Here is a 69,434-nt window from a genome sequence, read left to right on the forward strand (position 1 = left end):
CGCCGCCCTCCTCGACGACGAATCCCCTCCCCTCAATGGCTACATCGCCCGCATCGACTACATCAACGACGGTGCCCGCATCGACTACATCGACGACAATGGTGGCTACATCAACTACATCAATGATGACAACGGCTACATTGACTACATCGACGACGGTGGCCACTGCTGCATCATCAACAACGACGACCACCGCTGCATCATCAACATCATCCACCCCTAGGTACTTCTCCCCTCGATCTATCTCCCCTCGATATTCATGGGTAGATATTCTAGGGTTCGGTAGATCCCCCCCCCCATGAGTTCTTCTAGGGTTCATGGGGATGGATCGATGGAGATGGGGATGGTTAGGGTTAGGATTCATGGGGTAGACGTTTCTCTGGTTCATGGAGATGGTTAGGGTTAGGATTGATGGATCTCCTGGTTTTCTTGTTCATGGAGAAGGATCAATGTGGATTCATGGGGATGATCTCCCTCTGGTTAGGGTTTCATGGGTTTCATGGGGTTAGAGTTTCATGGGGTTAGGGTTTCATGGGGTTCATGGGGTCCTGCCTATGCATGATTTCAATTGTTGTTAAGAGTGTGTGCTTCTTTATGTATTGACTACTATTGTTAAGAGTTCATGTTGGTCATGTAAATCTTGTACTAATTCACTTGACAAACTTCATATGTAAGTCTTGTACTAATTGGTAAAGTAGTCTAAATCCTAATGAGAGTGAATTACAACAGGGAATCATGTTGCTACTACATGTTACTCTTGTTTATGATGGTCTGCCTATGCATGGGTTAGCCTGCATTTGTGATGGGGGTACATAAAGCCCCACTTGCTTGCAATTGTTGTGGGTCTTAGTAGAATTCTATTTTTCTGTTTCATTATTATGAGAATGTGCTACTGCACATTGATTATGTTGAGTGTATCATGCATGCTTTACTTATCAACATGATATGTGTCTATATGGGTTGATATACCAAATCAAACTAGGTTTGGTTGCCCTCTTGAAGTTCTGAAAAATTGTTGTATATGTTGTAGAGGAACATGCATGGGGAATTTTTTTTCCTTGTTTTGAGTTAGATTCCCATTTACGCTTATCATCATCAAAGCTTGTTCAAGTGAAACTGTGGACGTTGAAAGCACCTTATGCATATCATGTTCATAGAGGATGCCCCATAAGGTGCCCGTTGGTGGATGTGCGATTTACACTTTCACTTCCTGAAATAGGAACGATACTACATAATCTGTTTTTTCTATGAATAGTGATTCATGCTGATTTTTTATTTATTAAAGTCATCTTTGTTCATCACATGCTAATTTCTATTTATCTTAGTTTAGTTTAGTTTTGCTTGGCATACACAGAGTAATACAATCAGTAGAATGTTAGTCCAAGCACTGTTAGTCTCTTTAGTACATCATGGGGATGCTTGCTTGCTTGCTGCTACTCTTCAATTCAGTTGCTTGCTAGCGTACATAGGGTTAGGGTTTGCATCAGCAGTACTACTGGCACTTTGCTTGCTTGTTATGTACTTTATATGAGGCACTAGGCAGATTTCTCGATGTACATTACTACCTCCTGCTTGATGTAGTGAAGATATTAAGAGATGCTTCATATCTTTCCAGTGTACATGCATGCTTGTTTAGTGCACTTACATGTTTTCTTATAATTAATAACACTAGATCACTTTACTATTGATCCATCAAGTTTGCTTCACATGTATTACATGTATGTGCATGATGGTCCAAATGCTTTTCTTTATTGATACAAGTGCATCATTTTACTTTATCCATGTTGTATCTGATTGTTGTTTATTCTATTTTGCAAGCACCACCTCAAGATCATCCATGGCAAGGAGGACAAGGTCAAATATGAGGCCAACAATTGGTATGCCACATGCTCCTTGTGGTTATACTGTCAGTTTTATAAAATTTGTGTCTTAATATGCTTAGTGAAATGTATTGCTGCAATCTGAATAAGGTGGCTTAATTGTGCATGTGTTCTTTTAGTCTTCCTTACCTGAATAACTAGGATTAAATGATAATAAAATATCATAAGATATGCTTGGTTGTCTATCCATGCATTCCAAACATTCACCTAATGGTTACGTTTCCTTTATCATGCAAAGAAGCGCCTATGACCGAGTACGAGAAGGTTAGGTCTAGAAATATGATGAGGAACAATCGGATGTTCCAGTCCCTTGGCATCGGTGCAATAGCATCAATGATTAGGAAAACAAATGATGTACAAGAAGGTAGAAGTGATGAGGTTCAAGAAGGTAGTGGAGTTATCAATGATGACCCAGAGTACAATCCTAAGGAGGATGAAGTTATTGATGGAGAGGAAGTGGATGATGTTGTAGTGCAGAAGACTGTTAAGGTGCAAACTCTGTCTTGCTTGGAGGGTTGGGGTTCTTGTATGCTATGTGTTTCCTTGTGCTCACATATTTCTCTTGTGATCTAATGCCTTTTTCCGTGCTGTTTATACGAGGCACTGAAGTAATCTAGGCCGAAGAGGCTTGGTGTTAAGAAGACAGTCAACAAGAAGACAATCAACAAGAAGAAGAGCTCAGAAACATCTGCTGCAATGCCTCCGGGAAGGGTGATGGCCCCACCTCCAGGACAAACAAAGAGGATCCTGGAACCTGATGAACCTGCCCTTGATAGAGTCACAAGGCAAAAAGCAAAGATGGCTACTGTGACGGACCATCTGGAAAGTCTGCTGCGCATGGACTCTAAGACCTCGGTGCAAATGGGTGATGAATTCCTGCCCATGGATGAAGAAACCACTGTCGGCATGGATGAAAGTGGCACTGTCTGCCTAGATGAAGGAGGAACTATCTGCATAGATGAAGCCGGCACTGTCCACACAGACCTCAGCCCTGTTGCACCTTCTATTGATAGGAATGTTGTCATTAATGAAGAAGAATAGCAGCTTGTGCTTCAATCAGGCAAGTTGACCTTTGCAATGCTCTCTTTTACTAGTGCATTTTCTGAATGGAATGATCATGTATGCTTACCTGTTTAGCAGAACCATTCCTGCATTTGTCGATTTCTATTCTAATTTATGAGTTCAATTTCATTTTTAGATGAAATGACTACCAAGACTAGACTTAGAAAGGGCAAAGGGCTAGAGAGAATCACCAAGTCGCTTGGTAGCAAGGTGCCTATCCAAATTGCCGAAGGGATGAAGCATCTAGAGAAGCCTCTGCAGGAAACAAAGCTTGCTTCTGAGTGTGGACTCGTTGCAAGAAGCCATCTGCCGGTTCTTTCTCACTTCAAGCTATAGAAAAATGCTAGTCTATTGGAGAACTACATTGGGAAAGTTGTTGTAAGCTACTTGTTTCGTAGTTAATGTGCTATCTATTTTCTGTTACACCTGTGCATGAACTAATATTGTTCCTACCTTGTTTGGTGTCTTGGTAGGCAAATTTTGAGATGAACATGGACTTGGAGACCATCAAGACCACGTGCAAAGATATTCTGCAAAAAAATTCAAAGAACAGATGCCATCAGATCAAGAAGAAGTATTTTGAAACCGTAGCCGCAAACAAAGTCAGCATCAAGTCTCCGGTGCCAGATCCGACGGATGGTGAATGGCAAGCTCTGGTGGAGATGTGGTCTACCCCAAGACACAAGGTTTGTCTCTGCTTTGGTTGCTGCTTTATGTTCTGCACATGATATTCTAGTGCTAGATCATGCTGACAATATGCTTTTTTTGTAGGAAACCTGTGTGTCGAACAAGATGAATCGAGAAAAAGTCATGTACAATCAGAGAACTGGTTCCAGGCACTACACAGCACACAATTTTGCCACTGTGAGAACTTTTCTCTAGATACCTTACCGTTTGATCCTTGTTGAATAACATTTCTAATTCTTGCTGAATAACATTTTAATTTTTGTTGAAAAACATTTCAGAAAGAAGAGCATAAGGGTGAAGAGCTATCTGCGATTGACTTGTTTAAGGCCACCCACAACAGCAAGAAGCATGGGTTTTCGGAGCCAGTCAAGACTGCTATAGTAAGTCACTCCAAGCTTTGTCCAGCCAGTTCAAACTTTTGTTGTTGTTTGATTCACAGCTAGCTTTGATGTTGTTTGATGCTTTGATGTTGTTTGATTCGGAGCCAGTCAAGAACACACACTATGCTCCATGCTTTGATGCTATTTGGTAGTTCAGCAAAGATATCAGAACTTGTTGTAGCTATCTGTTGCATTTTTTATGATATGATGAAATTTGATCTAAATAATGTTGTTTGATGGTCGGCTCACTCGAGAGGCCATCTTATATAGAACCACCATTCTAGGCTTAATGAAGCGATCATATTGTTCCAATTGCATGTCTCCAGGTCACATAAGTTACTAGTCAAATAATGCTGTCAAGTTACTAGATTTTGTGTGCTGGTTTGGTTACTTCAAATAATCCATTTGTGTGCTGGCTTGGTTTCTCTTGCTTGGTTTGGTTTGCAAAATGTGAAATATATCTTCCACTAATGCCTATCATTTTCCTCCATATGCTAGCTTGAGCTGGAAAAAATGAAGGACGCGCCGGTACCAGAAGGTGAAGAGCCAAAGTCTGCTGCTGAAATTGTTGAAGAAGTGGTCAAGACCAAAGTCAAGCAAAGCACATTCCTCAGTAATGTTGGGCTCCAGTCATCTAGGACCAACTCTGGCAAAGCAACTGCTAATGTGGCTGCTCATGTTCGTGATCTTGAGCAGAAGCTAGAGAGGTCGGAGCTTCAAGCTGAAGTGATGCAAGAAGAATTAGCGGCAATCAAGATGAAGGCGGAAGAAGCTGAAGTTGCATGCGACAAGGAACTTGAGATGTTGTGCAAGAAGTCACTAGATCAGGATGAGAAGTTAGCTCACTTGATGGCTCTCCTTGGAGCTGCAGTTTGATGGCTTTGCAGTTTGTCTTTGAACATGTCATAGTAGGTCGTGAACTTATGTCGTAGTAGGTCGTGAACTTATGCAGTTTGTTGCATTTTGCACTTGGCAAGTGAACCTGGGAGCATTTGTGAACCTGGGATCTTGTGAACCTGGGAGCACTTGTGAACCTGGGAGCACTTGTTGTTGAACCAGTGATGGCTGTGAAGTTATGCCATTTTGGAAGCTGTGAAGTTATGAACCTATGAAGTTATGCATTTTCTGAATTATTTGAGTTTTGTTTGGATCACAGAATATTATTTGGGTTAATTGGGCTCTAAACTTAGTTGGACTGCAAAAAGTCCGAGGCCCAAACAAGAATTAGACTAAAAAGGCTTCGGCCTAAAAAATAGTTGACTATAAAAAAATAGTTTGTAAAAGGCTGCATCCCAGAAAATAAAAGGCCAAGGCCCAAACTAGAACTAGACTAAAAAGGTTGTGGCCCAAAACAAGAGTGGACAATAAAAAAAGTGACCAGAAAAAGGCTCCATCCCAAAAAATAAAAGGCCAAAGTATTGGGCTAGGCCCACGCGGATAAGCAAAATAAAGAGAAAAAACATTAAATGGGCTGAATTACTGGGCTTGACCCATGTAGACGGCCGAAATGGACCGGGCTGATTCTATTTTACGACCTTTTCATTTGGTCATAATTCTGCCATGTCAGCTTGCCACGGTGGATCTGACATGGTGTGGGCAGATTGCTAGTGACCAAAATAATTGGTCATTGAATTTACGACCTTTTTTTGGTCATAAACATCTATGAACATTCCAGAAGAAAGGTCGTTAATTTTAGTTTACGACGGCCAGCTTTTGACCATCCGTTGATCACAAAAAGGTCACAAATGGAAAACAATGACCATTCAGTGACCAATAGTGATGGTCACAAGTTGACGTATTTCTTGTAGTGTATTCGCTTTGTCATCGGTATGTTACTTGCCCGAGATTCGATCATCGATATCTCAATACCTAGTCCAATCTCGTTACCGGCAAGTCTCTTTACTCATTCTGTAATACTTCATCTCGCAACTAACTCATTAGTCACAATGCTTGCAAGGCTTATAGTGATGAGTATTACTAAGAGCGCCTAGAGATACCTCTCCGAAACACGGAGTGACAAATCCTAATCTCGATCTATGCCAACCTAACAAACACCTTCAGAGACACCTGTAGAGCACCTTTATAATCACCCATTTACGTTGTGACGTTTGGTAGCACACAAAGTGTTCCCCCGGTATTCGGGAGTTGCATAATCTCATACTCTGAGGAACTTGTATAAGTCATGAAGAAAGCAGTAGGAATGAAACTAACACGACCATAATTCTAAGCTAACGGATGGGTCATGTCCATCACATCATTCTCCTAATGATGTGATCACATTCATCAAATGACAACACATGTCTATGGTTAGGAAACATAACCATCTTTGATTAACGAGCTAGTCAAGTAGAGGCATACTAGGGACTATATGTTCTGTCTATGTATTCACACATGTACTAAGTTTCCGGTTAATACAATTCTAGCATATATTCGTCGAGTACCACGGCACAATCAGATGCTAGCACATGGTGACGCAAGCTATACATCCATGCTATGACCATCGCTCTTGAAATGGACAATCGTCCTGCATAAACAATATTGCAGACCAAGACAAAGATAAAATGTTCTTTGGCAAAAACAATATGTGCTAATAAAACAAACTTGGATATCACCTGATTGACCTGGACGATTGATGAGTCATATATAGCATCCGGGATCACCTCCAGCAATTTCGATGGTGATTGAGCCACAAATATAGGTATCCAGGATGCCCTTTCTTAGTTGATTGATGTAGTCAAACATTTTTTTTATCGGTTGCAGCTACATGCACCGAGGAAGCTGCTATCCTTTCTAACATTGGTACATGGCATGCACGCATCAGGGAGGAGATGGCTTGACCGAACGAATCCAGTGGCTCGGCGACTCGGGGCCGCACCGATGAAGGGAAACTGTGGCGACAAATGGCTCAGGGTTGTGCGCCCGGCAAGGGTGGCTTAGATGTGACAATGACTGCAATGGTGTGGCGGCTCAAACGCGGGCACGGGTGGGTTACCTGCAGCCTGCGAGATGGCTTAACACAGCGCAGATGGGCCGACTTGAGGCTGTCCAACGGAAGTAACTGCCCGCGGCCGGGGCAGGGGTCGACTTACAACAAGCATGAGACCACACCGGAGCATGACGAGTTCTGAAGCAGAGATGGCACGAGGTAATCCGCCATGGTGGTCACTGGTGCAGAGGCGTCAACGGCGGCCGACAGCTGGTGTCTTAGAACGAAACCGAGCGATGGACAGGTTAAGGCATATTTGACTAATCACCGCCCGATTCATCCTCCGGGTCGTAGCAGGTTGCAGGTAGAGATGCAGTCACATTGGCGACTTGTGACAGAGTAATACCGGCAACAACTTAGAAGCGGGCGGCTTACAACCGCTCTGGCAAAGTGACGGTGGCTGTAGAAAGGTCGACGACGGCCAGCGGCGAAGACGGCAACTTGAGGCCGAACAAGATGGAGGCGAGGTTGCTCTTGCATGCATGTTCCAATCCATCTTTATCCGATCCGATGGATCTTTTCTTTACCTTGCTAATGACGTAATGTTTCTTTATATGCATATGCTCTATACATGTCCATCTCCTAAATTTTGTGAAGCAGCAGCTTGTATCTTTCTTTCTGAACAATAGCGATCAGTCGTAAACGGGCGGTTCAGCGTGCGGTTCTAACCGCAGTAGTAGAAACGAGGCGGAGCATAGGTGGAGAGTGGCGACATGAGGCTGGGGTGCGTCAATATTAGCTTAAGGCCACTCCGGCAAGGGCGACTCACGGTAGAAGGCGACAGGACTCGGGCCAGCGGAAGAAACGGAGGGCCGGTCCGGCGACTCAGTGCGGCATGACAGCGGAGGAGGAGTTGGCAGTGGTTCAAGGCGAAGGCGATTCAAAGCAGTCTGAATTAAAGCATGGCGAGAGGCGGCCAAGGCGACTTGCGGCAGAGGCAAGGAGATTTGGCGGCTGTCGATGATTGATTCGGCCCCGATGGCGGGAGCAGCGACTCGCAGGTGAGGCCGAGCCCTTGGTGATTCACGGTAGTAGTTGGGCAAGTCGGGTCACGCCGGCTACGAGCCGGCCGGGCTCTCTCGATGTCAAGGGCGGAGATGAAACAGTGCTTGAGACGGAGGGAAGGCCGCCCAGCAGCGGGCCACTCAAAGTATCAGCCTTGGCCACCGGGCCCTAGGGCGATTGCGGTGAGGTGGAGCTACAACGGCTTTGGCGATGGAGTCCGGCTCGTGGCCATACTTGGTAGTTGCTAACTTGGGTCGCAGGAAACGCGATGGCCCGAGGCATCGTAAGATGGAGGCGGAGTAATCTGGACGGCTCTTTAGCTGGCGGGTCGTCAAGGCGAGGGGAGACCCCCGGCGGCTCACGATAGCAACGTCGGTGGCTCTTAGGTCCATGGAAGTGAGGCGGGATGCGACTTTGTTGATTTTAGCTGGGGGAAGGTAAACTGGTGGGCTGCCGGGCCTCACGTGGATCGAGACAGAAGAGGCCAGAATTGGTCGGGCGCTCGAGGACACAGGAGAGGTTAACGAGGGCTTGAGGCGGCTCAAAGATTTAAAGGTGGTTGAGGCACCCGAAGCAGTGACTCAAAGGCGAGACGGTCTGGCCGCAGCAGACAGAAACGGCGCAAGACGAACGTCTTGGCGCGACAGCAAGCGAGACCACGAGCGTGGAGGTGACTTGCGGACGGCATCGACTTGGTGGAGGTAGCGACTCATAGCATTGATCCTGAATGAAGTAGTAGAAACATGCTACTCCAAGCAACCAAGTACTGCTAATCTCATCCAAGATGTGCGTATATGCACCGCCCTCCTCTTGATTGATGCTTCATGGTTGAATTCTTTATTAGCAGTGGATTCCTAATTTGCCTCGTGCTGGCACATTACATTGGGCTGCAACTTTTCCTTTGTTCCCCACGAGGTGAGTCTGCAGTGGAGGCGCGGCTGGTGACTTGCTACATAGGCAAGAAAAAAGAGAGCCACAATCGTGGCTTAGGCAGAGCATAGTAGCGGCTGAGAAACCTCAGCTGTAGCAGACGAGAACATCCCAACAGGGCAAAGCTGACTGGTGCAGGGTACCCGGCCGCGATCAGAATCAGAGCCGGCAGGTGCAGCAGGACGGATTGAGGCCGCAATGGCGACTTAGGCAGATGGCGACTCACTCGGATTCGGCGAGGCGGGCCAACCCTGCTGGTTTTGACTCCTCGTCCGGGTCATAGTCTTCTTTTCTTTTCTTCTTTCTCTTAGCAGACTCCTTTACGGATTTATCTAGGGACTTGTTCCATCATAAGCAATAAGCAACTGGTGTGGGAATCGCTTTTCTTGTTGCTCGGTGACTCACATTGGAGACTTGCAGCAACGAATCCAATCGTAACCCTAATTTTCTCTTAAACCTCAGATGAATATTAGATCTGACTGCTTTCTTTCGAGATAATGTAAACCCTTCCGCCATGATTCTTCTTAATCCGAAAAACCGTGAACTTCTCGATCCCTGGGAGATATCCCTCCAAGAACTCAACACCACCGTGCGCAGCCCCACGGTGGGCGCCAACTGTCGTGGAATAGTCACGGCAGATGTCCTAGTGTCAGGACTTCGTCCTGAGGCCAACGCATCTATGTGGTAGCTTGAGAGGGGTTGGTTGAGACAAGAGACGCAGGGCGGATCAACACACAAGACAAAGATTTAGAGAGCTTCGAGCCCCAGGAAACATCATCCGGTAATAGCCCTACATGTTGTTTATGGCTAGGTCTCATTATGCTCATGAGGGAGACGTCGTATATCTGGCTCTCCTCTAGTTGTGTCTAGCCTAACGATTCTTTTCTTGCCCCCCTCTTGGGGTGCCCCGCCCCTCCTTATATAAGTTGAAGGGGCGGGTTACATGTAGAGTCAAACTCGGATTAGTACTTAACCTATTTTGACGTCTTACCATGGGCTTCTCACCATGGGCTTCTTAACGTCTTGGGATTCTTAACGTAAGCCAGCTTACAATCTGACTTAACTGTCTGCCGGCTTAACTGTCTGGTTTAACTGTCTGACTTAACTATCTGCCGGCTTAACTATCTGGTTTAACTGTCTGACTTAACTGTCTGTCGGCTTAACTGTCTGGTTTAACTGACTGACTTAACTGTCTGCCAGCTTAACTGTCCACTGGCTTACCATGCTTAACTGTCCACCGGCTTAACCTGCTTAACTATCCGTCGGCTTAACATGCTTAACTGTCTGCCGGCTTATAATGCTTAATTGTCTGCCGGGTCACCAATGAAACACCAAGTCCCAACCGAGTCATATCTTCGGTCGGGTCACATCGCGGGGTATATCCCCGACAGTAATACTTCATCCCGCAACTAACTCATTAGTCACAATGCTTGCAAGGCTTATAGTGATGAGTATTACCGAGAGGGCCCAGAGATACCTCTCTGAAACACGGAGTAACAAATCCTAATCTCGATCTATGCCAACCCAACAAACACCTTCGAAGACACCTGTAGAGCACCTTTATAATTACCCATTTACATTGTGACGTTTGGTAGCACACAAAGTGTTTCTCCGGTATTCGGGAGTTGCATAATATCATACTCTGAGGAACTTGTAAAAGTCATGAAGAAAGCAGTAGCAGTGAAACTGACACGATCATAATGCTAAGCTAACGGATGGGTCATGTCCATCACAGCATTCTCCTAATGATGTGATCCCGTTCATCAAATGACAACACATGTCTATGGTTAGGAAACATAACCATCTTTGATTAACGAGTTAGTCAAGTAGAGGCATACTAGGGACTATATGTTTTTTTCTATGTATTCACACATGTACTAAGTTTCCGGTTATTACAATTCTAGCATGAAATAAACATTTATCATGAATTAAGGAAATAAATAATAACTTTATTATTGCCTCTAGGGCATATTTCCTTCAGAGATCCCCGAACCTAGGTATGTCTCGTGAGTGATCGAGCTCATGCTCACTCCCGCTTCCAGGACCCAACGACGTTCTTCTGGTCCCATCCATGATAATCCACCCCCTGGCATCTAACGTGAGATTACCATGTCAACGTGCCAGTTGCGTGACGCGGCGAGCTGCAGAACACGGTGAATGCTTGCCGTCTTGACGACCCACACGAAGGTGTCGGTGAAGTAGACGTCGATGCGCTGTCGGAAATCATGCACCACCCAGTTAGCTTTGTAGCGCTCGAGCATCCCGTTATGCCGGAGTTTGTGACGGAAGACCCATTTTCCATTGATCACATTAGCACGCGGCGGTCGAGAGGAACCAGCTGCCAAGTGTGGTTGCGTTGGAGCGCCTCAAACTCCTCACACATAGCTTCTAACCAATGGGGATCGTGCAGCACAATGTGCACGCTCACCGGAAGAGGAGCTGGCGCGGATGATGAAGTGGTGGTGGTGCAGACATACTGGTCGTTGGGATAATGTCGGCTCGGGTGATGTACTCTAGCGCGAGTATGGTTGAGGACCTGAGCCCCCCCCCCCAGAAGCGGAGCCGCATCGGCGGTACTAGAGCTGGCACCTCCAGCATTTGCTGCCATGGCAGTGGAATCAGTTGCAGCCTCGATCAAATTGGCTACAGTCGTAGAAGTAGCCGCCACAGCAGTGGATCCGGCTGTCACAGGCGATGATTCAGGCGGTGTAGCAAGGGTGCCGGGCGACCCACACGAGTGTGGTGGTGAGCCAGGTGACGCCGGAGCGCGGCGAGCAGAGCGAGGCCGCCGGGAGACCATGGCATCCAAGGGCAGCACGGTGCACGATGAGCTCGAGGGCGACGACGAGGGTGGCGGAGCGGCGACAACCTGCTTAAATGGAAAAACTAGCTCATCAAAGTACACGTGCCGAGAGATGATCACGCGATGGGAGGCTGGATCGTAGCAATGGTAGCCTTTAGTATTCACGTGATATCCAAGAAAGATGCAAGGGAGGGATCATGGTGTAAGTTTGTTGGGGGGGTTAAGTTGGGGTAGCAAAGGCAACCGAATTTGCATAGGTCATCGTAGGAAGGTGGATGGCCATATAGGAGATGGTAGGGAGTGAAGTTACCACGGGGACGGCATGGACACATGTTGAGAAGACGCATGGAGGTGGCGAGAGCTTCAGGCCAGAAGCGAGGAGGCACGACGGCATGGAGGAGCAAAGTGCACACATCGTCATTGAGGGTGCGGAGCACGCGCTCGGCGCGGCTATTCTATTGAGACATGTAGGGGCACGTGAGCCAAAAAATGGAGCCATGTGCGGCGAGCAGAGAGTGTACGCCATGGTTATCAAATTCACACCCCTTATCCGACTGGATCTCAAGGATCATATGCGAAGTTGCGTATAAACCAATGCGAAGAAAGAGGTGAGCACGGCGAGCACGTCTGACTTACAGCGAAGAGGAACAGTCCAGACATAACTGAAAACCTGGATTGCTTATTACAGGAGATTCCCATACATCACAGCGGAGTAATTCAAAAAGAAAAGTGGAAACACTAATTGAAATTGAAAACGGGAGACGTGTGTGTTTGCCGAGCCTACATGACGAACAAGAACGTGTCTTCCTCTTATTACAACCGAAGGAAAATCTGATAGAACTTGATGCAGTGAAGACGCCCCGGGGTGTCCAAGACTACGTGCCAGATGTCGACGCTGACGGAGAGCACGACTGGAGCAGAAGTAGTGGACGACGTCCGACGCGGGTAAAGGTCGTCGGGGCTCTCACATCGGAGCAGTACCATCTTGGTCCGGAGGTCCTTAATAGAGAAACCAATAGCATCAAATTCAACTGTGACGGGATTATGTCTAGTGAGTGCACGAACGGAAATGAGATCAGTAATAAGATTGGGAGAAACAATAATATTACAAAGGTGAATTGGATCACTAGAGGAAGGAAGGGAGAGAGCACCGCAATGAGTGATTGGAAGAGAGGAGTCGTCCCCTATAATGGCACGGGTGGGAGTAGGGAAGGGATAGGAGTGAGAAAGAATACCCAGGTGCGACGCCATGTGCGAGGACACGCCGATATTCATGTACCAGTCGCCATTGTCGGTGTGGTTGTGCGGTGACGAGGCCTGCTAGAGAGCATCAAGGAGCATGGGTCGGTGGTGGACAAGGACGCGCTGTGCCATGCGTTGCTCGATGCGGGTAGCCACGACAAAGGAGCAAGGCCGTCGTACTGTGGTGCAGCGAACATGGTTTGGTGACCAACGGGGCGCGACCAGAGGATGTCGAGCTGGGGTATGCGTGTGGGCGGCATGGCCCATGTGTGGACAATGTCGGTCCATGGGTTCACGCCACACCAGGGCACGGGGGCAGCTTGGGGAGCCGGCAGATGGCCACCACCAGAGGAACCGGCGGCGCGAGGGCGCCTATCATTGCCCCGCTTCTTCTTCCAGGCTTGCCCAAAGCAGCAGGAGGGGTTGGCATGGGGGCAGATGGGGCCGCTGCTGGAGGGGCCGGCGTGGTTGCGGTCGGCGTGGTGCACACGGCGAGGGCGCCCTGGGAGCGCTGGAGCACCGACTGCCGCATGCGGCGCTCTTCAAGGCGCAAATAGTTGACGGCGCATGCAAACGCTGAGTCTGTGAGGAGGTTCAAGTTGGAGGCAGCATTGGCATAGTCTTACCCGATCCCAAGATGAGGTTGGTGAGCATGGTGGCGTCGGAGGCGGGGGCGCCCACGTCCTTCAGCTCATCCGCGAGAACTTTGATACGGAGGGAGTAGTCGAACAAGCTCATCCCATTCTGTGTGAGAGTGTAAAACGCCGTGGTGAGCAGTACCTGGTGTTGAAGCTCGTTGTCCAAGAAGAGTTGGTAGATTGAGGTCCATGCCCCCAATGCGGTGTCGTTGTCACGGATGATGTGCAACAGGATCTCGCGGCTCACCATGCAGTAGAGCCACTTGACGATGGTGGTGTCCACCGCGAGCCAGTGATCATCGCCGAGCAAGGCGAGCGCGTCGATCGAGCCATCGACGTGATCGCGGATCAAAACTCCCAATAGGTGAGAGAGAAGTAGGTATGCCGGGTAGAGAATGACAGAGTGTGGAGATCGAGGGTGATGGGGACGTGGTCTTGGATGTTGTAAGGGCATATTTATCCCTTAGGTGTTTTGGTGATTGATGACAATGCTTTTGCGGACTAATCCTGTGCCTTGAGTTTCTCAGACGCTTCATCACTAGGCACGAGACGATTCGGTGCCCCTCGAAGACTATTGAAGACGGCGTTGTTCTACGTTTCTCTTTGGTGGATTTGAGTCGTAGGAGAGCCGTACTATTAAGAGGGGGTCCGCGTCGGAAAGGTTCGGGTGGAATCATCACGTACACGTTTCCTTCCTTGCCTCCATCTTTCCCTTGCAGTTTGGAGCTTTTCTTTGTTATCCTCTTTGTGCTTGCTCTGACGGCTACTGTTGTACTTGCGGTAGTACTGCTCTATGGAGCGGTAGTACCGCAAGCACCTACGGTCGTACCGCTGGGGTTGACGGTAGTACCGCTCCTCTGGAGCCTTAAAACCGTGGCTCCCAGGCCTAGTGCTGCTCCGGTACAGTAGTAGGGGCGGATGTAATTTTTTACATCCGCGCCCACACGGTAGTACCGCACGTCCTGCGCGGTAGTACCGCGGGAGTCCATGCTAGTACTGCTCCCCTGGAGTCGTAGTACCGTGGTCCTCATACCTAGTACCGCTGCATCACGGTAGTAGGAGCGGATGTAATTTTTTACATCCGCACCTCAACGGTAGTACCGCACCAGGTGCGCGGTAGTACCACGTGCGGCCTGGCTCAGCTAGTTTACGGTAGTACCGCGTCTTAGCAGTAGTACCGCGTCGGATTTTTGCACTATTTCGTTTTCAGCGGAAGTAGGCACGGATGTATTTTTTTTCATCTGCGCTCTTCGTAGGCTTGGACTTTCCTGCCTTGCGGTAGTACCGCAAGGGGGAGTGGTAGTACCACGCAAGCGGAAGTACTTCTCACAGTCAGGCAAGTCCCAGCCTATGCTGCTGCCGCGGAAGTACCGTGGTCCGCCACGGTAATACCGCGTGGACTTGCGGTAGTACCGCGCTCCTGGAGCGGTAGTACCGCATGTCGCAGGCTGAACATGTGGACAACGGTTGGATCTCTTCCATGACTATAAAAGGGGCGTCTCCTACCTCTAGTTGACTACCTCTTCCATCCCTAAGCTCCATTGTTGCTCCAAGCTCCATTTTCGCCCGATCTCTCTCCCTAGCCAATCAATCTTGTTGATTTGCTCGGGATTAGTTGAGAAGGCCTCGATCTACACTTCCACCAAGAGAGATTTGATTCCCCCCACTTATCCCTAGCGGATCTTGTTACTCTTGGGTGTTTGAGCACCCTAGACGGTTGAGGTCACCTCGAAGCCATACTCCATTGTGGTGAAGCTTCATGGTGTTGTTGGGAGCCTCCAATTGTTGTGGAGATTGCCCCAACCTTATTTGTAAAGGTTCTGTCGCCGCCTTCAAGGGCACCAATGGTGGAATCACGGCATCTCGCATCGTGTGAGGGCGTGAGGAGATTACGGTGGCCCTAGTGGCTTCTTGGGGAGCATTGTGCCTCCACACCGCTCTAACGGAGACGTACTTCCCTTTAAAAGGAAGGAACTTCGGTAACACATCCTCGTCTCCACCGGCTCCACTCTTGGTTATTTCGGCCCTTTTACTTTTGCAAGCTTACTTGTGTTGTATCTATTGCTTGCTTGTGTGCTAGTTGTCATTGCATCATATAGGTTGTTCACATAGTTGCATATCTAGACAACCTATTTTGTTGCAAGGTTTAAATTGATAAAGAAAAGCTTAAAAATTGTTAGTTGCCTATTCACCCCCCCCCCTCTAGTCAACCATATCGATCCTTTCAATTGGTATCAGAGCCTCGTCTCTTTATTAAGGACTTTGCCGTCCGAAGAGTATGGTTGACACCAACGACGGTGCGGAGGAGCACTCCGGTGTGAATCCTATCTCGTCTACGGCCGATGGGGGAACCTCGGTCTCCCGTGAGGAATTCAATGTGGCTTTAGACACATTGAAAACCTCCATGACGACTGAGGTTGAAAGCATGTTTACTAGATTCCTAGAAGGACTTAAACTATCCACCTCGCCGATGAAAGTGGGTGATCCCACTAACAAGGTGGCGGATGCTAACTCCGACAAGGGGGAAGCTAATAGTGAAAAGGGTCCTTCTACTAGTGGTAGAAATGGCACTGGCATCTATGCCCATGTGGAACCTCCTACTTATGGTGGACTGATTCCCTCTACTCATTTAAATCATGCCGGTCCTCCTCCTAAGATTGTGAAAAAAGAGGATTTTGATTCTTGGGTTTATCGTTTCAAGCATCATTTAAAACATGTGAATACTAATCTTTGGAGAATCATAGAAGAAGGTTTCTATCCACATGACCCAAGCAACTTCACCCCTCGAGAAGCCGTGGATAATCAATTCAATGAGAGTGCTCTCTTCATCATCCAAGATGCAATCCTTCCCGAAGATCTCCCTCATCTTCGACCTCATGCTGTGGCTAAATACGCATGGCAATGTGTTGTGTCTCTCTATCGAGGAAGTGCTAGCATTCAACGCTCCAACTATGAAGTGGTGCAAGATGAAGCCGATGAGTTTGCAATGAAAGAAGATGAAGAACCTCTTGAGCTCTTTCGAAGAGTGACCAAACTCGCGGTCTCACTCCGAGATCATGGGAGCAAGGACACGGATGATAATTGGATCAAGCGCAAGTTCCTCAAGGCCATGATGCCCTATAACAAGGCCATGTCCTCCGTCATTCGTCAAAGACTGGACTTCCATTCCATGACCTCAAGCGAAGTGTTGGATGAGTTCGTTGCAATGAGCATATTAGACAAGACCGCCGACAATGCGGTGCTCCGTTCTCAAAGGGCGAAGAAGGCCAACCTTGCCTTGAAGGCCAAGGTTAGTGTGGAAGAAGAGGAAGAAGAGGAAGATGAGGAGAGCAACCCCGAAGACACGAAATATGATTATCATGAGCACATGGCTCTTTCCTCAAGACAATTTTGGAGCAAGAAGAATACAAGACCCAACTTCAACAAGAACAACTCAAGTGGCCTCAAGGGAAAGCAATGAGTTAGAACTTATTTCAACTGTGGCAATGTGAGCCACTTCATTGCGGATTGTCCTTACGAGAAGCGGGAAGACAATGGTGGCAAGTTCATCCGAAAAGACAAAGCCAAGTCCTTCCCCAACAAGAACAACTTCACCAAGAAGACTCCTACTCGCAGGTTGGTGGTTCAAGAAGAATACCGTGAGGATGACGATGATGATGAAGATAGTGAAGCAATGGCTATGGCATCCGTTGCCATTGCCACAACTCCCCGGGTGTCTCTCTTCGACTCACCCAACGAGAACATCACCGCCAAGTGCCTCATGGCTAAAGCCACTAACAAGGTAACCCCCAACATCAAAACCACCATTATTCCTAATCCTTCTTTGACGGTTGGCTTTGATGATGGTAAGGGGTCTAATGAGGAGGTAAATGAATTTGAGTCCTTCATGAGTAAGCTCAAGGGCAAATCCAAGAAGCACTTCGTTGCTCTCTTAGAACAACTTGGTGAAGCCAATGACATGATCGAGGCTCACGAAGAAACCATCTCTAAGATGGAATGTCATAGTCGTGACTATGCCGATGAGATATTGGATCTCTCTAATGCTCTTGAGGAAGAGCGTGGGCATCGTTTGGCTCTTGAGGAGTCACACAATGATGACCATGCCAAATTAAAGAAAGATCTTGATCATGCTCTTGTTGTGTCTCGTGTGCTAACTTCCGAGAAGGCTAAACTTGGGGTTGATCATGCTAGACTCAAGGAGGAGTTTGATGTACTTGACAAGGCCCATAAGGTCTTGAAAGGTGCTCATGCAAACCTCAAGGAGTCTCATGCTCAACTCCAAGTTAAGCTAACCAAGGAAAAGGCCACATTTCCTCACATGGTCTTAATTGATAATGCAAATTCTACTAACCCGTGTTGTGAGCATGTGCATCTTGTGGAGGAGAATGCCAAGTTGAAGGAACAACTCGAGAAAGGTCTTGTGTCATGCATACAAGGTGAGAAGAACCTAAATGACCTTTTGAGCAATCAAAAGGAAGTTGTGGGCAAGGAGGGAGTTGGGTTCTCACCCAAGTCCAAGAACAAGAAGAAGAACGAGAAGAAGAATAACAAGACCAAACAACCTCCCCCGCTTAAGCAAACTTTTGTGAAGGAGGGAGAGGGTGCTCCTAAGGAGAAGAAGAATAATGCGAAGAGTGGTGATGCCAAAAGGGGCAAAGCCATCTCTCCCAACAAAGCCGGCGACTTTAACCCCTCTTATGTGTTGTGTCGTGCTAGTGATGGGCATGTTTATGCTAAATTTGTTGGTTCTTCTTATGAGTACATTGAATGGTCTATTTGGGTTCCTAAGACCCTTGTTACTAACATCAAAGGACCCATTACCAAATGGGTACCTAAAACCAAGCATTGATCTCTTGTAGGTGTTTGCTTCCGGTGGGGGATCATGGTTGCTCGATAGTGGAGCAACAAATCATATGACCGGGAGCAAGGACTTGGTGGTGGACATGCAAAAGATCCCATATATGCCCACCAATGTCGAGTGGGGTGATGCCTCACATTCTAAGGTATTGGGTCTTGGCAAGGTTGTCATTTCTCATGATCTAACGATCGAGAAAGTCATTCTTGTTGAGTCCCTTGCGTTCAATTTACTTTCCGTTTGTCAACTTGCACTCATGGGCTTTGCCACCTTCTTTGATATTGATACCGTGGCCCTCTTGTGGAGCAAGACTCTTAAAGTAGCCTTTGTTGGGCATGTCGAGAACGGTCTCTATGTGATTAACTTTTCGGAGCAACCCACTAAGACCGCGACATGCCTAATGGTTAAAGTTGATGTGGAATGGCTTTGGCATCACCGTTTAGCCCACGTCAATATGAGATATTTGCAAAGTCTTCTCAAGGGGGACCATGTCCGTGGACTAACAAATGTTAGTTTTGCCAAAGACCGTGCTTGCAGTGCTTGTATTGAAGGAAAGCTCCATGAGAAGGCTCACCCTCCCACGACCATCATCTACTCGAAGAGACCCTTGGAGCTCCTTCACATGGATCTCTTTGGGCCCCCATCATTTGATAGTCTTGGAGGTAGAAAGTATTGCTTGGTGATCGTAGATGATTATTCAAGATACACTTGGGTATACTTCTTCAAGAGGAAGAGTGAGACTCAAAAAACCGTCATCAACTTTGCAAATGAAGCTCAACGTCAACATAATGCAAAGATCTTGACAATAAGAAGTGACAACGGCACCGAGTTTAAGAACTACACCTTGGATGAGTTTCTTAGTGATGAGGGGATCAAGCATCAATATGCTGCACCATATACCCCTCAACAAAATGGTGTTGCGGAGAGGAAGAACCGAACGTTGATGGATGCGGCAAGGACCATGATGGCGGAGTTCAAGTCTCCATACAACTTTTGGGCCGAAGCCATCAACACCGCATGTCATGCATCCAATCGGCTCTATCTCCGCAAAGGCTTGAACAAGACTCCTTATGAGATACTCACCGGAAACAAGCCCAATCTCAAGTACTTCCGGGTGTTCGAGTGTAAGTGTTTCATTCTCAAGAAAGGTGTTCGATTGTCTAAATTTGAGGCAAGAGCTTATGAGGGCATATTTGTTGGTTATGCTACAAACTCTCATGCTTACCGTGTTCTCAACAAGTCCACCGGACTCATTGAGGAGACGTGTAACGTGGAGTTTGATGAAAATAATGGCTCCCAAGTGGAGCAAAGTGGTACTTGTGATGTAGGTGATGAAATTCCTCCCCAATCCATAAGAAGAATGGGTATTGGTCATATTCTACCCATTGAGGAACCCCTTGTGGCCGAAGGAGAAGGACAATGCTTCACTCAAGTGGAGCCTTCACCTACTCAAGACCCACACGCTTCCAAAGAACAAAGTGTAGGCCCTCAACCTCGTGAACAAGACCAAGGGCAAGATCAATCTCAAGATGGTGGATGAACCTCCAAATGATGCCCAAGGTCAAGTTCTCCCCCTCGAGCAAGCTCAAGATCAAGAACAAGCTCAAGACGACGCTCAAGATAATCAAGTCAACCCTCCTCCTTCCACATCCGAGGAGGAATTAGAGTGTCGTGCCATGAAGATTTCTTCCAAACTCACCACAAAAGGCCATCTCATGGAGAATGTGGTTGGAAGCCTAAGAAAGGGGGTAAGCACTCGTAGACAATTAGCAAACTATTGTGAACATCACGCGTTTGTCTCTTGTGTTGAACCCCAAAAGGTCTATGAGGCGCTCGAAGACTCGGATTGGCTCAATGCCATGCATGAAGAACTCAACAACTTCGAGTACAACAAGGTGTGGAGATTGGTGCCAAGGCCATCGGGGAACCATAACGTCATTGGAACCAAGTCGATTTTCAAGAACAAGCAAGATGCTCATGGGAACATCATTCGCAACAAGGCAAGATTGGTAGCACAAGGATACTCCCAAGTCGAGGGTATCGACTACGGTGAAACCTTTGCTCCTGTTGCTCGCCTTGAATCCATTTGTTTGTTGATTGCTTATGCTTCCCATCACAACTTTAAGTTACAACAAATGGATGTGAAAAGTGCTTTTCTTAATGGTCCTATTAATGAGTTGGTTTATGTTAAGCAACCCCCCGGGTTCGAGGATCCTTACTTCCCGGATCATGTGTATCAACTCGATAAGGCACTCTATGGCCTTAAACAAGCCCCACGTGCGTGGTATGACCACCTTACCGAGTTGTTACAAGATTGTGGATTTGAAGTTGGGCAAATAGATCCCACTCTTTTTACTAAGAAGGTCAAAGGGGAGTTGTTTGTGTGCTAACTATATGTTGATGACATTATCTTTGGTTCCCCTAACAATGCTTTCAATGAAGAATTTGCCGCTCTCATGACCTCTAAGTTCAAGATGTCTTCGATGGGAGAGTTGAAGTTCTTCCTTGGTTTTGATATCAAACAAAGAAGAGAAGGTACCTTCATCAACCAAGCCAAATACACTCAAGACATGCTTAAGAGATTCAAGCTAAGTGATGTCAAGCCGGCCTCTACTCCAATGCCCACCAAGTGCCACCTTGACATTGATCCCAATGGTAAAGTGGTGGATCAAAAGGTATATCGCTCTATGATTGTTTCCTTGCTTTACCTTTGTGCATCTAGACCGGATATCATGTTGAGTGTGGGAATGTGTGCACGGATCCAAGCCGCACCAAAGGAAAGCCACTTTGTGGCGGTCAAGCGAATCTTTCGATATTTGGCTCATACCCCAAACTTTGGCCTATGGTACCCAAGAGGAGCTAACTTCAAGCTTGAAGGATTTACGGATTCTGATTGGGCGGGAGACAAGGTGGATAGGAAGTCCACTTCCGGAGGGTGCCAATTTCTTGGTTGCTCTTTGGTGAGTTGGTCTTCCAAGAAGCAAAGTTGTGTGTCTCTCTCGTCCACCGAAGCGGAATATGTGGCGGCCGGTAGTTGTTGTGCACAACTCTTATGGATGAGGCAAACTTTAAAGGAATACGGTGTCATTTGTGACAAAGTGCCTCTTTGGTGTGACAATGAAAGTGCCATCAAGATTTCTCTCAACCCGGTGCAACATTTCAAGACGAAGCATATTGAGATTCGGTATCACTTCATCCGGGATCACATTAGGCGAGGGGAGATCGAGCTCAAGTATGTCAACACTCATGATAACCTTGCAGATATTTTCACGAAGCCCTTGGATGAAGCAAGATTTCGCGAGTTAAGACATGAGCTAAATATCATTGATTCGAGCAATGTGACTTGAACCCTTGCACCCCCCACCACACTCAACTTGTTGTCTAGTTTAGGTGTAGGCATGGACATAGGGGGAGTGTTGTTCTCTCGATGAACTCTCCCTCCCCTCATTATGCATAAATCGATCAACTCTTTCACATTAGCCATTTTTGATGGTACTTGTGCTTCAAAGACGAGTTTTGGTCATGGGCCCAAGGATAATTCTTCGCGGTGCCATACCAACTAACTCAAACATAGGTGGCTCCGGCCACCGCCCTCTCCTTTTCAGAGGTAGTGTCGCATGGTTGCTTCTTGTTGTCTTTCTGCCTTTGGGTTGTGCGTGCTCTTGTGGTGTCCTTTGTGCTAAAAGTTTCCTTGCAAAGATCTTCTTCTTTTGTTGAAACCTGCTTTTTCTTGAGCTCACGGTACTACCGTAGCCAGCTACGGTACTACCGCGTGTGGGGAGCACGGTACTACCGCCCCCACGCGGCAGTAATTTTTTACTGCCGCCTGGGAGAGCGGTACTACCGCTTCGGTGCGGTACTTCCGCCCAAGCGGTACTACCGCGATGACATGCAGTACTACCGCGCCGTCATAGATGCGTGGGGATAAGGACGGGCAGGGGGAGTTCTAACTCCCCCATACTGATACGTCTCCAACGTATCTATAATTTTGGATTACTCCATGCTACTTTGTCTACTGTTTTGGACTATATTGGGCTTTATTTTCCACTTTTATATTATTTTTGGGACTAACCTATTAACCGGAGGCCCAGCCTAGAATTGTTGTTTTTTGCATGTTTCAGTATTTAGAAGAAACAAAATATCAAACAGAGTCCAAACGGAATGAAACCTTCGGGAACGTGATTTTCTCACCGTACGTGATCTAGGAGACTTGGACCCTACTCCAAGAAGTGCCAGAGGCGGTCACGAGGGTGAAGGGCACCCCCCTCCCCTGGGCGCACCCCCCTGCCTCGTGGCCCCTCTGTTGCTCCACCGACGTACTCCTTCCTCCTATATATACCTACGTACCCCCGTCAGATCATATACGGAGCCAAAAACCTAATTCCACCGCTGCAACCTTCTGTATCCGCGAGATCCCATCTTGGGGCATGTTCCGGAGCTCCGCCGGAGAGGGCATCCACCACGGAGGGCTTCTACATCAACACCATAGCCTCTCCGATGAAGTGTGAGTAGTTTACTTCAGACCTTCGGGTCCATAGTTATTAGGTAGATGGCTTCTTATCTCTTTTTGGATCTCAATACAATGTTCTCCCCCTCTCTTGTGGAGATCTATTCGATGTAATCTTCTTTTTGCAGTGTGTTTGTTGAGACCGATGAATTGTGGGCTTATGATCCAGCTTATCTATGAACAATATTTGATTCTTCTCTGAATTCTTTTATGTATGATTGAGTTATCTTTACAAGTCTCTTCGAATTATCCTTTTGGTTTGGCCAACTAGATTGGTAGTTGTTGCAATGGGAGAAGTGTTTAGCTTTGGGTTCAATCTTGCGGTGTCCTTACTCAGTGACAGAAAGAGTTGCAAGGCACGTATTGTATTGTTGCCATCGAGGATAACAAGATGGGGTTTTTATCATATTGCATGAATTTATCCCTCTACATCATGTCATCTTGCTTAAAGCGTTACTCTGTTTTACTTAATACTCTAGATGCATGCTGGATAGCGGTCGATGAGTGGAGTAATAGTAGTAGATGCAGAATCGTTTCGATCTACTTGTTTTGGATGTGATGCCTATATACATGATCATACCTAGATAATCTCATAATTATTCGCTTTTCTATCAATTGCTCAACAGTAATTTGTTCACCCACCGTAGAATACTTATGCTCTTGAGAGAAGCCACTAGTGAAACCTATGGCCCCCGGGTCTATTCTCATCATATCAATCTCCATTACTTTATTTACTTGCTTTATTTTACTTTGCCTTTTACTTTTTACTTTGCATCTATCTATCGAAAATACCAAAAATATTATCTCTATCAGATCTCACTCTCGTAAGTGGCCGTGAAGGGATTGACAACCCCTAAGCGTTGGTTGCGAGTTGCTATCATTTTGTGTAGGTACGAGGGACTTGTGTGTGATCTCCTACTGGATTGATACCTTGGTTCTCAAAAACTGAGGGAAATACTTATGCTACTTTACTGCATCATCCTCTCCTCTTCGGGGAAATCCAAGGCAGTTCTCAAGAGGTAGCAAGAAGAATTTCTGGCGTTGTTGCCGGGGAGTTCGCGCAAAAGTCAACTATACCAAGTACCCATCACAATCCCTATCTCTCACATTGCATTATTTGCCTCTCGTTTTCCTCTCCCCCACTTCACCCTTGTCGTTTTATTCGCCCTCTCTTTCCCAATCTCCTCCTCTCTTTCCCTTTTGCCTTTTTCTCGTTTGCCTTTGCTTGTGTGTTGGATTACTTGTTGCCATGGCACAAGATAATACCAAATTGTGTGATTTCTCGAATATCAATAATAATGATTTCCTTAGTACTCCTATTGCTCCTCTTAATAATGATGAGTCTTGTGAAATCAATACCGCTTTTTTGAATCTTGTTATGAAAGATCAATTCGCCGGCCTTCCCAGTGAAGATGCCGCTACTCATCTAAACAATTTTGTTGATTTGTGTGATATGCAAAAGAAGAAAGATATGGATAACAATATTGTCAAACTGAAGTTATTTCTGTTTTCACTTAGAGATCGTGCTAAAATTTGGTTTTCATCCTTGCCTAAAAATAGTATTAATTCTTGGAACAAGTGCAAAGATGCTTTTATCTCTAAGTATTTTCCTCCCGCTAAGATTATCACTCTTAGGAACGATATCATGAATTTTAAACAACTTGATCATGAGCATGTTGCCCAATCTTGGGAAAGAATGAAATTAATGCTTCGCAATTGCCCTACTCATGGTTTGAATTTATGGATGATCATACAAAAAATTTATGCCAGATTGAATTTTGCTTCTAGAAATCTTTTAGATTCGGCCGCGGGAGGCACTTTTATGGAAATTACGTTAGGGGATGCTACCAAATTGCTTGATAATATTATGGCTAATTATTCCCAATGGCATACCGAAAGAACTTCCAGTAAAAAAAGTGCATGCTATAGAAGAAATCAATGTTTTGAGTGAAAAGATGGATGAACTTATGAAGATGTTTGCTACTAAAAATACTTCTCTTGATCCCAATGATATGCCTTTATCTATTTTGATTGAGAATAATAATGAATCTATGGATGTGAATTTTGTTGGAAGGAATAGTTTTGGAAATAACGCGTATAGAGGGAATTTTAATCCTAGGCCTTATCCTAGTAATCCTTCTAATAATTATGGAAATTCCTACAACAACTCTTATGGAAATTTTAATAAGATGCCCTCTGAATTTGAGAGTAGTGTTAAAGAGTTTATGAATTCACAAAAGAATTTTAATGCTTTGCTTGAAGAAAAATTGCTTAAGGTTGATGATTTGGCTAGGAACGTTGATAGAATTTCTCTTGAAATTGATTCTTTAAAGCTTAGATCTATTCCTCCTAAGCATGATATCAATGAGTCTCTCAAAGCTATGAGAATTTCCATTGATGAGTGCAAGGAAAGAACCGCTAGGATGCGTGCTTCCAAAGATGCCTTTATTAAAGCGTGTTCTTCCTATTCCTATGAAAATCAAGATGAAGATCTAAAAGTTATTGATGTATCCCCTATTAAATCCTTGTTTTGCAATATGAATCTTGATGAATCTGAATATGATCTCCCTTTACCTAGAAGGCGTCCTAAGAATTCTGAGTTTCTAGATCTTGATGATGAAATTGATGAAAGTGGGATTGAAATAAATAAAAACCGTGATGTTGCTAAACCCACTATTTTGGATCTCAAGGAATTTAATTATGAAAATTTCTCTTTGATTGGTTGTATTTCCTTGTTGCAATCCGTGCTAGATTCTCCTCATGCTTATAGTCAAAATAAGGCCTTTATCGAACACACTATTGATGCCTTGATGCAATCTTATGAAGAAAAACTTGAGTTGAAAGTTTCTATCCCTAGAAAACTCTATGATGAGTGGGAACCTACTATAAAAATTAAAATTAAAGATTATGAGTTTCATGCTTTTGTGTGATTTGGGTGCTAGTGTCTCCACTATTCCCAAAACTTTGTGTGACTTGCTAGATTTCCGTGACTTTGAAGATTGCTCTCTAAATTTGCATCTTGCGGATTCCACTATTAAAAAGCCTATGGGAAGAATTAATGATGTTCTTATTTTTGCCAATAGGAACTATGTGCACGTAGATTTTATCGTTCTTGACATAGATTGCAATCCTTCATGTCCTATTTCTTGGTAGACCTTTCCTTAGAACGATTGGTGCGATTTTTGATATGAAGGAAGGGAATATTAGATTCCAATTTCCCTTGAGAAAGGGTATGTAACACTTCCCTAGAAAGAAAATAAAATTATAATATGAATCTATCATGAGAGCCACTTATGGATTGCCTACCAAAGATGGCAATATCTAGATCTATCTTCGCTTTTATGCCTAGCTAGGGGCGTTAAACGATAGCGCTTGTTGGGAGGCAACCCAATTTTATTTTGTGTTCTTTGTTTTTGTTCCTGTTTAGTGTTAAATTTTGTTTCTACTTTCTGTATAGATGTGGTTTTGTGTTTTAATTAGTGTTTGTGCCAAGTAGAACCTATAGGATAAGCTATGATGATAGTTGATTTGATTCTGCTGAAAAACAGAAACTCTGCACTCACGAGAAAAAATTCAATAAATCACAGGAACGAGCTTTTGCATTGATTCTTTTTGATGCTGTTCAATAAACAAATTGTCTAGTGCGTACTATTTTGGTTGGAATTTTTGGAGTTCCAGAAGTTTGCATTAGTTACAGATTGCTACAGACTGTTCTGTTTTGGAAAGATTCTGTTTTTCATGTGTTGTTTGCTTATTTCAATGCATCTATGGCTAATAAATTAGTTTATAAACCATAAGGAAGTTGGAATACAGTAGGTTTAACACCAATATAAGTAAAGAATGAGTTCATTACAGTACCTTGAAGTAGTCTTTTGTTTTCTTTCAATAACGGAGCTCACGAGATTTCTATTGAGTTTTGTGTTGTGAAGTTTTCAAGTTTTGGGTGAATTCTTTTGATGGATTATGGAACAAAGAGTGGCAAGAGCCTAAGCCCCATAGCACCCCCAAGATAATCCAAGGACACCAAAAAGTCAAAGCTTGGGGATGCCCCAGAAGGCATCCCCTCTTTCGTCTACTTTCATCGGTAATTTACTTGGAGCTATATTTTTATTCACCACATGATAAGTGTTTTGCTTGGAGCGTCTTGTATTATTTGTGTCTTTACTTGTTAGTTTACCACAATCATCCTTGATGTACACACCTTTTGAGAGAGCCATGCCTGAATTAGAATTTGCTAGAATACTCTTTGTGCTTCACTTATATCTTTTGAGCTTGATAGTTTTGCTCTATGTGCTTCACTTATATCTTTTGAGCGTAATAATTTTTGCTCTAGTACTTCACTTAGATCTTTTAGAGCACAGTGATGGATTTGTTTTAAAGAAACTATTTGATCTCTCATGCTTCACTTAGATTATTTTGAGAGTCGTTAATAGCATGGTAATTTGCTTAATGTTAATATACTTGGTATTCAAGATATGTGAAACTTTCTTTTGAGTGAATTGAATACTAAGATAAGTTTGATGCTTGATAATTGTTTTGAGATATGGAGGTGATAATATCAAAGTCGTGCTAGTTGGGTGATTATGAATTTGAGAAAAACTTGTGTCGAAGTTTGCAAGTCCCGTAGCATGCACATATGGTTAAAGTTGTGTAACAAATTTGAAACATGAAGTGTACCTGGCTTGTGCATCCTTATGAGTGGCGGTTGGGGATGAGCGATGGTCTTTTCCTACCAATCTATCCCCCTAGGAGCATGCACGTAGTACTTGAATTTTTTATGACTTCTAAATTTTTGCAATAAGTATATGAGTTCTTGTGACTAATGTTGAGTCCATGGATTATATGCACTCTCACCTTTCCACCTTTGCTAGCCTCTTCGGTACCGTGCATTGCCCTTTCTCACCTTGAGAGTTGGCGCAAACTTCGCCGGTGCATCCAAACCCCGTGATACGATACGCTCTATCACACATAAACCTCCTTATATCTTCCTCAAAACAGCCACCATACCTACCTATTATGGCATTTCCATAGCCATTCCGAGATATATTGACATGCAACTTCCATCATCATCGTGACATACATTACTTTTATCATATTGCCATTGCATGATCATGTAGTTGACATCGTATTTGTGGCAAAGCCACCATGCATTATTTTTCATACATGTCACTCTTGATTCATTGCACCATCCCGGTACACCGCCGGAGGCATTCATATAGAGTCATATCTTGTTCTAAGTTTCGAGTTGTAATCCTTGTGTTGTAATCAATAGAAGTGTGATGATCATCATTATTAGAGCATTGCCCAAATAAAAAAGAGAGAAAGGCCAAAAAAGAAAAAAAAGAAAGGCCCAAAAAAAGAAAATAAAAAAGGGGCAATGCTACTATCTCTTTTTCCACACTTATGCTTCAAAGTAGAACCTTGTTCTTCATGTAGTGAGTCTCATATATTGTGCTTCAAAGTAGCACCTTGTTCTTCATATAGTGAGTCTCATAAGTTGTCCTTTTTATACTAGTGGGAATTTTTCATTATAGAACTTGGCTTGTATATTCCTACGATGGGCTTCCTCAAATGCAGGCGTGCAAGTGTTGCATGCGTGCAAGAGTACGTTTCAGTGTTGCATGCATGTGTTCGTACGTGCGCATGTTCGTGAGTGCACATGTACGTGTCAGTGTTGCACGCCTGCATGCATGCGTGTCTTGCGTGTGTGCATGTGTATGTGCAGGGTGAGGCTACATGTCAGCCGACTGACTTTTTCATCTCTGTTCATTAGATTTTCCAACCGTTGGATACGAAATCAAGGGCCTGCAGTTTATCTTCAAACTCCAACCCCTGAACCGCCAGCCACCACCGGCCGAACCACCGGCCCCCACCGCCGCGGCCGGCCCACGCCGCCATGCCGCTACACCCGCTCCGAAACCACTCCCCACCGCCAGTCCGCCACCGCATCGGCCATCCCTCTAGGCCCCCCGCGCCGAGCTTTTTCTCTGGCGATCCCCACCCCACCGCCCAATCAATGCGCCCCCACCGCCGGCGACTGCCAACCAGAGGTCTCACGACTTCATATACCCACTGACCACTAATTTATTACCATTTCTGTCCTTCATATATGCACTGACGGGTGGGCCCTATGGTAATGTGCGTTGCTGAATGTGGACCGTTTGACTGGTCAATTGATCGTGTCATTAACAAATTACGGAGCTGTATGGTGAGCTAGTGACCGTATGATCACCCTAAAATGTATTTTATTAACATAGTTGATACGTCTCCAATGTATCTATAATTTTTGATTACTCCATGCTACTTTGTCTACTGTTTTGGACTATATTGGGCTTTATTTTCCACTTTTATATTATTTTTGGGACTAACCTATTAACCGGAGGCCCAGCCCAGAATTGTTGTTTTTGCCTTTTTTTTAGTATTTCGAAGAAACAGAATATCAAACGGAGTCCAAACGGAATGAAACCTTCGGGAACATAATTTTCTCACCACACGTGATCCAGGAGACTTGGACCCTACTCCAAGAAGTGCCAGAGGCGGTCACGAGGGTGGAGGGCGCCCCCCCTGGGCGCGCCCCCTGCCTCGTGGCCCCTCTGTTGCTCCACCAACGTACTCCTTCCTCCTATATATACCTATGTACCCCCGTCAGATCATATACGAAGCCAAAAACCTAATTCCACCACCGCAACCTTATGTATCCGTGAGATCCCATCTTGGGGCCTGTTCCGGAGCTCCGCCGGAGAGGGCATACACCACGGAGGGCTTCTACATCAACACCATAGCCTCTCCGATGAAGTGTGAGTAGTTTACTTCAGACCTTCGGGTCCATAGTTATTAGCTAGATGGCTTCTTCTCTCTTTTTGGATCTCAATACAATGTTCTCCCCCTCTCTTGTGGAGATCTATTCGATGTAATCTTCTTTTTGCGGTGTGTTTGTTGAGACCGATGAATCGTGGGTTTATGATCCAGCTTATCTATGAACAATATTTGATTCTTCTCTGAATTCTTTTATGTATGATTGAGTTATCTTTACAAGTCTCTTCGAATTATCCTTTTGGTTTGGCCAACTAGATTGGTAGTTGTTGCAATGGGAGAAGTGTTTAGCTTTGGGTTCAATCTTGCGGTGTCCTTACTCAGTGACAGAAAGAGTTACAGGGCACGTATTGTATTGTTGCCATCGAGGATAACAAGATGGGTTTTTTTATCATATTGCATGAATTTATCCCTCTACATCATGTCATCTTGCTTAAAGCGTTACTCTGTTTTACTTAATACTCTAGATGCATGCTGGATAATGGTCGATGAGTGGAGTAATAGTAGTAGATGCAGAATCGTTTCGATCTACTTGTTTTGGACGTGATGCCTATATACATGATCATACCTAGATAATCTCATAATTATTCGCTTTTCTATCAATTGCTCAACAGTAATTTGTTCACCCACCGTAGAATACTTATGCTCTTGAGAGAAGCCACTAGTGAAACCTATGGCCCCCGGGTCTATTCTCATCATATCAATCTCCATTACTTTATTTACTTGCTTTGTTTTACTTTGCCTTTTACTTTTTACTTTGCATCTATCTATCAAGAATACCAAAAATATTATCTCTATCAGATCTCACTCTCATAAGTGACCGTGAAGGGATTGACAACCCCTAAGCGTTGGTTGCGAGTTGCTATCGTTTTGTGTAGGTACGAGGGACTTGTGTGTGATCTCCTACTGGATTGATACCTTGGTTCTCAAAAACTGAGGGAAATACTTACGCTACTTTACTGCATCATCCTCTCCTCTTCGGGGAAATCCAACGCAGTGCTCAAGAGGTAGCACATACCCATTCATCAGTTCCCCCACATCGTCTCTCTCTCTCTCTCCTACGCTCAAGAACGGGGCCGGCGTCCGTCGCCGGATCTCCGCCTCCGGCTGCCCTCCCGTGATTCCGTCCGGTGGGATCGTTCCCCACCACGTGCTCTTGCCATGGACCAAGGTCTTTCCCCAACTCCCTCTCGTTTTTGTTGTGTTCTTTGCCTCTAGGTTTTTGGGGGAGACTTGTGTGTTCTAGAGATTCTTAGGCTACATCTATGCAAGAGCAGGATGAAGGAGTGTAGTATTGCGTAGGAATTATACTTGTCTTTTTGTCCTGTGCTAGATTTGATCACTGTAGCACCGCCATGGTTTCGCGGTTCTTTTCAGATTCAAACCGTCGTTTGGATCTGACGCGGTGCGGTACTACCGCTCGTCTGGCGCGGTACTACCGCTTGTCCGGTACTACCGCCCGTTTGGCACGGTACTACCGCACTCGTTGCGGCACTAAAGTTCTACTACCGCTCCCACCCCAGTACTACCGTGAACCCGCACGGTACTACCGCGACTTGGAGCGGTAGTAAAATTTTAGTACCACAGGCTCTAGCAGTACTACCGTGGATCACATCTATCTCATGGCAACTTTCAAGTATACTTTCTATATGTTTCTTGTGCTTTGCCGTGGTCTTTGCATTGATCCTTTTTGCTTGTCGTGGGTGTTTTTGCGTTTGTGTCTCAGGTGGTGGCTCTCGCCGTTCCAATCCCAGTAGTGACACTGGTTCCAAGCGTCTGCGCAATCCAGGTGAAGCACCAGAGGGCTCCACTGCCCCCAAGCGCCATGTCAAGACATCCGCTAGTAAGCACAAGGAACCCAACAAGGGCATGGACGAGATACCCCTATCTGAGTTCATCCGTCTCAGGAAGCTCAACCCGTATGTGCATCCTCGTGCTACTGTCAGAGGTTGTGAACTGTTTTGGAACAAGCAACAGACTCTCACTTATCTAGATGTCATCAAGAACAAGCAGAATACCCACGTGGATGTCAAATGGATATAAATGCATCACCTGAGGAAGGACAAGTTCCGTCACTACTTTGGAGAAGCTCTGGATTTGGTGGAGCAGTTTGGTATTGAACATGTGATCTCCTTTCACCTTGACTATGACCATGAGCTTGTTTGTTAGTTCTTTGCCTCAGTTTACTTTCACCCTGATGAGGAGCGGAGGATGACCTGGATGACCAATGGACGTAAGTTGACTGCTACTTGGAAGGAGTTCATGGATTTGCTCCATGTTCCTGATGACGGGCTCGACACTCCCGTGGGTGTTCACCCCCATGCTAATCCTGAGTCTGCTAACAAGGACAAGCTTCAGCCATACTATGTTGAGAAGGCGCTTCCCAATGGCAAGTCAGGGTGGGTGCTCAACTCCTTTCTGGATATCATGTACCGCATCTTCCGCAACTCTTTGTTCCCTCGCATTGGTGACAAGGACAAGGTTCATGCCTATATGGTGGATATGATGCTCCTATGCGAGGAGGCTCGTGTGTCTCAGACTCAGCCACTTGATGTCTCACACATCATGTGGTGTGAGCTTCGGTTTGCAGTGTTCAATCTCAAGGTGCCTATCTATGGGCCCTATCTGTTTCTGCTGATCTCGAAGATTTGGGAGAAGATGTTCCCTGGTGAGGAGTTCCTTGCTCCAGACTGGATTCGACATGATCCCATCTGTCTCCGTGTCAAGCCCAACTGGGCCAACACTACTACTCGTGCTGAGGCGTCTGCTGCTAGGGCTACTGTTGATGAGGAGGATGCTGGCGCAGAGGATGTTGCTGAGGGCCGTGCTGCCAGGTCTTCCCATAGTTCCTCTATGCCCTCGTGGGCCAAGAAGCTGAAGGACAAGATGAAGAGTTTTTTCTGCATGCAAGCTAAGGGCCAGTACAGGACTCACGTGGCATCCAAGGAGAGTCGTCGCCGGGACAAGAAGATCTTGCAGCTATATGGCGAGGATGTGTCTGGCGGTTCTGAGGATTGCATCACTCCAGAGGCCGAGTGGATGGAGAAGCAAGGCTACAGGTGGACTAATTCTGAGCAGGACGTCGAGGAGACCATCCCTGTTGCCGAGGAGTCAGACGAGGAGCGTTGGGATGAGTTCCCTGCTTGAGCTACCCCTTGTGTGTAGGTGTCCTCTCTGCCTTTTTGGCGTCTCGATGCCAAAGGGGGAGAGAGTGTAGGGGTTTGCGAGTCGTGTGTCGTCGTTCGTGTTCGGTGTGTTTGCTGCTTTCTTGTTTGAACCTCGTTCCAGTTGCTTTGGGTTGCTTTACTTCATATGGTGTAAGACATATGCACTCTATCTAACTTAGCAAGCTTGTGATATATTGTGCTACCTTTGTGCTATGCTCTGCTTAGATGTTAGTTATCATGCCTTTGTCTCTAAAATATAGGGGGGGTGTTGATCCTAGTTTGTGTGCTATGCAGTCCAAAGCATCTATCTAGATTGCACACATCTAGGGGGAGCCCGTCTATATTCTAGAGAGGAGGGGTTTGCCTTTTCCCTATATTATCTCATCTATGTGTAAATCCCGTATTGTCATCAATCCACCAAAAAGGGGGAGATTGTAAGGGCATATTTATCCCTTAGGTGTTTTGGTGATTGATGACAATGCTTTTGTGGACTAATATGTGCCTTGAGTTTCTCAGACGCTTCATCACTAGGCACGAGACGATTCGGTGCCCCTCGAAGACTATTGAAGACGGTGTTGTTCTACGTTTCTCTTTGGTGGATTTGAGTCGTAGGAGAGCCGTACTATTAAGAGGGGGTCCGCATCGGAAAGGTTCGGGTGGAATCATCACGTACACGTTTCCTTCCTTGCCTCCATCTTTCCCTTGCACTTTGGAGCTTTTCTCCGTTATCCTCTTTGTGCTTGCTCTGACGGCTACTGCTGTACTTGTGGTAGTACTGCTCTATGGAGCGGTAGTACCGCAAGCACCTGCGGCAGTACCGCTGGGGTTCACGGTAGTACCGCTCCTCTAGAGCCTTAGTACCGTGGCTCCCAGGCCTAGTGCTGCTCCGGTACAGTAGTAGGGGCGGATGTAATTTTTTACATCCGCACCCACACGGTAGTACCGCACGTCCTGCGCGGTAGTACCGCGGGAGTCCACGGTAGCACTGCTCCCCTGGAGTCGTAGTACCGTGGTCCTCATACCTAGTACGGCTGCATCACGGTAGTAGGAGCAGATGTAATTTTTTACATCCGCACCTCAATGGTAGTACCGCGCCAGGTGCGCGGTAGTACCGCGTGCGTCCTGGCTCAGCTAGTTTACGGTAGTACCGCGTCTTAGCGGTAGTATCGCGTCGGATATTTGCACTGTTTCGTTTTCAGCGGAAGTAGGCACGGATGTATTTTTTTTCATCTGCGCTCTTCGTAGGCTTAGACTTTCCTGCCTTGTGATAGTACCGCAAGGGGGAGCAGTAGTACCGCGCAAGCGGAAGTACTGCTCTCAGTCAGGCAAGTCCCAGCCTCTGCTGCTGTCCGCAGAAGTACCGTGGTCCGCCACTGTAATACCGCGTGGCCTTGCGGTAGTACCGCGCTCCTGGAGCGGTAGTACCGCATGTCGCAGGCTGAACATGTGGATAACGGTTGGATCTCTTCCATGACTATAAAAGGGGCGTCTCCTACCTCTAGTTGACTACCTCTTCCATCTCTAAGCTCCATTGTTGCTCCAAGCTCCATTTTCGCCCGATCTCTCTTCCTAGCCAATCAATTTTGTTGATTTGCTCGGGATTAGTTGAGAAGGCCTCGATCTACACTTTCACCAAGAGAGATTTGATTCCCCCCACTTATCCCTAGCGGATCTTGTTACTCTTGGGTGTTTGAGCACCCTAGACGGTTGAGGTCACCTCGAAGCCATACTCCATTGTGGTGAAGCTTCGTGGTGTTGTTGGGAGCCTCCAATTGTTGTGGAGATTGCCCCAACCTTGTTTGTAAAGGTTCGGTCGCCGCCTTCAAGGGCACCAATAGTGGAATCACGGCATCTCGCATCGTGTGAGGGCGTGAGGAGATTACGGTGGCCCTAGTGGCTTCTTGGGGAGCATTGTGCCTCCACACCGCTCTAACGGAGACGTACTTCCCTTTAAAAGGAAGGAACTTCGGTAACACATCCTCGTCTCCACCGGCTCCACTCTTGGTTATTTCGGCCCTTTTACTTTTGCAAGCTTACTTGTGTTGTATCTATTGCTTGCTTGTGTGCTAGTTGTCATTGCATCATATAGGTTGTTCACATAGTTGCATATCTAGACAACCTATTTTGTTGCAAGGTTTAAATTGATAAAGAAAAGCTTAAAAATTGTTAGTTGCCTATTCACCCCCCCCTCTAGTCAACCATATCGATCCTTTCAGATGTGTAGGTGGTGGAGGGAGGCGGCGTTGACGGGCTCAACGGCGGCGAAAGGATTGAGGCCGCTGTCGGAGACGGAGGAGCAAGGAGAGGCCATGGCCGCGAGGAGACAGCGAAAGCGAAGACGATCAAGGATGAGCGTCTGATACCATGTAAGCTAGAGAAAGAGAACTGATTTGTTGCACACTTTTCTCACTGACATCACTGGTATAAATACATATACAAGGGCGAACCAACCTGTGGTTGGATGGTTAAAGGAACAATGATATCCCCGGTCCACCAAGGTTCAAGTGTGTTCGTCTTATTCCTGGATTTATTACATGATTTTCGGCGATGCACTTTCAGTGGAAAGAGACGTTTCCGTTGACGACGAGACGTCTACGACAACTTCATAAATCTCAAGATGCTATGTCAGGTCAATCTCTTAAAGGTGTACACGTGTGCATTCATAAGGATTGCGCGTATGTTCGAGCGCTTGCATGGATCAGCTAACCACCGAGCTATCCTATACGGCTATACCCTAACAAACCGGCTGCCATGGCAGCGTATCGCACGGGCCGTTTGAACACGCACGTGTTTGGTCTCAAGGCATTGCAACGGCCGGGGAAGTCCAAACTCCAAACTCAAAATTCAAACTCGCTCGCTCCACCCTGAAAACTTCGTCTTCCGCTCCGCGTCCATACCCCGCAGTCCCCTCGCTCTCACTCCCCTCTGTCGAGGCCCCATGGCCGTGGCGGCACGGGAAGGTACGAACCGCGAGCCCTGGCCGCGCACGCCCTCTACGCCCCCCTCACTAACCCGACCGCGCGCTCTCTCTCCTGCAGGCGCTCGCGGCGGCGGCGGCGGCGACGCGTGGGCGGAGATCCTGGCCAGCGGCGGCGGCGGCGGGCCTCGCATCGGCGCGGTGTACGAGCGCCGCCGGGCGCAGGAGGCGTCGAGGCAGAGGAACGCGGACGCGTAAGTGCCGGGGCCGGCGGCGGCGGGCGTGGGGGGATTTGGTCGGTCCTAGGGTTTCGCTGATCCCGCCGTGCTTTTTTGTGGTGCGCTCAGGAGAGGCGGCTTCGCGGCGGCTGTCGAGAACCGGCCGAGCTTCGCGCCGGTCAAGCGGACCAGCTGGAACCGGTCGCTCTCCATCAGGTGCGCCTCAGTCATTTCGTTGCATTTTGTGGGCGTGTTTCAGTGTTCGGCCGTTGGCCTGTGTTGGAGGCGTTGATCTTCCGTGATTCAGTGCTACCTCCGGCCATTATCCACCTGTAGTCGTGCCTAGCTCCATACCAAGTTGAAATTTATTACTGCTCTCTTTCCAAAAAAAAAAATGTAAGTTCCTTTTTTTCGTTTTTGTTGAATACATTATATTGATTGTGGTCTTATCTTGTCTTATTCATTTCGTTTTCCCTCGTGAACACTTATGCACGACCAATCGCATAAGCTGTTCTCTCTCATTATTCCTTGATGAAAAGGGTATTTAGTCTTTCCTTGCTTGTGTTTCATCTATGTGCCTGGTCAATACTAGTATCACAAGTAGTAAACAAGTTCAGTCGAGCACCTTGTCTGTACTGCCAACTCTTGTATCTTTCCACGTAGGCAGCGAAACAACCTCTGAACCTTATGTGAGGAGGCTAGCTTATAAGGGAAGCCTTATGTGTGAGGCTTAGCTTCTCAGGGAAGCCTTCTGAAAGGCTTGCTCGTCCCAGGAGTGGAGTCGGTTTTATCTGTGGATAGTTCAGTGGTGAAGCTAGAGAAAGCAAGCCCTTCATATGAGTTAGCATGTGATTAAGGTTCTCATTCTCGTTTTTCCCTTTAGCAATCCCCTTCCATCTCTTTCTGATGTGGTTCTGTGGTGTTCGAATCCAAACGTCGATGTGTTTCAAGGTGCAATGTTAGGGAATCAATGCATCTTATATAGTACTCCCTCTGTAAACAAATAGTAGACGTTTTAGAGACTTTACTGTCATTGATATCTCAAGTGCCTTTTCTCAACCTGAAGCTGGCAACTGTTAAATTGCTTTGCTTCGTGGGATCCCCCTTATATCACTAGTTTTACAGTTGTCTTAAGGAGATGTCCACCTTATTTACAGTGGCTTTAGTCTAAAAGGGGGAAAATCCCTTTTTTAACCTCTTTTGTTCCATGAATTCTGTTGTTATGTACTCCCTCCGTTCCTAAATATTTGTCTTTCTAGAGATTTCAACAAGTGACTACATACGGAGCAAAATGAGTGAATCTACACTCTAAAATATGTCTATATACATCCGTATGTGGTAGTCCATTTGAAATCTCTAAAAAGATAAATACTCCCTCCGTTCCTAAATATTTGTCTTTCTAGAGATTTCAACAAGTGACTACATACGGAGCAAAATGAGTGAATATACACTTTAAAATATGTCTACATACATCCGTATGTGGTAGTCCATTTGAAATGCTAGAAAGACAAATATTTAGGAACGGAGGGAGTATTTAGAAATGGAGGGAGTATGTGTCATTATAGTGGACTTCGAAATTACCTTGATTTTTTGACGTATTGATATTTAAGCTGCGGAGCAAGTCTTAGGTACTTGGATGTCATCGCTACTGTTTAACTGACGGAGAAAATTACTTAAGTGGCAAAAGTAAGCTAGTTTTATGGGCCTTCTTGAAACAAGAAAAAATTTAGCGACCTAGGCAGCATAAACTATGAAGATTGCAACTTTTGGTGCAATCATTTTGTTTGGTTGCAGAATATTATTCTTTTGAACTGAAAATATGTTGTGTGTTCTTTTGAAATAAATTCCGTTAGTACTCCGCCGTCCCATAATATGAGCGCATTTTTTACACTGGTGCGCTCTTATAGTATGGGACGGAGGGAGTATTTTTGAAGGAACTTGCAGGAGGAACTACATGTTCTGTTAATAGAGAAGAATTGGGACCCAAATTTGCATCTTGAACCTGGGTCTGATTGTGCATCCACTCCCCCACTCAACTGAGTTAGGCTTACTTCCTGTTAGCATTTTGCTGCATCAATCAAATTGGAGTGTAGTAAGCTAAACCTGGCATTCTCTCAGCCTGTAACATGTCATTCACAATAGAATACATGAGGGTGGAGAGTGTTTGTTTCCATGTGCATTGTCTCCTTTGTTTGCTTTTTGAGGATGTTCCCCATTTTAATTACTGAAATTTAGTGCTATAGATCTCCTTTTTTTTACCTCTGACATTGTTTTGGTGAAACTTGATAGAGGGCGGGAAAGTATATTTTTTGCTCCCGGGACAAATCTTCAGCCTCAACAGAAACTCTGCAGAGCACTCAAACGACCACCAAAACCGTGTAACAGAGTGGTGCGGCTAACATTTTTCAGGCATACTTACTGATAATGTTAAAGTTGTTTGCCTTCTAAGCTAGCTTCTCTTTTATCAGAAAAAACCTCTTGGAGGGCCACCCGACTTGAGTAAAGAAAAGGCTTATTTTGAAGAAGTCGATGCTTTTGAGCTGATGGAAGAGAGCCCTTCGCCCAAGAACTTTGGCACATGGGCAGGAGGGATGGAGCAGAGTACCATTTTGCATGATCTGCCTGCAATATTGGAGAGGTGGAAAATCTTCAAGCTTGCAAGATGTGCAACATCCAATCCATTGTTTAATATCATGGAGACCCCACTTGTCCCATCAGTCAACAGTAACTGCAGTACAGAAAATTATTCTGAAAAAGGTTATAGGACACCTGAAAAGGACAGAGGGTCAGGGATGCACCCAACAAGGACAATCCTTTCAGGATACACTAATGAGAGTACAAAGAACATTGCAGGCGAAACTAGCATTGTCACGTCCTTTAGTGAGCTTAACATTGAGGAACCCCCCCGCACCAGCATTCCCTCATCAAGTGGTGAAGCTCTGACTGCCTTTGCACAACTTCTCATGGTTTGCAGGCAATCTGCACCAGCTACTTTAGCAGATGTTTTTTCTGCTTACTGGTAGGTATTTCAACCTTCCACATAAATCTGTCATTACTCTGTTTTTTGGGCAGCTGAAAGAAGATCAGTTTGTCATAACATGTTATGAGTTAATTTAATTTTTTACCTGCACTATTGCTTTTATTTATCAATTGACAAAGATATTTGTGAAAGCAGCAAGTTAGGCAGCATAGTGAAGCTTGGTGAAGGAACTTACGGCGAGGCCTACAGGGCTGGAAGCACTGTCTGTAAAGTAGTTCCCTTCGATGGGGATTCATTGGTCAATGGAGAGACCCAGAAGGTTTATTTCATTCATTTGTGTTGTTCTCAACTCTGAAATTTTGTGCTACTCATTAGATGGTTCTGTTTTGTAGAAATCGGAAGAAGTACTCGAGGAAGCTTTGCTTTGTCTAACACTAAATAATTTGAGAACGGGCCAGCGAGATAAAGCAAAAGACTATTCATGTGATGGCTTCATTGAAACTAAAGAGTATGTCCCTTTCCGTGGAAAAAAATGCATACATATTTACTGCGCATGTTTTTTTACCGGAATTACTACACATATAGGGTGGTATGTTTGAGCCCAGGCTTGCCCTACCGATTAGTTGGCTACCCAAAATGTGGTGAAGCTTTTGCTTGCCCATAAGTTGGCCAACATTGGAAAGAAAAATGAACTAGGGTAGATAAAGAAGCATTGGCAGAACAAAGAATTGGTGTGGTGGGTTTTGGCCACCATCCAAACATAACCATAGCACTCGTCTGAAGAATTTGTATGTTATATCCCTTTAAAATGTTACAACTCAGTGTTTCCTAGAACCACAAAAAATTGATGAGGCCTATGTGATACAACATGTAAGATGTTTGATTCTGTCTGTGCAGGATCATGCATAACAGTTAGTATGAAATCATAAATGGTCCTCACTTCTGCGTATTTGCAGGTTTTGGGTTTGTAAGGGACCATATGACCCTTCACTGATTAGTGCTTGGGAAGATTGGGATTCCAAACATGAATCTGAGAATGATCATCCAAAGGACTTTTCAAACGATCAGGTAAGAATTTAGATCAAATAGACCACTTATCATTTACTCGTTGTGTTGGCGCATCAATGAGGACTGAGAACCATGTTTCCTCAATTACCTATCCTCACACATGTAACTTTTGTTTCAGCATTATATTATCTTTGTACAAGCAGACGGTGGGAGAGACCTTGAAAAATTCGCTTTACTCGACTATAATGAGGCTCGCAGTCTACTGCTTCAAGTATGCACTTGGCATTTCCTAAACTACTTTCTTACTTGAACTACAAAGTTGCTAGCATAACTAAATTAACATCCTTGATGCAGGTTACTGCCTCCTTAGCTGTAGCTGAGAGTGCCTGTGAATTTGAACATCGAGATTTGCATTGGTTTGTCCTTTCAATGCTGCTTCTCATTCATGTCTAGCCTAGGATTCCACTTTATTCTTTCTCGTTGATATGCAGTATTAGCTATTAATGGGCACTTACCACCATAAGGTGCATGGCAGGGGTAATATTCTTTTGGCTCGTGATGAAATGTCAAACAAGGATCATACAATGAGCATCACTCTTCAAGGGAAGAGGATTCGTGCTAGAACTTTTGGTTTGACCATCTCCATAATTGACTTCACTCTTTCTCGGATCAATACAGGTGCTTACATTGACTTTTTGGTCGGAATTCATTGTGCTTGTGCTTATTTTCTTCGTGCAATTTTTGACTGCTCTGCAATCTACCTTTTGATATGGATTAAGATTCCTAGAACTACACTGTGCTTATTCTCTTTGTGCAATTTTTGATTGCGCTGTGATTTACATTATGATATGGATTAAGTTTCCTAGAACTATGCAAAAAAGTGAAATCGGTTAAGTTTATTTAATACATTTGCGAGCTGTGAGAATCATACAACTATCTCAGCCATAGGAAAGCCAAATTGTAGAATAGTAAAAATGAAATTTACAAATACATGCTGGACCCAGTATCCCTTATTCCCGTAATGGGTCTTACAAATATAACGTTTGACTGCATAATGCAGTTGAAATTCATGAAGGAAGTGGGCGTCACCAGGATAACATGTTTAGAACCGGTCACCAGGATAACGTTTGGCTTCATAAAAAGTTTAAAGTTGTATATCAAATGCAATAGCCTTCCCCTAAAGCAATGTGATGATAGAACATTGAAGACGTATGGCTCCCCGTATGTTTCCGATACATTGATAATCTTTTATCTTTGTAATGTCAATCTCCAGGGAATGCCATTCTCTTTCTTGACCTGTCTGAGGACCCTGATTTATTTAAAGGAGCAAAAGGAGACAAGCAGGTTTTCAGATGATTAATATTCAGATTACCATGATAAACCCTTTTGAGCTATCGTAATGCATGGTTCTCATATATGCAGGCAGAAACTTACCGCAAGATGAAACAAATTACCAAGGAATGCTGGGAAGGCAGGTAAATTTGCATATCACAGCAGAGTTTTCTTCGCTAAAATTCTTCTTTGTTTGTAATGGAACATAAATGACCATCTTGGTTCTTCAGTTGCAAAAATATTGTGCATAAATGCATAATTAACTATCAAATGGAACCAAAACAAATGCTCGGGATAGGAATTACAAATGAATTAGCTATTTCTTCTGAACTGCAAATTTTGCTGACATGACATGTGCTGATCATGTACCTGTGTTATTGCAGCTTCCCAAAGACAAATGTCGTCTGGCTAATTTACCTTGTGGACATTGTGCTACAGAAGAAGTACGAGGTGAGTCGCTACTTTTCTGACGACTCAGGAATTCACATTGGTTTTGTTAATCCCGGGAGGTCAAATTTGCCAGATTCTCTAACTTTGTTAACACTTTGCTAGGCGTGCAACTCCACAGACGAGAGAGAGCTCCGGTCGTTCAAGAAACGGCTTTCCTCGTGCAGTTCTGCTAGAGATTGCCTTGCTGATCCCATTTTCAGCGATCTGCTGTTGGAAGAGGAGGATGTGCGACCCTCAGCAATGCCTCCCCTGTAGTTGCATCCGCCCGTCGATTAACCATTTCGTTGGCTTGGGGTTTAGGGTTTAGGAATGTGGTGGGCACTACAGATCGAACATGCATGTTTGTTCGTCCCCACATGGCATGCAAGAGAGCTTGCTGTCTAACTGTGTAATATGGCCGCTGTCGCTTGTAGAACTACTTGAATATATCTATGCAAAACTGCTATATGCAGCTGCAACCATTCAGCAACAAAATGAATGTACTTCAGGGAGCAAGCATGTCAGAACCTGAACCTGACGAAGCGTCGAGTTTCTTCAGTTAGCTTTATCAGCGCTCGGGTTAAACCTCGCTCGGTGGCTTGAGATTGCTTAAGACACAAGAACTATAGATTGGGCGTTTCGGAGTTCGGCCTCCATGGAGGCTGAAATGTTTGAAAAATTCAAAATTCAAACATTTTAGTTTTAAAAAAAATCTAAAAAGATTGTACAAGTATAAAAGGATGTGATGCGTATGCGTGTAAATTTTAGGATGAAATACCTTCAAATGTGATCTGTGCAAAAATAAATAAATTCATGACTTTGGGGATGAACAATCATGTGCCAAAAAGCCATGTTTTTTTTTGCACAACCCTCATTTCAACTTATTTCGTTCTGAAAATTTATGCCTCCATGTATGTATGTTCTTTCAGAATTTTTTGAAATGTAAAATACGATTTTCTGATGAATTTAAATTCTTCAAAACCGACTTTTTGAAATGTAAAATACGATTTTCTGATGAATTTAAATTCTTCAAAACCGACCTCCATGGAGCTCGGCCTCCAAAAGTAATTTTCGTTACTTTCATCTTAAGTTAAAGTTGAACGTATATAACAGCTGGGTTGTGGCTGAATAGGTATCTAGAATTATTCCCCTCATTCTGGCCTAGAACAAGTACATTACAAATACTACTTAAATACAAATCTGTCACCTCGATTCGGCCAGCTTATCCCCAATTTCTTCTTCGATTTACAATTATACTCGTAGGATCTTGCCACCAGAACTGGGATCTGACAAGGCATTTCAGCAGCAAAATGAATTACACATGCTCACAAGGCCAGGATAATGGATGGACAACATTCACATGCTCATAATGAATAGAATCGGCTGGTTTTAGGAAGGTATACGAGCAAACAATAATCACATAACTCTCACTGGTCACCACTAACGCATGTACACAACCAAGAAAGCCAGGCAATTTAAACACCACACAACCGACGTACTACTAACAATCCGAAGCTAACAGCAACCAATGCGGAAAGAATGAACCGATCAAAGAAAATTACATACGGGGATAATGTACAAGCAAGCACCAATGGAACAGTTGACATCGTGTGTTTTGGCTTCAGGGCGAGAGACCTGCACGGCACGAGACTTCCATTCCCGAATGCTCAGAGCATTCTGAAAGGATCTACGGATAGCAGCTTCCGGTTCTGCACAGGAGGGGCAGGAGGCGCCAGTCCCGGGATGTCTGGGATGCTTTTGTTATGTGGGTTGACGATCTGCGAGAAAGACAAGGTCAGATTATCATTTGCAAGTAGGAAAACAAGTGTGTAAAAGTCAAAATCAAATTTTGTTTTGCCAATTTGGGACAAAGCAAGTATGCATGCGATGACACTTGTCATGGGATTCTTTATCTCCAACCATATTCTTATCAAGAATTTAGATAGGCGCAGGAGTCATTTTTATCTCCACCAAACTACCAGAGGGGATTTTGCTTTGCCTCCTTTATTTTCCAAAATTGATGCAAAGTCATTTTGTTCTAACATTACTGACTAAGTTGTCCCCACTTTTTCACTGCACATTTTCTCTGCATCCTCTTATCACGAAATTAGCTAAGTGCAGCAGCTGACTCCACCACTGAATGTGCACAGAATTTCATTATCCCCACTTTTTCATCCGACATTTTATCTCCAATGTATACTCTTGTCAGGAAACGAGCTAATTGCAGCAGCTAACTCAACTGACAGTAACGTATTTCCATTCTCTAGAGGAACTTGGCTTTTAGTTGAACATGCAAGCATGGAGGGCTTGTTCCTAAACCAGCCACAGCCTCTAAAACAACTAATCCTATTCATACCCAATACAAATACTAACACAGCGCATATCATACCTTGACAACAATGATCGCAATCACACCACAAACTATCAAAAACAGAAACCCCATGATGCATTTGTCAGTTGCAACCTGCGACAACAAATATTGCAAGTCTCAGCCATTGTCTCTTCACATATACCAAACAAAGACATGTAAGGACAGGGAGAGAGAACCTGACGACCAATCTCTTTCACCATTTGACTAGCCTTTTTCAATGAGAAGTGAACGGAATCTAGCTCATTGCCAATTCTCTTCATTTGGTCAGTCTGAAAAATGATAGATAACTTATGAGAACTAGGGTATGGCACCATTGGTAGGTAAAGCTCATAAAAGCTGAACTTCAAACCACAACTTATAACAGATCGATAAACAAGATTCTTCAACCTAGTAAGGTTTACACATCCTACTTGGGTTTTACAAAGCTATCCTGAAAACAGTCTCCAGTTTAAACAGACCCACTGGTTCTGGTTTTGCGGTTTTCTCCGGAAAATACAGATTGATCGATACACCTTACAGTTCCTTCAGTATAAAGGAACTGGAGGGATGTTGCTGCCTTTGGTTTACAGAGGTGTTGTGAATATACTTGAAATGGAGAAACGGAATAGGAACCACAGTTGAACTATCCCTTAGGCATTAAAAGGGCGCAATATAGTTTCCGAACTACCATTCAGAACATACTTGAAATCAAGAAACATCCAATTTCATTATTCCAGAAAACTTACTTGCTGTGTTAGAGTTGTAGCAGTTTGAGCTCCAACTTCAACAGTTTGTGCAACAACCTACAACAAGAAATTTCTGTAAATTTCCTTTCGTTCCGACACTTCTGTAAAAATACCTTATGAAAGAGTGAACAACAAAAGAAAGTGAAAGTTTGCAGTGCACCATTTTCGAACGCTCAATAGCTTGGTCTGTTTGGTCCATTTGTTTCATTCCAGAATCAATCAGTTGTTGATTTGACATTTCTGCAAAAAATAATGAGGTACTTGGATGAGAATGTTAACATCTCATGAGAAGATTAATAATAACGCAAAATTATACTCCCTCCGTCCCATAATATTAGAGCTAGTGTCAAAACTGCTCTTATATTATGGGACGGAGGGAGTATTACTTAATTTTACCTGATGCCATTTGAACATTATCTTCAGCTACCTGGTCATTACCAGCATCGAATAGTTCAATCCTCTTGTTACCCAGGCTACTTTGGTACCTGCAACACCATGACGACCGATGAGCACATCTATTAGCACCAAGAGATTTACAATGGGACGGAAGACATTGCAGTTTCAGGAGGTGTATATATGAAGTTTAAGAATATGTTGTTTATCAGTGATTTTTTGCGAAATTACATCCTTCAAATCTATAGACAGCATGAAAAAAAAAAGTGTACTTACGTCTTCCTCATGGTGACATACGAATTCAACTCCTTGATCTGCCATAACACACAAAGGTACAAATTATACATGTGTGGAACATGACACAACAAAGACAGGAATAAAGGAAACCACGGACCATAAATTGCTTCTTGTCATTTAGCTGTTTGTTGACCTCAGAAGTATTCCTTTTCTCCTCATCTTTGAGTACACGATCAAATTCCTTGATTAAGCTGCAAGAAGTCGCGGGCATATTTACTAGAATTAAGACATGGTATGAGAACTCGGAGTGGTACATTCTCCAGGTAAAGAGGTTGCAAAATTTCATCATGCCACACGCAGAAGATCTGAAATTGCATGCTCAACAGCTCAAGTAGGAACAGCGATGGCAGTGTTCGATAACAAGACTTACCGCTTGCACTCCCTCATCCTCCCAGTGAGTTCTTCCAGCTGCTTGGACTGCCTGTTGGAGTCCTTGATCTTGTCAATCTTCTGGAACCCATTCCTGCAGCAAACAACCACCGCCCATCAGAAATTCAGAATCAACCAACCCAGCACGGGAAACAACCAGCCACAGTCTGAGCACGGGTATGCGAAATCTGATGCCAGTAAACCTTCTTTACTTTTGCAGAACAGCCACGAACGAAATTGGTACTCCTAAAAGGTTTCAAGAAACAGCAGCCTTGCGGCGACAAAAAAAAAAGGTAGGGAGATCTGGCTCACTGTAGGGCGCGGAAGATGTCCTGGATCTCGCCGTCGATCTGCTCGAGCTCGGGGCTCATGGGCACGTCGCTCGCCGCCATGGCGGCTGCTGGATCTCCGCCTCCGCCTAGCGGGATCCGCCCGGTTGCGGGAGGGGCAGCTCTTCCGGTTGGGGCGAGGAGGGCGGCGGTTGGGGCGAGGGGGAGGGGTTGGTGCGGACTGCGGAGCCGTTGGGTTTGGGGGCTGGAGTCGTGTGATCCTAGCTGTGAGCTGCCCAGCTGTGTGCTGGCACGCAGGAATTAGGCGGAGAAAAGCAGATGATTCTTTCCTTGTTGGAGTTCAGGTGCGTCATTTTGGTGACATGAGAGCATCTGGAGCCACAGTGACATATGTGGTATGCAATTCAAACTAATCCAAAAGAAATGAGAGAGCATCAGAAATCAAACTGGGTAAATTTCACCCCTCTAAAATCATGTCCAACATAAGATGCAAATTTGGAGATTTAAAACAGTTACATCTTCAAAAAAATGCATTTTACATCTTTAGAAAAGAGGCAAGTCCAACAGATGATGTGTGATGTAAAAGTGCAACTCCAAATTTGCACCCCGTCGCCAAACAAACAAAAATACGAAGGCCCGGGGCTACACGCATGACCTGCGAGACAAATTGAAAAACAAAGTAGGACAACCAAGATCGATCTACGGATCACGGGGGCGCGCCCCAACGTGTGACAATGACCGCCACGCCGGATATACTAAATACAAATCCGTCCGGGCTGAATACAGCAGACCAGTCTCATCCGAACTGTGTCGCGATGTAGCCCGGCATAGAGGCGCCGCACACCCCCTATGCTTCACTGACGAAGTAATGGAGCATGAATTCCCAGAAGGGTTTAAGCCCATCAACATCGAACCATATGATGGGACAACAAACCCTGCGGTACGGATTGAAGATTTCCTTCTCCACATTCACATGGCCCGCGGCGATGATCTACATGCCATCAAGTACCTCCCACTAAAACTCAAGGGACCAGCTCGACATTGGCTGAATAGTCTGTCGGCAAACTCCATTGGCAGTTGGGAGAACCTGGAAGACGCATTCCTTGACAACTTCCAGGGCACTTACATGCGACCACCTGACGCTGATGACTTGAGTCACATAACCCAACAGCCCGGAGAGTCAGCCAGGAAATTCTGGAGTCGTTTCCTAACTAAAAAGAATCAAATTGTCGACTGTCCGGATGCTGAAGCCCTAGCGGCCTTTAAGCACAACATCCGTGACGAGTGGCTTGCCTGACACCTTGTCCAAGAGAAGCCGAAATCCATGGCAGCCCTTACGACACTCATGACCCGCTTCTGTGCGGGCGAGGACAGCTGGCTAGCTCGTAGCAACATCATCTCAAGCAAGCCTGGGACCTCTAAACCAAGAGATAACAACGGCAAGCCCCGACGCAGCAAACACAAGCGTCGAAATAATGGCGACAACACCGAAGACACGACCGTAAATGCCAGATTCAGCGGCTCTAATACCGGTCAAAGGAAGAAACAATTCAAAAGAAACAGCCCGAGGACGTCCAGTCTGGATCGTATACTCGACCGTCCATGCCAAATTCACGGCACCCTAGGAACACCAGTCAATCATACCAACAGAGAATGTTGGGTCTTCAAACAAGCCGGCAGTTCAGGTGCCAAAAACAAGGAGAAGGGGTCGCAAAGCGATGACGACGACGAGGAGCCCCGGCCACCGAACACAAGAGGGCAAAAGAAGTTTCCCCCACAAATCAAAACAGTGAACATGATAAACGCCACCCATATTCCTAAGCGGGAGCAGAGGCGCACACCTAGGGATGTCGACGCAATGGAACCAGTCGCCCCAAAGTATAACCCATGGTCGTCCGGCCCGATCACCTTTGGCCGCAAGGATCGTCCGACCAATATCCGCCAGGACGGCTCATCCGCACTAGTCCTTGACCCGATAATTGACGGATTCCACCTTACACGAGTCCTCATGGACGGAGGCAGCAGTCTGAACCTGCTTTATTAGGATACATCATGCAAGATGGGAATCAATCCTTCAAGGATCAAACCCACTAAAACCGCCTTTAAAGGTGTTATACCAGGCGCAGAGGCCCGCTATACAGGCTCCATCACTCTGGAGGTAGTCTTCAGACCCCCGGATAATTACCGTAACGAAGGGTTAGTCTTTGATATCGTCCCTTTTCGCAGCAGCTATCATACACTGCTCGGACAAACCGCGTTCGCTCAATTCAACGCGGGGCCACATTACGCTTATCTTAAGCTCAAGATGCCCGATCCGCGTGGCGTCATAACAATTAATGCCAGGTTCCTGGACACCATCGAAAGAATCCGAGCTACTATGCAGCAGGATAGCCCATCTCGTTAAGAGCTCAATTAAACACTCCGGCGGCAGGCGGAGGCAAAGCTAGGTCAGGCCACACAATGCGGCTTAACCGCTCCGTGGCACACAAACATTTTTTGCATTTTTCTTGCAGGACCACTTTTGTGAAGGCCATATCACTGGCGACATGGCGACCAGACCCATGAGGGGACGAATACACCAAGGAGGAAAACAGCTCGAACGCGTAAGGGAATCCTTAGATATTCCCCTCGATGACCATCCGATTATAACCTGGATCCACACACAACGTCCCCCACCCGGTCTTAGCAGGTTCTGAAGTCATATTTCTTTTTATAGCACTACTTGTACTCGTACGCCTCGACGTATCATTCAATTACAACATGTGGCTTTATATGACGCTTACTTGCTGTTCTTCCTTATTGATATTCTTTGTCAAATGGCACCCGTACACTACGGTACACCTTAATATGCCAGGGGCCTCGTAGTACCCATAATACGACAATAAAGTCCGAACACCTTCACGGTCGTTCGGCACCCCGAACTTATAACATTATATGCATCGGCTCTGAATCATGTCTTGGGTCAATAGTTGGGTTGCCCGGCTCCTGTGCTTGCTACCCTATGTTCCGCTATATCGGAAAGGGTAGTAAAGGGAGAACTACTGTGATTGCGTCCTGGTTCTTCCGGACGAGCGCCTCAGTAGAGAAAGCCGAAAACTGATTGTCATGATGCGGCGAGAGTCGGTCAGCTGTTCGAGAGGTTACAAAATGTTTAAGGATTTCTTCTGCATTATGCGATAAGTAGTGCAGCGTGCGATGGATCGGTTTTTTCCGATCAGGTGCCTATAGAGCCCCTAGTGCGGTCTTCCGAACACCAGGGGCTGCGCCTACCTTTCTTTTGTCAAACTCCTATGGCTAAGTGAGGGTGATAAAGCCTTATAGTCTGATTTCCTGGTTCGTGCGCTGAACACCTCCTTCAAGGACCCAAAACTGGGGTAAAGAGTGTTCAGGTTTATCCCGAACACCCCCGTGCTTCTTACATGGGGGCAGAAGCCGACGACTAGCCAACTCTCAAGATTAATATACAAAACAGCCGCACAGGAGGTAAAACTTGCAAATAATAGGCATTATATAATACAAATGACCTTGTTTAACATTACATAGGACAACATGAATGTATTCATGGGAATATAATGTCCTTGGCACATTGCTCTGCTACAAGGCGGGATCCTTTCAGGACACTGTCATAATATAACTCGGGCTTGCGGTGCTCCTTCCCCTCAGGCGGTCCTTCGGTCATTAGTTTTTCAGCATCCATCTTCGCCCAGTGCACCTTTGCGTGGGCGAAGGCCATTCACGCACCCTCCATACAAATCGACCACTTGATGACTTCGAGTCGAGAGCATGCACTTACAAGCCGCTTCACAAGCCCAAAGTAGGGAATCGCCTCGGTAGGCCACAGCTGGCTAATTAAATCCTTCATGGCTAGTTCGGCCGCCCTATGCAGTTCGATAAGCTGCTTTAGTTGATCGGCAAAAGGCACCAGATACTTTGGTGCCAGATACTGCGACTAGAAGAGCTTCTTGGCAATGCTCTTTTCTTCGGCGTGGTAGAATTGTGCGGCATCAGATATGCTGCGCGGCAGTTCCGCAAACACCCCTCGAGAAATCCGAATTCAAATTAGTAACATGATTTTCTCCCTTCACATATTTTCTTTGCATAGAAAAAGCCTTACCCGCCGCAATCTCCCTCGCCTCCTGGATTTCCTGCAGGGTGCCTTGGGCTTCGTGCCGGGCATCGCGTGCGGCTTAACGAGCCTTGGTGAGTTTGGATTCTTTCTCTATTAAACTCTACTCCAAGACCTCGCATTTTTTCACGGCCTCTTGGAGCTCTTGCTCAGCTTCCATAACCCTGGCCTCGTGCTTTTTACAAAGAGCCTGCTCTGTGGCTGCCTTCTTCTCGGCCTCGGCCACCGCCTTCTTAAGAGCTTCAACTTCGGTCATCGCTCCTAGAGCACATAATGAAAAAAAATTCGTCATACTCAACTATTCATTCGCGCTAAATGCGAACAAGGTTTTTTTGCATACCTTGGTTATCCTCCAACTGCTTCTTCACTTGGCTGAGTTCTTCTTCGGCCCGCTCCAGACTCTGCTTCAGTCCGGAGACTTCCGCAGTATGAGAGGCGACAGTCACTACAGACGTCTGCTTATAAAAAACAAAAGAGGGAGAGGTACCTCAAAGTAAGTCTCCTGCGAACATATATTTGATCCTCTGTCCGGTTCTTTCTTTCGAACACCGAACAGTGTATCAGGGGCTACTATCTATATTATAACACTCTTCAAAACCTCACAACATACCTCAAAGCCCGTTATAAGGCTGATGCATGCTTCATTTAGCTCGCTTTCAGCAGACTGAATCTTCTCGATCACCGTACCCATAAGGGCATTGTGTTCTTCAATGATGGAGGTGCTCTTCAGCGCTGCTGATAAGGTATCCCACACCTTTGGTTGGGCTGAGGTTGCCGGTGGAACAGGCGCACCCCCTTCTATCAAGGGAGGTTGCCTGCCTGATTCCGGAGCCGTGGTTGGTCTCCGGAAGTGTGTCCGGCTGGGGGCCGAATTCGGGATAGCCCCCGCCGTCGGTGCCCATGGGAGTTTTTTCACCCATGTGTCCGGCCGTGGTGGTTTGACCCTACGGCGCCACCTTGACGGTCTTCCCACCCCCTCCTTGGCCTGGGTCCCTTCGGGACGATACCCCAGTGTCATCCACGTGTTTAGGGGAGGGGGCCGTCGGGGGTGTCCCACTGTCCATAGCATCCGAACCCAGCGAATCCTCTAATGAGGATTGTTCGGCGCGGGACCTGGCCGGACTACAAAAAAGATATGACGCAATGCGTTAGAATGCTGTATGATAGTGAGTCCTGATATACAAACGTGTCCGGGCTTTATATACTCACGATTTCACCAGGGGATGGACCCTGGGATCCCACTCCGGGCTGCTGTCGGCGGCGGTGGCGGATTCCTCCGGGAGGGGATTCTTACCCTTCTTAGGCGACTCAGCCTCCAAGTGTGTGGAGGTCGTCCGTTTCTTCCTCTCCCTTGCTGGGGGGGGGGGTCGGCTTTCCTCCTCTTCCTCTTCCTCTTTGGAGGAAGAGCGGGCCTCGGACTCTTCGGATATCGTGTCCGAAGTGCCTTGGTGACAAAGGCCGCCACTGGTCGCTTTAGCCTCTTTTTTGGCTTTCTTCTTCGGCGCCTTGTAAGGCTCCAGGACCAACATCTTCGTCAGAAGTGGGATGACTGGTTCTTCTGGCAGCAGGGCTGGGTAGTAGATCCGCCCCGCCTTCTTCGTCCACCCCTGGGAGAGTTGTGGAAAAACACATTAAGCATTCCCCTTGGATTACATAGATAATGTGTATGACTTGCCAACATACAAAGACTTACCGAGCTCGCGGGTAGGGACAGTTGGTACCCGCAGTCCTCGGCTGAATCCGGCCACGATTTGCCGGACTTAAAGAGCACATTCCAGATGTCTTTGTGCGATGAGCCAAAGAACTCTAGCAGGGTCTGGTGCTTGGCCGGGTCGAATTCCCATAAATTGCAAGCCCTGTGTTGACAAGGGAGAATTCGGCGAGCTAGCATCACCTAGACTATGTTGACAAGTTTGATAGTCTTGTCTTCCATTCCCTTGATGCGCGCCTGAAGCACTGACAACTCATCTGGCGAAGACCAGTTCAGACCCTTCTTGGGCCAGGACGTAATCCGCAATGGAGCTCTAGATCGGAATTCGGGAGCTGCGACCCACTTTGTGCCGCATGGCTCAGTGACATAGAACCACTGTTGTTGCCACCCTTTGGCGGAATCATTGAAGGTACCCGATGGTCATGTAACGTTGGGCATCTTGCTCACCATGGCTCCTCCGCACTCCGCGTGCTCACCGCTCACCACCTTGGGCTTCACATTGAAAATCTTCAGCCATAATCTGAAGTGTGGAGAGATGCGGAGGAAGGCCTCGCATACGACGATGAATGTCGAGATGTTGAGGAAGGAATTGGGAGATAGATCGTGAAAGTCAATCCCATAGTAATACATAATGCCGCAAACAAACAGGTGCAGGAGAAACCCTTGCCCGCAGACAAAGTGAGGGAGGAATACAACCCTCTCGGGGGGTTCCGGATTAGGGACAATCTGTCCCGCCGTCGGAAGGCGGTGGCCGATCTTCTTGGCCAGATACCCGGCCTCCCAAAGTTTCTTGATATCCTTCTCCTGGATGGTAGAGGCCATCCACTTGCCTCCCGCTCCAAATTCGGACATTTTCGGAGGGCCTTTGTGGGCGGAGAGGGCGAATGCTTGGGCGCTAGGGCTCAAGAAAGAGAGAATGGATGAGCAGAGGAAGAGAAAGTCGTGGATGAAAAAGGGGAATCCTTATCTCTTTATAAAGGCAGCAGGGATCATGCGCCTCCCCATTTGCCCTGTAAACTCGCTTATTCCCCAAGCGCCATGTTGATGGCGTGGTTGGGTTACCCACACCCGTATTGATGAGAATCCCGTGATAAGGGGACACGATCTCTACTTCAACAAGACGTGCCAATAAAACAGCCTCGCAAGATGTGAAGTAGCAGGTTGAGAAAAACGGTTCGTATAATGACCATGCCGCGACATGATGTCACGCTGGGTAAAAGTTGTCAGCAGATTAGACTTGTGGAATATTGTGCTCTCTACAGTTGTATGTGGAATTTGTTTTGCAGAGCCGGACACAATCCTTGTGTTCAAGATCTTCCTTGGAGTATTCGGAGAAGGAACCCGCCTTGCAATGCCGAAGACAATCTGTGCGTCGGACTCATCGTCATTGAAGCCTGGTTCAGGGGCTACTAAGGGAGTCCTGGATTAGGGGGTCCTCGAACAGCCGGACTATATACTTATGCCGGACTGTTGGACTATGAAGATACAAGATTGAAGACTTCGTCCCGTGTCCGGGTGGGACTCTCCTTTGCGTGGAAGGCAAGCTTGGCAATTCGGATATGTAGATTTCCTTCTCTGTAACTGACTCTGTGTAACCCTAGCCCCCTCCGGTGTCTATATAAACCGGAGGATTTAGTCCGTAGGACAACAACAATCAGAATCATAGGCTAGCTTCTAGGGTTTAGCCTATGTGATCTCGTGGTAGATCAACTCTTGTAATACTCATATCATCAAGATCAATCAAGCAGGAAGTAGGGTATTACCTCCATCAAGAGGGCCCGAACCTGGGTAAACATTGTGTCCCCCGCCTCTGTTACCATTAGCCTTAGACACATAGTTTGGGACCCCCTACCCGAGATCCGCCAGTTTTGACACCGACACCCCTGACTAACTGCTTAGTCACATTGAGCTCATTATGATGATGCATTACCGAGTGGGCCCAGAGATACCTCTCCATCATACGGAGTGACAAATCCCAGTCTCGATTCGTGCCAACCCAACAGACACTTTCGGAGATACCTGTAGTGTACCTTTATAGCCACCCAGTTACGTTGTGACGCTTGGTACACCCAAAGTATTCCTACGGTATCCGGGAGTTGCACAATCTCATGGTCTAAGGAAATGATACTTGACATTAGAAAAGCTTTTAGCAAATGAACTACACGATCTTGTGCTATGCTTAGGATTGGGTCTTGTCCATCACATCATTCTCCTAATGATATGATCCCGTTATCAATGACATCCAATGTCCATGGTCAGGAAACCATGGCCATCTATTGATCAACGAGCTAGTCAACTAGAGGCTCACTAGGGACATGTTGTGGTCTATGTATTCACACATGTATTGCAGTTTCCGGTCAATACAATTATAGCATGAACAATAGACAATTATCATAAACAAGGAAACATAATAATAACCATTTTATTATTGCCTCTAGGGCATATTTCCAACAGTCTCTCACTTGCACTAGAGTCAATAATCTAGTTACATTGTGATGAATCGAACACCCATAGAGTTCTGGTGTTGATCATGTTTTGCTTGTGGAAGAGGTTTAGACAACGGATCTGTGACATTCAGATCCGTATGCACTTTACAAATATCTATGTCTCCATCTTGAACATTTTCACGAATGGAGTTGAAGCGACGCTTGATATGCCTAGTCTTCTTGTGAAACCTGGGCTCCTTGGCAAGGGCAATAGCACCAGTGTTGTCACAGAAGAGAGTCATCGGGCTCGACGCATTGGAAATAACTCCTAGGTCGGTAATGAACTCCTTCATCCATATTGCTTCATGTGCTGCCTCCGAGGCTGCCATGTACTCCGCTTCACATGTAGATCCCGCCATGACGCTTTGCTTGCAACTGCACCAGCTGACCGCCCCACCATTCAAAATATACACGTATCCGGTTTGTGACTTGGAGTCATCCAGATCTGTGTTGAAACTAGCATCGACGTAACCCTTTACGACGAGCTCTTCGTCACCTCCATAAACAAGAAACATATCCTTAGTCCTTTTCAGGTACTTCAGGATATTCTTGACCGTTGTCCAGTGTTCCATGCCGGGATTACTTTGGTACCTCCCTACTAAACTTACGGCAAGGTTTACATCAGGTCTGGAACACAACATGGCATACATAATAGACCCTATGGCTGAGGCATAGGGGATGACACTCATCTTTTCTCTATCTTCTGCCGAGGTTGGGCTTTGAGCCGTGCTCAATTTTACACCTTGCAATACAGGCAAGAACCCCTTCTTGGACTGATCCATATTGAACTTCTTCAATATCTTATCAAGGTATGTGCTTTGTGAAAGACCTATGAGGCGTCTAGATCTATCTCTATAGATCTTGATGCCTAATATATAAGCAGCTTCTCCAAGTTCCTTCATTGAAAAACACTTATTCAAGTAGGCCTTTATGCTTTCCAAAAGTTCTATATCATTTCCCATCAATAGTATGTCATCCACATGTAATATGAGAAATGCCACAGAGCTCCCACTCACTTTCTTGTAAACGCAGGCTTCTCCAAAAGTCTACATAAACCCAAACACTTTGATCATTTCATCAAAGCGAGTGTTCCAACTCCGAGATGCTTGCACCAACCCATAGATGGAGTGCTGGAGCTTGCATACCTTGTTAGCATTCTTAGGATCGACAAAACCTTCCGGCTACATCATATACAATTCCTCCTTAAGGAAGCTGTTAAGGAATGCCGTTTTGACGTCCATTTGCCATATTTCATAATCATAGAATGCGACAATTGCTAACATGATTCGGACTGACTTCAGCTTTGCTACGGGTGAGAAGGTCTCATCGTAGTCAACCCCTTGAACTTGTCGATAACCCTTAGCGACAAGCCGAGCTTTATAGATGGCCACATTACCATCCACGTCAGTCTTCTTCTTGAAGATCCATTTATTTTCTATGGCTCGCCGATCATCGGGCAAGTCTGTCAAAGTCCATACTTTGTTTTCATACATGGATCCTATCTCAGATTTGATGGCTTCAAGCCATTTGTTGGAATCTGGGCCCGCCATTGCTTCTTCATAGTTCGAAGGTTCACCATTGTCTAACAACATGATTTCCAGGACAGGGTTGCCATACCATTCTGGTGTGGAACGTGTCCTTGTGGACCTACGAAGTTCAGTAGCAACTTGATCCGAAGTTCCTTGATCATCATCATTAACTTCCTCTCTAGTCGGTGCAGGCACCACAAAAACATTTTCCTGAGCTGCGCTACTTTCCGGTTCAAGAGGCAATACTTCATCAAGTTCTACTTTCCTCCCACTTACTTCTTTCAAGAGAAACTCTTTCTCCAGAAAGGACCCATTCTTGGCAACAAAGATCTTGCCTTCGGATCTGAGGTAGAAGGTATACCCAATGGTTTCCTTAGGGTATCCTATGAAGATGCATTTTTCCGACTTGGGTTCGAGATTTTCAGGTTGAAGTTTCTTGACATAAGCATCGCATCCCCAAACTTTTAGAAATGACAACTTAGTTTTCTTCCCAAACCATAATTCATACGGTGTCGTTGTCGGTGTCAAAACCGGCGGATCACGGGTAGGGGGTCCCGAACTGTGCGTCTAAGGCTAATGGTAACAGGAGGCAGGGGACACAATGTTTTACCCAGGTTCGGGCCCTCTCGATGGAGGTAATACCCTACTTCCTGCTTGATTGATCTTGATGATATGAGTATTACAAGAGTTGATCTACCACGAGATCGTAGAGGCTAAACCCTAGAAGCTAGCCTATGATTATGAGTGTTCTTCTATGGACTAAACCCTCCAGTTTATATAGACATCGGAGGGGGCTAGGGTTACACAGAGTCGGTTACAGAGAAGGAAATCTACATATCCGAATTGCCAAGCCTTCCTTCCATGCAAAGGAGAGTCCCATCCGGACACGGGACGAAGTCTTCAATCTTGTATCTTCATAGACCAACAGTCCGACCAAAGTATATAGTCCGGCTGTCCAAGGACCCCTTAATCCAGGACTCCCTCAGTAGCCCCTGAACCAGGCTTCAATGATGACGAGTCCGGCACGCAGATTGTCTTCGGCATTGCATGGCGGGTTCCTTCTCCGAATACTCCATAGAAGGTTTAGAACACAAGGATCGTGCCCAGCTCTACCAAACAAATTCCACATACCACTGTAGAGAGCACAATATTCCACAAATCTAATATGATGACAACTTTTTATAGCATGACGCCACGGTCTAGTCATTATTCGAACCGTTTTTCATAACCAGCTACTGCACATAGTGCGAGGCGGTTTCCTTGACATGTCTTGTCGAAGCAGAGATCGTGTCCCCTTATCACGGGATTCTCATCGATACGGGTATGGGTAACCCAACCGCGCCATCAATCATGGCGCTTGGGAAATAAGAGATTTTAACAGACAAGTGGGGAGGCGCACAGTTTCTACCGCCTTTATAAAGAGGTAGGGATTCTCCTCTTTCACCCACGCCTTCTTCCTTCTTCGCTCATCCATTCTCGCATGCTCGAGCTCCAGCGCCCTAGTTCTCACCCTCTCCGTATAGCCAAACATGTATGGAGAGGGAGGCAAGTGGATGGCCTCCTCCGTCACGGAGGAGGACATTACGAAGCTTCAGGCGGCCGCATACTTGGCCACATACATCGCGCACCGGCTCCCGGATGCAGGGTAGATCATTCCGACTCCAGGACCCCACGAGAGGGTTGTGTTCCTCGCCCATTTCATCCGCGGACTGGGATTCTCCCTCCGCCCATTTGTCCGCGGGCTCATGTTCTATTACGTGCTGGATTTTCATGATCTGGCCCCCAACTTCATCCTGTGCATCAGGCCCCACTTCGGCCTGTGGCTGAAGATCTTCAATGTGAAGCCGAAGATTGTGGTCGGTCAGCAGGCGGAGTGCGGAGGCGCCATGGTGGGCAAGATGCCTAGCGTCACCTGGCTCGAAGGCTCCTTTGTGGAGACCGTGAAGGGGTGGCAATCGGGGTGGTTCTACATCACCGAGCCGCGTGATGCCAACTGGGTGGCGGCCCCCGAATTCCGATCCGGCATTCCCATGCGGCTCACCTCCTGGAAGAAGAAGGGCCTAGCCTGGGACGCGTCTGCGGAGCTGACCGGACTCCAGAACTACGTCAAGAATATGATAACCAAGAAGATCAAGCTTGTCAACATGGTCCAGGTCATGCTATTTCGCCGGATTCTCCCGTGTCAAAGAAGGGCATTCAACCTATGGGAGTTCGACGCGGCCCAACACAAGACACTGCAAGAGCTCTTCGACATGACGCACAAGGATGTCTGGAAGGTGTTGTTCAAGGCCAGCGAAGTTCCTGCTCCCACCACCGAGGACCGCGGACTCAGCGCCAAGCGCCACGCCAACTTGGTAAGCACTCTACATCTCGCAAGATGTGCCTTTCCTCAGTTTATTCGTGGGAGGAACTTAAGCCACCGTACTGATTTAACAGGAGTATGTGGCGACGGTGGAGCGGATCGACTGTCCGGCTCCCTTGCCTGAAGATCCAGCAACCGCTCTCCTGACAGAGATGCTGGTTCTGGCGCCCTATGAGGTGCCGGAGAATAAGGCCAAGAAAAAGGCCACAGGGACCAGGAAAAGTCTCCGGCGCAAGGTGGTGTCGGACTCATCGTCCAAAGACACCGAGGCGCACTCCTCCAACGACAATGAGGAGGAGGAGGAGGAAAACCCTCTCCCCCAAACCGAGGGGGAGAAGAAAAGGAAGGCCGCCCCTTCCATGGAGGCCGAAGGGTCCAAGAAGGGAAGGACCCTTCTTCGGGAGCACTCCACGACCGCCGCCTACAGCGAGGAGGAGTGGCTACCCAGAGCCAAGCCCCTGGCGAAGTCGTAAGTATTCGTATGCCAGAATACTTCCTGCATGTTTTAGCTTTATGGCTTCTTATTATGGCAATATATGTTTTGTGCAGTCCGTCCAAAGCGCACATCGACTTATCCTCCTCGGATGGGTCCTTGAGCTCGTCGGAGATGAACAACTATACGCTCCCGACGGCTTCCACTCCCTGGCCCACGGATGACACCGAGGTGTTATCTCAGAGGATACCGGGCCAAGAGGAGGTAGTCCTAGAGACGCCTCAAGGCGAGACCCCTGATGTCGGGCTCATGGGGGGGGGGATCCCCATGGAGGGGGGCCGCAGCAAGCTTGGCCCCCAGCCGGATACCGCATCGGAACCTCCAGTGGTTCCGGATTCAGGCAGGCAACCCCCGCCAAGGGGGGAGAGCCGCCTGTGCTGATGACCTCTGTCCATCTAGAGGCATCGGATAACTTGGTGGAAGCGCTTCAGAGTGCTTCCCTTGATGAAGGACACCGTACTCTTATGAGTACGGTGATTGCGAAGGTTTAGTCCGCCAAAAGCGGATTGACCGAAGCCTACGCCAGCCCCCTGACAGGCTTTGAGGTAAGTAATTTAAATTATGAGAAAGTATCACATGATAGACAGTAGCCCCTGATGCTTTGTTTGGTGTTCAGGAAGAAAAACCGAACAGAGGATCAAATATTATTCCCAGGAGTCTAATCATATTATGTCTATGTGAATAAGCAGGCGTCGCTACTGGCCGCCGCCGCTGCCACTGCGGAGGTCTCTGGACTGAGGCTGAACCTAGGGCGGGCCGAAGAAGAGCTCCGCCTCATGAAGAGGCAGCTCGAGGAGAACAAAGGTAAGTAATACCCCATCTGAATGTTATATAAAGGAAAAAATCATTGATGCTAATAGAAGCAAGATGAATTTTACTAGGGGCCATGACCGAAGTGGCAGCCCTCAAGAAGGCACTGTCCGAGGCTAAAAACAAAGCGGCCAAGGAGCGCACCGAGCATGAAAAACAAGAGGCGCGAGTTGATGAGGTCCAGCAAGAGCTTCAGGACTTCGTAAAAAAATTGAGTCCTTGGAGCATGACTCCAAGACGCAAGAGTCGGAAACTTGCGAAGGCCCGTCAGAGTGAACTAGACACCAAGGCCGAAGCCCAGAAGGCCCTCCAGGAAATTGAGGCGGCCAAGAAGATAGCTGTGGGTAAGACTTTCGTTATGCAAAGCAAGCATGTGAAGGAAACTTTCCTTTTACTTACTCGAGTTCGAAGCTCTCCAGGAGCATTCGTGGATCTACAGCGCAGCATCTCTAATGCCGCAGAGTTCTACCGGGCTGAGGAGGGGAACTCGACGGATAAGCTATTTTGGTCCCAGTATATTGGGGCCGGACATCCGATGCCCTTGAGCGACCAGCTAAAGCAACTGGTCGAACTTCACAAGGCGGCCGAACTGGCCATGAAGGACTTCATAGTCCGGCTGTGGCCTGGCGAGCCCCTGCCCAGCAGCTACTTCGGCCTTGTCAAGCGGATGGTGAATGCATGTCCGCGACTTGAAGTCGTTAAGTGGCCTGTCTGCATTGAGGGTGCGCGCAGGGCCTTGGCCCGTGCGAAGGTGCACTGGGGGAAGATGGATGCCGAGAAGCTGGTGACAGATGGGCCGCCAAAGGGCAAGGAGCATCGCCACCCCGAACAATATTATGAAAATGTCATTAAGGGTGCCCGCCTTGTAGCGGATGAATGTACTAAGGATGTAATGTTCGAATGAATGTACTCATGTCATCCTGTTATATGAAAACCAGTTCATGTGCGCTATATGGCGCTTGTTAATTTAAAATATTACCTTCTATGCGGCCGTTTATAAAATCTTGAGAGTTGGCCAGTCGTCGACTTCTGCCCCCATGCAACTAGTACTGGGGTGTTCGGGATAAGTATACACACTCTTTATCCAAATTTTTGGTCCTTTTAAGGAGGTGTTTAGCGCCGCGAATGAGGCAATCGGACTATACGGCTTTATCGCTCTCACTTAGCCATAGAAGTCTACAATTTTAAATTTTGGCTAAGCCCATAGTATCCGGAAAGCTGGACTCGGGGCGCTATACATGCCTAAATTGGACGAGGTCGATTCCTCGCCTAAAGCGGAAAAAATCTTGAAGGATTTGAGACCTCTCGAACAACGACCATCTCTCGCCTTATCATGACAGTCAGTTTTCGGCTTTCTCTACTGAGGTGCTCGTCCGGAAGAACTGGGACACAATCATAGTAGTTCTCCCTGCGCTACCTTAGTCGATATAGTGGAATGTAAGGTACCAAAACATAGGAGCCGGGCAAACCCAACTATTGACCCAAGACATGATTCAGAGTTGATGCATATAGTGCTATAAGTTCGGGGTGCCACACTATTCAAAAGTGTTCGGACTTGTCTTGCCAGGTTATGGGGTACTGAAGCTCCTGGCAAACTGGTCGTGCCAAAATGCACGGGTATAATAAATAAGCAGTAAAGGAAAGGGGTAAATAAACGTAATAGCAAGCTGACGCTGTATACTATTTTCCCTTGTTATTCAAATGATACGTCAAAGCGTACATATACAAGTAGTGCGATAAGCAGAATAGGACTGTTTGACACATCCTGACCAGGAGCGGGCGGTATGCGGTTATGTAAAACAGGTATAACGATCATTATCAGAGACCACCTGAGGATTCCCTTGTATGCCAAGCTTCTTGTCCTCCTGGTGTGTCCGTCCCACTATGTGTCCGATAGCTAGTCTTTTGGAAGAGCCTCCTGAAGATAGGGACCTGAAAGAAAACAAGGGGTGCAAAGATGCGTGTGTCCTGGGGCGGTCGAACCACATTGTGGACCGTGTCGTGGTCGTGCCTCCGCCTATGCCCAGGGTATTTTATGTGCATAGTTGTGTACGCGCGGCACAAATTTTGCCCCTTGACTGGGACTAGGGCGGAGGCCGGATTGCTAGTTGAGCTCCGGACGTGCCGGATGATCCTGTTGCGGAGTACTCCGGACTCGCTTGACAGTATCCGAGTTCTTTGTCGCCGAATTGGCTGTTTGCCTTAGAGAGCTGTTTTGTACTTCCGCCGCGAGGGCCGCAGTGTGCTCCTCCGTGCGGAGCGAGCGCTCTGTGTTTCCATTAACTGTAATAACCTCGCGAAGTCCTGGCATTTTGAGCTTTAGGTATGCATAATGCGGTACCACATTGAATTTGGTGAATGCGGTTCGTCCGAGCAGTGCATGATAGCCACTGCGGAAGGGTACGATGTCGAAGATTAACTCCTCGCTTCGGAAATTGTCCGGAGATCTAAAGACCACTTCCAGTGTGATTGAGCCCGTACAATAGGCCTCCACACCGGGTATGACACCCTTGAAGGTGGTTTTTGTGGGCTTGATCCTTGAGGAGTCGATGCCGATTTTGCGCACTGTATCCTGATAGAGCAGGTTCAGGCTGCTGCCACTGTCCATGAGGACTCGTGTGAGATGGAATCCGTCGATGATGGGGTCAAGGACCAATGCGGCCGAACCGACATGATGGATACTGGTGGGATGGTCCCTGCGATCGAAGGTGATCGGACAAGAGGACCATGGTTTGAACTTTGGGGCGACTGACTCCATCGCATAGACGTCACTTAGTGCACACTTCCATTCCCGCTTGGGAATATGGGTTGCGTATATCATATTTATTGTTTTCACCTGGGGAGGGAATTTCTTCTGTCCTCCTTTGTTCGGCGGTCGGGGCTCCTCGTTGTCGTCGCTATGCAGCCCCTTTTCCTTGTTTTCGGCATTCAACTTGCTGACCTGTTTAAACACCCAGCATTCCCTGTTGGTGTGGTTGGCTGGTTTATCGGGGGCGCTGTGAATTTTACATGAGCGATCGAGTATGCGGTCCAAACTGGACGAGCCCGGACTGTTTCTTTTGAATGGCTTTTTCCGTTGTCTGTATTTAAAGCCTCTGAATCCGACATTGACGTGTCTTCGGCGTTGTCACCATTATTGCGACGCTTGTGTCTATTTCGTCGTGGCTTGCCATTGCTGTCCCTGGCATTTGAATCGCTTGGGTTTTTGGGTGTGATGTTGCTACGAGCTAGCCAGCTGTCCTCGCCCACGCAAAAGCGGGTCATGAGTGTCCTGAGGGCTGCCATGGATTTTGGCTTCTCTTGGCTGAGGTGTCGGGCGAGCCACTCGTCATGGATGTTATGCTTGAAGGCTGCTAAGGCTTCAGCATCCGGACAGTTGACAATTTGGTTCTTTTTGGTTAGGAACCGAGTCCAGAATTTCCTGGCTAACTCTCCGGGTTGTTGGGTTATGTGACTTAAGTCATCAGCATCCAGTGGTCACACGTAAGTGCCCTGGAAGTTATCAAGGAACGCGTCTTCCAGATCCTCAACTGCCAATGGAGCTTGCTGGCAGGCTATTCAGCCAATGCCGAGCCGGTCCTTTGAGCTTAAGTGGTAGGTACTTTATGGCATGTAAGTCATCGCTGCGGGCCATGTGAATGTGGAGAAGAAAATCTTCGATCCATACCGCGGGGTCTGTTGTGCCATCATATGATTCAATGTTTACGGGTTTAAACCCTTCCGGGAATTCATGATCCATAACTTCATCAGTGAAGCATAGGGGGTGTGCGGCGCCTCTATGCTGGGCTACATCCCGACGTAGTTCAAATGAATCCGGTATATTGTATTTGGCCCGGCCGGACTTTGGTTTATTGTATCCGGCGTGACGGTCATCGTCACGTCTTGTGGAGCGCCCCTGTGATCCATAGATCTATCTTGACTGTCCTGATTTGTTTTCCAATATATCTCACAGGTCCTTCGTGTAGTCCCGTGACTTAGTATTATCGTTTGATTGGCGATGGGGTGCGGTCTGGACTTCGGGCTGGTACGCCGCTTTATCGCGGCCACGGGGTGACCGGTCAGCCGCGTCATGCGCTGGTAGCGTGGGCTTTAAAGCCTCCTCCTCGAGTTGAGGTAGCAGCCTGCGCTTTGGGTAGCTTTTGCTAGGGCGCTCGAGTCCGTATTCCTCGGCATCTAGGACCTCGATCCATCTGTCAGTTAGCGGATCTTGATCAGCTTGAAGCTGTTGCTGCTTTTTCTTCAGGCTTTTTGCAGTGGCTATAAGCCGGCGTTTGAAGCGCTCCTGCTCGACGGGATCCTCAGGCACGATGAATTCTTCGTCACCAAGGCTCACTTCATCTTTGGAGAGAGGCATGTAATTATCATCCTCTAATTCTCCATCTGTTGCCTGTTCTTTAGGGCTAGCTTGCCCATCCTCTTGCTCGGCCTGCTCGAAGCCTGGCTGGGCATGATTTTTTTCGTCTTCGGCACCATCTGGATTGTTATCTCTTGTGCCGCTATCACTATTTCTGCTACGGCGGGGCTTGGAGCGACGCCTGTGACGCCGGTGCTTAGATTGCTTCTCCAAGGTGTTATCGTCCGTTGCCTCATTGCCATTGCTTTCTTTGGGGGTGTCCACCATATATATATATATATCATATGATGAGGTGGCTGTCCAGCGCCCTATAGGCGGTGGATCCTGTTCTTCTCCTGCATCGTCATCCATACCCTCGATGTCTTCGGAGTTGAAGTCAAGCACGTCGGTTAAGTCATCGACAGTGGCTATTAGGTGGGTGGTGGGTGGGGATCGAATTTCTTTGTCGTCCGCTTCCCACTCGAGCCGGACATAGTTCGGCCAAGAATCTCTTGTCAAGGAAAGAGACCTTAATGAGTTCAGCACGTCACCTAAGGGCGAGTGCTGAAAAATATCCGCGGCGGTGAACTCCATGACGGGTGCCCAATCAGATTCGATAGGCACGGACGCACGCGGTTCGGATCCTATAGCCGGAGACGAGTCCGAGGGTCCGAGGATACCATCCTCACCAGAGGTGGCTTCAGTGTTCGGCTCCAACGCCGATGAGTGTTTGGCCTCTGTGGCGGGGTCTATCCACCCATCCTTGGAGGATGCAATCTGCTCCCGTTTGATTCCCGGGGCCGCCGTAGGTACGATCTCCCGAACACTGTTTGATGGCAGATCTAAGTCGTGCTCGTCGTGATTGTTCGGCGCACCTGACATGGGCTCGAATCCATCGAAGATCAAGTCTTCGCGAATATCGGCGATATAGTTCACGCTTCCAAACCTGACCTGGTGGCCAGGGGCATAGCTATCGATCTGCTCCAAGCGGCCAACCGAGTTGGCCCGCAGCACGAAGCCACCGAATACGAAGATCTGTCCGGGAAGGAAAACCTCCCCCTGGACCGCATCGTTGAAGATGATTGAAGGAGCCATCAAGCCTTACCGCGACGGCAAAGTGGAACTCTCAATGAAAGCACCAATGTTGGTGTCAAAACCGTCGGATCTCGGGTAGGGGGTCCCGAACTGTGCGTCTAAGGCTAATGGTAACAGGAGGCAGGGGAGACGATGTTTTACCCAGGTTCAGGCCCTCTCGATGGAGGTAATACCCTACTTCTTGCTTGATTGATCTTGATGATATGAGTATTACAAGAGTTGATCTAGCACAAGATCGTAGAGGCTAAACCCTAGAAGCTAGCCTATGATTATGATTGTTCTTCTACAGACTAAACCCTTCGGCTTATATAGACATCGGAGGGGGCTAGGGTTATACAGAGTCGGTTACAGAGAAGGAAATCTACATATACGAATTGCCAAGCTTGCCTTCCACGCAAAGGAGAGTCCCATCCGGACACGGGACAAAGTCTTCAATCTTGTATCTTCATAGTCCAACAGTCCGGCCAAAGTATATAGTCCGGCTGTCAGAGGACTCCTTAATCCAGGACTCCCTCAGTCGTCTCAACGGATTTAGACGGTGCCCTATTTAAAGTGAATGTGGCTGTCTCTAAAGTGTATCCCCAAAATGATAGCGGTATATCGGTAAGAGACATCATAGATCGCACCATATCCAATAGAGTGCGATTACGACGTTCAGACACACCATTACGCTGAGGTGTTCCAGGCGGCGTGAGTTGTGAAACAATTCCACATTTCCTTAAGTGTGTACCAAACTCGTGACTCAAATATTCTCCCCACGATCTGATCGTAAGAACTTTATTTTCCTGTCACATTGATTCTCCACCTCACTCTGAAATTCCTTGAACTTTTCAAAGGTCTCAGACTTGTGTTTCATTAAGTAGACATACCCATATCTACTTAAGTCATCAGTGACGGTGAGAACATAACGATAGCCACCGCGAGCCTCAATGCTCATTGGACCACACACATCAGTATGTATTATTTCCAACAAGTTGGTTGCTCGCTTAATTGTTCCACAGAACGGAGTCTTGGTCATTTTGCCCATGAGGCATGGTTCGCATGTGTCAAATGATTCATAATCAAGAGACTCCAAAGTCCATCTACATGGAGTTTCTTCATGCGTTTGACACCAATGTGACCAAGGCGGCAGTGCCACAAGTATGTGGGACTATCATTATTAACCTTACATCTTTTGGTATTCACACTATGAATATGTGTAACATCACGTTCGAGATTCAATAAGAATAAACCATTGACCAGCGAAGCATGACCATAAAACATATCTCTCAAATAAATAGAACAACCATTATTCTCAGATTTAAATGAGTAGCCATCTCGCATCAAACGAGACCCAGATACAATGTTCATGCTCAAAGCTGGCACTAAATAACAATCAGGTTTAAAACTAATCCCGTAGGTAAATGTAGAGGTAGTGTGCCGACGGCGATCACGTCGACCTTGGAACCATTCCCGACGCGCATCGTCACCTCGTCCTTCGCCAGTCTCCGCTTATTCCGCAGCTCCTGTTTTGAGTTACAAATATGAGCAACCGCACCGGTATCAAATACCCAGGAGCTACTACGAGTACTGATAAGGTACACATCAATGATATGTATATCACATATACCTTTGGTGTTGCCGGCCTTCTTGTCCGCTAAGTACATGGGGCAGTTCCGCTTCTAGTGACCATTTCCCTTGCAATAAAAGCACCGAGTCTCGGGCTTGGGTCCATTGTTTGGCTTCTTCCCGGCAACTAATTTACCGGGCGCGGCAACTCCCTTGCTGTCCTTCTTGAAGTTCTTTTTACCCTTGCCTTTCTTGAAACTAGTGGTCTTATTCACCATCAACACTTGATGTTCCTTTTTGATTTCCACCTCCGCTGATTTCAGCATTGAATATAACTCAGGAATGGACTTCTCCATCCCCTGCATATTGTAGTTCATCACAAAGCTCTCGTAACTAGGTGGGAGCGACTGGAGGATCCTGTCAATGACCGAGTCATCTAGGAGATTAACTACCAACTGAGACAAACGGTTGTGCAACCCGGACATAGTGAGTATATGCTCACTGACAGAACAGTTTTCCTCCATCTTACAACTGTAGAACTTGTCGGAGACTTCATATCTCTCGACCCGGGCATGAGCTTGGAAAACCATTTTCAGCTCTTGGAACATCTCATATGCTTCGTGCTACTCAAAACACTTTTGGAGCCCCGGTTCTAAGCTGTAAAGCATGCCACACTAAACCAGTGAGTAATCATTACTATGCGACTGCCAGGCGTTCATAACGTCTTGAGTTGCTGGGAAAATGGGTGCTTCACCTAGTGGTGCTTCTAGGACATATGCTTTCTTGGCAGCTACGAGGATGATCCTCAAGTTCCGGACCCAGTCCGTATAGTTGCTACCATCGTCTTTCAGCTTGGTTTTCTCTAGGAACGCGTTGAAGTTGAGGGCAACTTTAGCGTGGGCCATTTGATCTACAAGACATATTGCAAAGATTTTAGACTATGTTCATGATAATTAAGTTCATCTAATCAAATTATTTGATGAACTCCCACTCAGATAGACATCCCTCTAGTCATCTAAGTGATACATGATCCGAGTCAACTAGGCCGTGTCCGGTCATCACGTGAGACGGACTAGTCATCATCGGTGAACATCTTCATGTTGATCGTATCTACTATATGACTCATGTTCGACCTTTCGGTCTCTTGTGTTACGAGGCCATGTCTGTACATGCTAGGCTTGTCAAGTCAACCTAAGTGTTTTGCATGTGTAAATCTGGCTTACACCCGTTGTATCCGAATGTTAGAATCTATCACACCCGATCATCACGTGGTGCTTCAAAACAATGAACTTTCGCAATGGTGCACGGTTAGGGGAAACACTTTCTTGAAATTTTATGAGGGATCATCTTATTTATGCTACCGTCGTTCTAAGCAAATAAGATGTAAACATGACAAACATCACATGCAAATCATAAAGTGACATGATATGGCCAATATCATTTTGCGCCTTTGACCATCATCTTCGAGGCACGGCATGATCACCTTCGTCACCGGCATGACACCATGATCTCCATCATCATGATCTCCATCATCATGTCTTCATGAAGTTGTCTCGCCAACTATTACTTCTACTACTATGCCTAACGGTTAGCAATAAAGTAAAGTAATTACATGGCATTATCATTGACACGCAGGTCATACAATAAATTAAGACAACTCCTATGGCTCCTGCCGGTTGTCATACTCATCGACATGCAAGTCGTGATTCCTATTACAAGAACATGATCAATCTCATACATCACATATCATTCATCACATTCTTTTGGCCATATCACATCACATAGCATACCCTGCAAAAACAAGTTATACATCCTCTAATTGTTGTTGCATGTTTTACGTGGCTGCTATGGGTTCCTAGCAAGAACGTTACTTACCTACGCAAAAGCCACAACGGTGATATGACAATTGATATTTACCCTTCATAAGGACCCTTTTCATCGAATCCGATCCGACTAAAGTGGGAGAGACTGGCACCCACTAGCCACCTTTATGCAACAAGTGCATGTCAGTCGGTGGAACCTTTCTCACATAAGCGTACGTGTAAGGTCGGTCAGGGCCGCTTCATCCCACAATACCGCTGAAACAAGATAGGACTAGTAACGGTAAGCAAATTGAACAAACCAACGCCCACAACTACTTGTGTTCTACTCGTGCATAGAATCTACGCAATAGACCTAGCTCTGATACCACTGTTGGGTAACGTAGCAATAATTCAAAATTTTCTACGCACTACCAAGATCAATCTATGGAGATTCTAGTAACAAGAGAGGGAGAGGATGAGCATCTTCATACCTTTGAAGATCGCTAAGCGGAAGCGTCACTAGAACACGGATGAGGGAGTCGTACTCGCGGCGATTCAAATCACGGAAGATCCGATCTAACGCCGAATGGACAGCGCCTCCGCGTTTAACACACGTACAGCCCGAGGACGTCTCCTCCTTCTTGATCTAGAAAGGGGAGAGGAGAAGTTGAGGGAGAGCTTTGGCATCACGACGGCATGATGGGGGAGCTTGCAGTTCTCTGGCAGGGCTTCGCCAAGCACTACAGAGGAGGAGGTGGAGTTGGAGAGGGGGAGGGCTGCGCTAGGGGAAGGGTATGGCAGCCCTCCCACCCCCCACTATTTATAGGGGGGAGGGGAGAGGGGGCCGGCCCCCTT

At 46.5% G+C, this 69,434-nt stretch overlaps 2 protein-coding genes across 2 annotated transcripts; one reads left to right on the top strand and one right to left on the bottom strand.

Moving 5' to 3' along the window:
* The first annotated feature begins 35,878 nt into the window (after positions 1-35,878).
* Positions 35,879-42,372, top strand: LOC119362817 (serine/threonine-protein kinase haspin homolog). The gene is made up of 15 exons (XM_037628079.1): positions 35,879-35,915; positions 35,994-36,126; positions 36,220-36,306; positions 38,380-38,479; positions 38,559-39,109; positions 39,266-39,389; positions 39,463-39,578; positions 40,027-40,138; positions 40,257-40,349; positions 40,433-40,494; positions 40,614-40,756; positions 41,352-41,422; positions 41,501-41,553; positions 41,794-41,860; positions 41,963-42,372. Exons 1-15 carry the CDS (start codon positions 35,894-35,896, stop codon positions 42,113-42,115), a joined length of 1,887 nt encoding a protein of 628 aa, XP_037483976.1. The 5' UTR covers positions 35,879-35,893; the 3' UTR covers positions 42,116-42,372.
* Positions 42,373-43,181: 809 nt separating this feature from the next.
* LOC119362818 (novel plant SNARE 13-like) lies at positions 43,182-46,545 on the bottom strand. The gene is made up of 10 exons (XM_037628081.1): positions 46,307-46,545; positions 45,996-46,088; positions 45,723-45,816; positions 45,605-45,642; positions 45,332-45,420; positions 45,096-45,175; positions 44,936-44,992; positions 44,387-44,479; positions 44,229-44,303; positions 43,182-43,617 (listed from the first exon to the last, which is right to left on the bottom strand). Exons 1-10 carry the CDS (start codon positions 46,384-46,386, stop codon positions 43,507-43,509), a joined length of 810 nt encoding a protein of 269 aa, XP_037483978.1. The 5' UTR covers positions 46,387-46,545; the 3' UTR covers positions 43,182-43,506.
* Positions 46,546-69,434: the final 22,889 nt, after the last annotated feature.

Source organism: Triticum dicoccoides, chromosome 2B, assembly GCF_002162155.2.
Source record: "Triticum dicoccoides isolate Atlit2015 ecotype Zavitan chromosome 2B, WEW_v2.0, whole genome shotgun sequence".
NCBI classification, from domain to species: Eukaryota; Viridiplantae; Streptophyta; class Magnoliopsida; order Poales; family Poaceae; genus Triticum; species Triticum dicoccoides.

Excerpts from the sequence above, each read along its gene's own strand:
- LOC119362818 (XM_037628081.1), bottom strand. The coding sequence starts at position 46,386 with ATGGCGGCGAGCGACGTGCCCATGAGCCCCGAGCTCGAGCAGATCGAC. Across the intron at positions 45,176-45,331 it reads TAATGTTCAAATGGCATCAG|AAATGTCAAATCAACAACTG; the intron begins GTAAAATTAAGT and ends TATTTTTTGCAG. Across the intron at positions 44,993-45,095 it reads CTATTGAGCGTTCGAAAATG|GTTGTTGCACAAACTGTTGA; the intron begins GTGCACTGCAAA and ends TTCTTGTTGTAG.
- LOC119362817 (XM_037628079.1), top strand. The coding sequence starts at position 35,894 with ATGGCCGTGGCGGCACGGGAAG. Across the intron at positions 35,916-35,993 it reads GGCCGTGGCGGCACGGGAAG|GCGCTCGCGGCGGCGGCGGC; the intron begins GTACGAACCGCG and ends TCTCTCCTGCAG. Across the intron at positions 41,861-41,962 it reads TGCTACAGAAGAAGTACGAG|GCGTGCAACTCCACAGACGA; the intron begins GTGAGTCGCTAC and ends ACACTTTGCTAG.